The sequence below is a fragment of the Anabas testudineus genome, chromosome 2 (genome assembly GCF_900324465.2).
Source record: "Anabas testudineus chromosome 2, fAnaTes1.2, whole genome shotgun sequence".
In the NCBI taxonomy this organism is placed as follows: Eukaryota; Metazoa; Chordata; class Actinopteri; order Anabantiformes; family Anabantidae; genus Anabas; species Anabas testudineus.
In genome coordinates this window covers 1687000-1758162 of record NC_046611.1, presented here as the reverse complement: position 1 = coordinate 1758162, position 71163 = coordinate 1687000, and the positions used below count along the sequence as shown (strand labels likewise).

The 71163-nt window shown below is 40.4% G+C and overlaps 4 protein-coding genes across 5 annotated transcripts in view; 2 read left to right on the top strand and 2 right to left on the bottom strand.

The window, feature by feature from the left end:
* The first annotated feature begins 26944 nt into the window (after positions 1 to 26944).
* On the top strand, positions 26945 to 28827 carry LOC113164118 (pro-opiomelanocortin-like). Its single transcript, XM_026363257.1, has 3 exons — positions 26945 to 27060; positions 27761 to 27881; positions 28078 to 28827. The coding sequence occupies exons 2-3, from the start codon at positions 27765 to 27767 to the stop codon at positions 28606 to 28608; spliced, it is 648 nt and encodes a 215-aa protein (XP_026219042.1). The 5' UTR covers positions 26945 to 27060; positions 27761 to 27764; the 3' UTR covers positions 28609 to 28827.
* A 290-nt stretch (positions 28828 to 29117) lies between these two features.
* On the bottom strand, positions 29118 to 42619 carry LOC113164188 (protein EFR3 homolog B-like). The gene is made up of 22 exons (XM_026363358.1): positions 42403 to 42619; positions 40300 to 40376; positions 39948 to 40075; positions 39053 to 39203; positions 37680 to 37801; positions 37344 to 37493; positions 36588 to 36683; positions 35769 to 35847; positions 35220 to 35355; positions 34950 to 35102; positions 34755 to 34866; positions 34605 to 34656; positions 34091 to 34263; positions 33808 to 33883; positions 33220 to 33381; positions 32642 to 32773; positions 32356 to 32423; positions 31851 to 31984; positions 31671 to 31762; positions 30216 to 30264; positions 29969 to 30075; positions 29118 to 29835 (listed from the first exon to the last, which is right to left on the bottom strand). The coding sequence occupies exons 1-22, from the start codon at positions 42617 to 42619 to the stop codon at positions 29701 to 29703; spliced, it is 2601 nt and encodes an 866-aa protein (XP_026219143.1). The 3' UTR covers positions 29118 to 29700.
* Positions 42620 to 44365: 1746 nt separating this feature from the next.
* iqcb1 (IQ motif containing B1) lies at positions 44366 to 51574 on the bottom strand. Of its 2 annotated transcripts, XM_026360997.1 has the most exons (15): positions 51322 to 51574; positions 51123 to 51241; positions 50621 to 50783; positions 50189 to 50306; positions 50034 to 50109; positions 48976 to 49075; positions 48578 to 48750; positions 48244 to 48353; positions 47747 to 47865; positions 47335 to 47401; positions 46916 to 46991; positions 46662 to 46825; positions 45886 to 46023; positions 45625 to 45781; positions 44366 to 45125 (listed from the first exon to the last, which is right to left on the bottom strand). In XM_026360997.1, exons 2-15 carry the CDS (start codon positions 51232 to 51234, stop codon positions 44863 to 44865), a joined length of 1836 nt encoding a protein of 611 aa, XP_026216782.1. In that variant the 5' UTR covers positions 51235 to 51241; positions 51322 to 51574; the 3' UTR covers positions 44366 to 44862. The 2 variants fall into 2 exon arrangements, with proteins under 2 accessions (XP_026216782.1, XP_026216784.1); XM_026360999.1 differs by lacking the exon at positions 51322 to 51574 and having other exon boundaries at positions 51076 to 51220.
* A 2607-nt stretch (positions 51575 to 54181) lies between these two features.
* Positions 54182 to 71163, top strand: part of LOC113164238 (kalirin-like) — a 39292-nt gene continuing 22310 nt past the window's right edge. Inside the window, exons 1-21 of the mRNA XM_026363427.1 lie at positions 54182 to 54239; positions 61216 to 61290; positions 61372 to 61486; positions 61576 to 61768; positions 62664 to 62887; positions 63003 to 63324; positions 63821 to 63943; positions 64032 to 64223; positions 64458 to 64589; positions 64711 to 64845; positions 64929 to 65021; positions 65343 to 65465; positions 65805 to 65921; positions 66518 to 66592; positions 66893 to 67015; positions 67141 to 67193; positions 67939 to 68086; positions 68206 to 68402; positions 68512 to 68609; positions 70336 to 70499; positions 70594 to 70713. Of these exons, the coding sequence (XP_026219212.1) occupies positions 54185 to 54239; positions 61216 to 61290; positions 61372 to 61486; positions 61576 to 61768; positions 62664 to 62887; positions 63003 to 63324; positions 63821 to 63943; positions 64032 to 64223; positions 64458 to 64589; positions 64711 to 64845; positions 64929 to 65021; positions 65343 to 65465; positions 65805 to 65921; positions 66518 to 66592; positions 66893 to 67015; positions 67141 to 67193; positions 67939 to 68086; positions 68206 to 68402; positions 68512 to 68609; positions 70336 to 70499; positions 70594 to 70713 (2877 nt within the window). The 5' untranslated portion in view covers positions 54182 to 54184. The remainder of the gene's footprint in view (positions 54240 to 61215; positions 61291 to 61371; positions 61487 to 61575; positions 61769 to 62663; positions 62888 to 63002; positions 63325 to 63820; positions 63944 to 64031; positions 64224 to 64457; positions 64590 to 64710; positions 64846 to 64928; positions 65022 to 65342; positions 65466 to 65804; positions 65922 to 66517; positions 66593 to 66892; positions 67016 to 67140; positions 67194 to 67938; positions 68087 to 68205; positions 68403 to 68511; positions 68610 to 70335; positions 70500 to 70593; positions 70714 to 71163) is intronic.

The following is a 71163-nucleotide window of genomic DNA, read 5'->3' as shown; positions in this document are numbered from 1 at the left end:
GAAAAAATGACAAGTACAGCGTATGTAATAAAGCAGTAATCAGCAGCCATCAAAGCCAGTTCACAGTAGCTGCTTGGCTTATGATGGATCCATTCACATGCTGCGGATGTGCAAACGTTTCTGTTCATACCTGCACAGACACGGTAAACGCGTGCTCAGTAGAAAACATGATGGCAACAGCCTCAGACAGCGCTCTGTTATTTGACTGAACAATTTGAAGAAGTAAAAGAAATTCAACAGCATGTGTAACTGCTTCACGAGCAGTTTGAGGATCATTAACTCAATTTTACTTAAATATAAGCAGTCAGTCCTTAGAGAGTCTGTCCGGAACCTCCTGGACCGGGGTGATGCTGAAATTCACATCATAGTTAGTAACACATGGAAGAAAGAATGAATTGCATTTAAGACTGCTGTCTGTTGAACATCAACAAGTTTAGTGCACGTTCTTCAGGAAACGGGCTGAGCAAATGTTGAGGGAGCAACGAAAGGCTTTGAGGCCAAATGTCAACAAAAAGAAACATGTGGTCATAGTTTAGTTTAGTTTAGTCTCCATAACCCATGTTGTTGGACCAGGAGAAGGAGAAAGAAAACCTATACGTCAGCCACATTCTTTTAAATTGTGAATAAGGTCATAGAAATCCAAATATATATTATATTACTCTTTTAGCTACTCAGCCCAGTTCGTTTTTAGGATATGTAAATGCCCCAAATTCAGATAAGTCATCAGAAATGGTTTTGACTAGTTGCGATTAAAACATACTCAAAGATTTAACATGTAAAAGAATAATTAACAGAGGCCTGATAAGAAGTTGGAAAATGTTTGTATTTCACTCTGAATAGAAACATCCTGTCCAACAATTTGATGAGACTATCAATCAGAAAAGTAGCACACTCCCATTTATTATATGTTTACATTTAGCAGGCGCTTTTATCCAAAGCGACTTACAAGTGATGTTACCACTACACCATACAGCAGGACTAGACTAGAAACTGACCTGCAGATATTTGGCAGTTTCTAGGAATGTGTTTGGAAAATGTGTCACCATCTAAAATTAAACCTTTGTTAAAATGCATAAATGGAGGGTTGATTAAGGCCCACATCTTTAAAATTACCACAGCACAAAGGCAAGGCAGCAGGTTCAGCATTTAACAACAGCCAAACCAAGACAGTAAGCTTTGGTAGATCAGTTGAGTTGAGTTTGTCAATAATGAACATTCATATCTACAGTGACCTGTGATAAATGCAGCTGCAGGAAAAAGTCCTGTATTCTATCAACAACATCTGGAGCTCATTGTATAATAAACCATCTGATGCCAGCTTCAATCTGCAGCTAAAACAAATCAGATTCTCCTCCAGAGCTCATGTTTGTGTGACTCATGATGAGATTTGAAGTCGTGGACATTTGCAGGCGATTATCCTGCGATTCATCTCCTCCAGATCCGCACAGCAGAGCTTTAAATCACAATATTTGCCCCTGTGCCGGCATCAAACTCCATTTTAATGAATCCTGTAATGGCTTCCTCATCAATTAGTCCAAACCTCGTCGATGCCACCGGCGACGTTACACATCATATGTAGACAGGCAAGACGCAGGTGACCTCTGACCCCCGAGTGGATCTCTCAGTGGATCCACCCCTCCTCCTCCCATCCCCTCCTGGGATGAGTCAAGGGCACGCATGCACCCCCCTCCTCCTCCTCAGGGTCACTGGGACACGATCTCATTAAAGGCGGCCTGATCTGCAACTGCAATGCAGACATTAAATAGCAGTATTTTTCAATTAGGGCTGACAAATTCAATCAAAATTCCATAGATTAGGATGAAATGAGGCATGGGTCATTTACAAGGGAATTTAATTGCACGGCCATTAGACAAATAGTACAGCAGTCTCTGTCTCATTATCAATCATGCGGGGGCATCAATAGTAAAAGGTTGTAAGGCAGAGGAGGGGGCAGGGGATGAACAAGTGTATGTGTTCGTGCACGGGGCGTGTGCATGTTACAGCTCTGCCACCACCGCAGAGCAGCTAATAAATACCCTCTTTTGTACTTATAAATTATCCAGTTTAATTAACAACATGGATTATGATTGGACTATGATTTAATTAAACCTTTCCTGCATGCAAGCCGTGCGCTATGCTCATCCATTATGGGCTGGGGGAGAAGGGAAAGAGGAGGAGGAGGAGGATGAAGGAGAGTGAAGGTGTGATGGTGCAGGGGGTGGGGGGGCAGGTGGAGTGTAAAACTGCACTAAATGAAGCTTCCTCTAATAGGAGCTGCTTACCTGGTAAGATCATCAGTCGCTGCAACCAGCGGCGATAATAGGCCTCCGAATGGCTGAGCAGCGTTTACGGAAATAAACCACAATGCAGTCCCCCCCCCCGAAACATGTAAATCTAAAGCTAAATGGCACAATCTTCGAGTGTGCTGATTTTACCGACGCATGTTGTAAAGTGAAGGGGATGTGGCGGGAAAAGCAATTATGAAACACTCGCTACAGCTGAGAAACAGATGCATGGATGGATGGAGGGTGGAGGAGACGTCGCCCCGAGCGTTGACGCCGCTCGACACAGTTCGGGCAGAGCACAGCAGCGTGGCGGTATCAACCTTTTCATCAGCCTCTAAATGCCAGGCCAAATTTACTCACATTCATGAACTCACACAAAGCTGCCAGACTGTCTGAACGCTGAGGCCTGAGCGAGCTGTGAAAACTGGGAAAGCCGTCATGAATCTATCTCAAGTATTTTCATGATGCTTGATTGAAGTGGCCAGATGTCGGAAAAGCAGGTGACACATCGAGAGTGTTCTGTGAGGTGAAGGAACAAAGTGTAAATCAAAGTTTAAGAAAATCTTTAGGACCGATATCCTCCAGTTTAAAGCTTTAAATATGATTAGTGCATTATATTGAAAAAGGAGGGAAACTAAAACAGATATTGAGGCACTGGTGCCTTTTGTTATTTGAAGCTTTTGAGCATTGGGTGTCCATCATTCACCTCAGAGGATTCACTTACAGAAATGTGCACAATACCTCTGTTTTATTTGCTGTTTGCAGCGTCTCCTACCCTGAAGCCTAACACAGCGCAACTTAACAAAAATAAATTTAAACAGACAAAACACGAGCAAATGAAGAAGAAAAATCAAATGTTCCAGCTTCTCAAATGTAAATATTCCTATGATACAACGTCTTGAGGGTTTTTGTCTTATGTTCAAATAAAAAAGCTATTTTAAATATCTTAATGTTTTTTTTTTGTCGTTGCTATATTGATAATGAAAACAACCTTTAGTTGGAGCTTTACACTACATCTGTGACGGTATGGGTAGTACAACCTGTACCAGATTTTCATTTTCTGTTCTAAGCTTTCACAGTTGATCATAGTATAAACAAACACAAAGGTCTAGTAATAAATAGATTTTCACAGTGCCTCTGTAAGACTAAGATGACAAGATGAAGGATATTTAGATTAAAATAACAGAGTAAATTGGCTGAAATCTCTGAAAAAGCAGAAATAACTGGTGTTCAGACCAAAATCAATGTGTAACAGTTGAGGTTATTGTGTGTTAGTAAGGACCAGTGTTTAAGGCAGTTAAAGCATAAAATTTAACTTTCAACTCTGCAGTAAAACAACTGTAATTACATTTTTACAAATTGCATTCCTATGCACTGAATAGCAAACATTTGCATTCTGGGTAGCATAGCCTTTTTTAAACTTGATGTTTGTGTCTTTTTATGTAATTTGGGTTGTTGATAAAGACAGAAGTTTAAGCTGCTGCATGTTTTGTTTTTTTTTTTGTCTAAAATTGTTATCGTCATAGTGACTGAGACTAAGATTAAACTAAAGGAAAATGTCGAAGAGCTCAACATGTTTGTTGTTTTTTCAGGTCCCGGATGGAGACGAACACACTTCAGAAACTTTGAGTCGTCTCGATTAAAACCTTTGGTGAGTGAAACTGTGAATTATTGCGTTTCCTTACCATGCTTATTCGGTACCAGCTGATCTGATATTTTGTTTAATAACTGTAGAAGATATTAACATGAACTTGCCACAGCAAAGTTGGAGCTGCTACAAAGCTCAGATCAATTAGCATTTAGAGCACAGATTGGATTTTTCATTATCAGAGCTGAGAGGGGCTCAATTGATTGGCCGCTGAGGTGGCCCCTGCCCTGACGATGGCTGATCCAATGAGGGAGGAGGCCTGATGGGGATTGAGTTTCTTAAGTATCTTCTGGCAGCAACCAGAGTTAGTATTGATTGTTACACTGCAGAAAAAGCCATTTCCAAACAAGTCATTTAATCTTCTTATTGAGTACTTAAATCAGATTTTTCTAAACACCAGTGGAAAAATGTACTGTTGGGGGCATGATTTGGTGGAAATGATGATTTTAATGAACTCAAAACGTATTTTCTGAATATTACTTAATCATTTAGCTGCATTCATTTTAATGAAAACTACAAGTTGTTGTTTTACAGTGTAAATGTGATTAAGATTAACACGCAGGAGGTTTTTTCATCGTTCACTGGTAGATTTATTAGGTGTAGTAATAAAAAATACAGCTTGTGTGATTTGATTTAAGCAGCAGTTTTGCAGTTGAACCTCTTCCTCTCTTGGCTCTTTAAGATCCTAGTTCATCTGTTTTCAGGTGGATCGATGCAAACAGCAGCAGTTTTCTTAACACATACATTGTGCTGTCGACAGTTGGTCACTGAGCACTGATTGTTTCTGTTTGTTGATGTTAACTGTTGTGGTTGTTGTTCTTCTGAAACAGTCAGACTGAAGTCACTGCAGACTGTTGGCTTCAGGTCATTGTTGTACTGAAAGCCTCAGGTTTGGCCTGATTTGGACTTTATTTGGTCACTTCCCTGACCATGACCCTCAGTTTGGACTGAAAGAGAGAGAAGAAGTTTCAAACTGCTTCCATTCCACATTTAAAAATAAATGGGCTAAAAGAGCAGTTTTATTCATTATAATTAAATTTACAACACAGTGTAGAAATCGTGAAGTAATCTGTTACTGGGCTAGATATACTGGCTATTTATACTACAACACATTTTAGACTAGTAGTTTGACAGTTGATTTTTTAATGTGCAGTATCACATGGTCTGTTACCACTTTATGTAAGGATGGTTTTGTACTGGGACGATTGGTGTGAATGTGTTTTTGAGCAGGTGAAATACTGAGTTGATTAATGAGGACACTGAGTGTTTAAAGAAGCTGGTATATTTGTATTAGTACTTTAAGAACCTTGTATTATCGCTCTGCGCTCAGGCTAAAAGTACATTTCACTTCTCTATTCTCCATCTTTGGTGAGTGGGTTAAACGACATTAAAATGTAGGAAACATCTACTGTTTCTATTCCTAAAAGGTCAAAAATAAAACCTCAGTCAGACGAGTCTCTTAATTTATCAATTTACTCACAGCGCCCCCTGTAGACCAGTAAAAGCTACCTTGCTGGAGCATCTGAAACAATATGTCATATATGTGAGATGGGCATCCTCTGTCACAGATTGAGGACATTTAGAGTTTGATAATTGCTGTGGGAGTTTGGGGAAAGTCCCGTCGTGTCTTCAGAGGTTCGGGGCAGTTTTACGGAGCAGAGGGAGGAGACGAGTCTGCCGCTGTGAGCTGGACCTGAAAATTCAGACAGATTAAATAGATGAAGCCTTGAGGCGAAACACTGCGCTGGAGTCAAGCAGACAGTTAAATACAGTTCTGGGAGTCGGGCTGTTAAAGGAGAACTTATTCACTACTTTACCTAGTCACTGTTTTTTACTCATTTTCCATTTTACTTAACAAGTCTGACCAAGAACGTGTTAGTTTCTGTTTATGTCCGACTGGTGTGAGTCCATTTATTACTGTGAACTAGAGCTTCATTAAAAAAAAGGTCTTATTTCTAAGTAATTAGCACAAATTTCTCATTATTTAAATGCAAGAACTACAGTGAGGGAAAAAATTATTTGAACCCCAGCTGATTTTGTAAGTTTGCCCACTAACAAAGAAATGATCAGTCTATAATTTCAATGGTAGGTGTATTTGAACAGTGAGACACAACAATGACAAAAAAAATCCAGAAAAATGCGTTTCAAAAAGAGTTATAAATTAATTTGCATTTCCACGAAGGAAAGAAGTATTTGATCCCTTCGAAAAACGTGCTTTAGTACTTGGTGGCAAAACCTTTGTTGGCAATCACAGAGGTCAGCCGTTTCTTGTAGTTGGCCACAAGGTTTGCACACATCTCAGGGGGGATTTTGGCCCACTCCTCTTTGCAGATCCTCTCCAATGTTTGGCAACTCGAACCTTCAGCTCCCTCCACAGATTTTCTATGGGATTAAGGTCTGGAGACTGACTAGGCCACTCCATGACCTTAATATGCTTTTTCTTGAGCCAGTGATTTGTTGCCTTAGCCGTGTGTTTTGGATCATTGTCATGCTGGAGTACCCAACCACGACCCTTTTCAATGCCCTGACTGAGGGAAGGAGGTTCTCACCCAACATTTGACGGTACATGGCCCCATCCGTCCTCCCTTTGATGCGGTGCAATTGTCCTGTCCCCTTGGCAGAAAAACACCCCCAAAGCATAATGTTTCCACCTCCATATTTGACAGTGGGGATGGTGCTTTTGGAGTCATAGGCAGCCTTCCTCCTCCTCCAAACACAGCGAGTTGAGTTGATGCCAAAGAGCTCGATTTTGGTCTTATCTGACCACAACACTTTCACCCAGTCTTCCTCTGAATCAGTCAGATGTTCAGTGGCAAACTTCAAACGGGCCTGTAGATGGGCTTTCTTGAGCAGGGGGACCTTGCGGGCACAGCAGGATTTCAGTCCTTCACGGCGTAGTGTGTTACCAACTGTTTTTTTGGTGACTATGGTCCCAGCTGCCTTGAGATCATTGACAAGTTCCTCCCGAGTGGTTCTTGGCTGATTCCTCACCGTTCTCATTATCATTGAAACTCCACGAGGTGAGATCTTGCATGGAGCTCCAGACCAAGGGAGATTGGCAGTTAATTTATGTTTCTTCCATTTGCGAATAATTGCACCAACTGTTGTCACCTTCTCACCCAGCTGCTTGGCGATGGTCTTGTAGCCCATTCCAGCCTTGTGTAGGTCCACAATCTTGTCCCTGACATCCTTGGAAAGCTCTTTGGTCTTGGCCATGGTGAAGAGTCTGGATTGATTGATTGCTTCTGTGGACAGGTCTCTTTTATACAGGTAACGAGCTGAGAGGGCTGCCAATGTCAGCTCGTTACCTGTATAAGATCCACCTGGGAGCTAGAGATCTTGCTGACGGATAGGGGATCAAATACTTATTTCCTTCGTGGAAATGCAAATTAATTTATAACTCTTTTTGAAACGCATTTTTCTGGATGTTTTTTGTCATTGTTGTGTCTCACTGTTCAAATAAACCTACCATTGAAATTATAGCCTGATCATTTCTTTGTTAGTGGGCAAACTTACAAAATCAGCTGGGGTTCAAATAATTTTTTCCCTCACTGTAAGTGGATTGTTAATTTTAAGATGAGAGAAACTTTTAGACAAACCTGTATTTGCAAACAAATAAAACACTGGAGCATAAAAATGGTGTAAAATACTGATCAGATAAGCGGCTCGTTGTCATGTTTCGACCTGAGTGCTCTTCCGGAGGCAGCAATTAAAAAAAAAACCAAAACAAAAAAAAAAACCCACTAATTATACACAATGCAGATTGGCATGCAAAAATATGACTAAAGTGAATTCTCGAGGGAGTAGAAAGAAAGTAGAGCCTGAAACAGTAGTGACAAAACAACCAGTCATATTGATAACACACAATGTCGTGAAATGGGTAATATGGGGATTAATAAAGTTTATCTTATGAAGATTAGTTTGCTGCGTAATACTACTAGAAAACAAAAATAAAAAACTTTGTGTTATGACCTTTCTGTCTTTGTCTGTCTCAGTTGCTCATTGTCTTCTATTGTGTGTTGTTCAAGTGATGTCAGCATGATTTAACCATCGTGGCGTTAAAATACAGTTCTCCTGGCTCTGTGTCATGTTGGACACGTCCTGGTTCTTCCCTTTAATGAAGACCTGGTCTCAAAACGTTGCCAATTCTGTCAAATAAAAACTTGATCTAAATGCAGTGTGTGGACACAGTGATGAATTTCATGATGGTTCATGAGATTAAGAACCTTGGAGTCAGTGGTGTTATAAAGGAAGCGGACAGGTTTTCTGATTGTGGTAATTTTCTAATGGTTGTTTCTCTAGTTGTTCTCTAAGTGTTCCCTTAATTTGTTTTTGTTCTATTTTCAAAGCAAAAAGCAAAATGGACTTGAACCAGATTGATTTATTTGATATTTTTGGCTGATATACTGTATTATTTCTGTATCACTGTTGTCATTTCTAATATTTACAGAGTAAATGTAATGTAGAAATGTCAGATCTTGTCAGATGTCTTGTCAGATCAGTGACGATGTGAACGTTGCTGCTTGCTTTAGGTAAGTGAAGAAAACAAACAACTAAAAGTGACACAACAGCTGGTTATGTGCATTTAGGCTCTAGAAATGTTCAGTGTAAATCAATCAGTGCCTCAGTTTTTAGAGTTTGAAGTTAAATCTCAGCGTCAGAACGTCCGTCGACCTGCATCAACTTTCCAACTCTTCTGGACAGAGCAGGTGTGCCTGCAACATGTAATGACTGTTATTACACACAGAAACCAGCCTTCCCTCCTCTTTAGGCCCATACAAGTGAACACACAGTTTGACCTTTGACCTCTGTCCATAAAAACATGCAGGTAAAGATATACTCCAAGCAGCGGCAAACCCAGAGAATTAGAAACATGCACGACTGAGACAGACACGAGTTCAGAGGTCTAGACAGTTGGGGAAGAGATTCCCTCCACGGTAAAGGAATCAAATGAGCTAATTAGATCTGGCGAGATGTTCACCTCTTCTCCCACACACAGGCTAAAAGAGTTATTTAATTATTACAGCCCTAATTACTGCTGGTACAATCACCAAAATAGGATGCAAAGAGACGGCAGCTAAAATTGGGTTAGAGCTGCCTCGTCCTGCTGGTTTCCTCCGGGTTAACTGTGTCGGCTTCCATTATCAAGATGAAGGCACCACACAAATCTGTCTGTCTGCTCTGCAGCGAGGGAAAAGAGCGAGTGGAGGACGTCTTTTCATCCAAAAAGTGAGCGTCTGAGAGGCAGCTCATGAATGAATGAACGCTTTGTCTTTAAATATGCCTCTCCTTCAGTAGGACTGGTTTTCTCGCAGGAGAAAACTCACTTCTCTGTCTCCCTCCCTCCTCAAACCTCTGCGGTTTATGGTCTTAATGACCTCCAGTAGGAGGATCCAACATGTTGCTGTTCTTTCTTGTCAGGGTCAAACAGGTTAGGTGATTACAGCCCAGTATACTATAGCTATATGTTTTTTTAAGGTATTAATAATTATTTTATATACTTTCTTCTCTCCACCAACTTGCATCTGTTGGGCTCACATGAAGCTCTGCCTGCAGCTAGACTACATGTTGGAAGCTGTTCTGGCTGTTGGTTTTACTAGACGTTAGCTTTTCAAATGCTAGAAAAACTATTGTACAGCAATAGAACACTTTTATTCTACTGTTTGTCCTGGTTTGGACATTTTAATAACTTTCAAATAACAAGATTTCTCTCTGACACATTTGTTGTTTCTGTGTCTGTAGCTCATGTTTTACCTTTCCAACATATGTGATTGTCTTGTTTTTGCCTCAACTATGTGAGGGCAGCATCGTGCATGCTTTTAACAGTGTGCCCTCGTGCTCTCCATTGAGTTTTTTCTTTTTTTATTTTTTTTGCACACACGTCATCAAGACTGACCAGATGCAGTTCCATGTATGACCGGTGGCGGAGTATCAAATGATCACCACATCTTGTCCATCTATAGACCACTGATGTTTTCTCTGTCATGATCTCTTAACCTCTTTGAGTTCGAGATGGCTTCTGTTCGTGTTGTGGGAAAACAGAACTACATAAGGAAAAAAACTCTGTCAGTCGGACATCCCAGATGATAACTCTTCACATGGCTTTATTGTCCATATCTGTTGGAGGGTGAAAGGTCATTTCTCTGGATGATGATTCTAAAAGGATAAAAATATCAGGCTGTGAAGTGGCTGTAATCTGTCGGTTTGGACACTCTGAGCCTGTCAGACGTTTCTCTCTGTGATATTCTTTCTAGAGAAAATACTAAAAACTCAGGTACCTTTTTATATTTAACCAGATTTCACTGGAACCTTTATTGTAAGTTGCATATTGTTGTTTGTAGTTTTAGTCAGTGTAATTACTCACAATGCCACATGCTGTGTGAATTAAAAGCTTTTTGAACTTCAGTGTTGGGTTTTTGGAAAAATAGCAAAAATGGCAAATTTATCAATCTACAATTATATCTACAGCACACAGTGAATGCTGGATACTTTCTGAAGCTAGTGTGAAATGGAATGAAGTCAGTCGAAGCTCATTATACTGTTGAACTCATTCTGTGTCCCTCTGGGTTTGATCATCAGCTAAATGGCTAACATTCAAATTAAATCACAATTTCTTGGTGCTTATCTGAAAAAGACAACTATCCTATTTTCTGTTTATGTAGAAAAGACACTTCAGAATTAAATGGAAGAAACATTTCATGTTGAATTCAACTCGCCCTGTGTCTGCCTGCTTTTATTCTGTCTGACGTTGGGTTGAAAGAGCTGTGACAGATAACTGGCTGAACATCAGGCAGCGTTTAGTTCTGCTTCATTGTGTCAGGTAAGAGGCTGTAATGAGGCCGACAGTCGCAGGGTTTAAAGACAGAAGGGGAGAGCAGCCGAGACAGACGGAGAGGTCTGAAGAGAGAGAAATGTTCTACAAGCATGGATTAAAGGAGCAGTCCGACATTTTGATTCTGATCATTTTCATAATGCACAGATAGGATCGGGACATCTTCAGCTTAGCACAGTATGAAGTTTAATGTGTTATTATGGGCTCAGTAATATTAGTAATTGCTTTAAAACATTCATTATGACGAACGGAAGACAAAATGACGTAGTTGTTGGAGCTTGGAGGAAGACCTCCAGTTACTGTTGTCTTTGTCAGAGTTGTTCAAATGTGAAACTTAAGCACGTAAATATATTTATTATAATCTAACTCCTAAACTCCTCTTTTTGGTGCAAAATCAGGAGTTTCAGCCATAGCTAAGAGAGACTTGTCTTATTACTAGTTACATTTACTCACATATGTCCAAACCAATAATAAACTTAAGTATACAAGTAGTTATCAAATATCAAAGTTAGGTTTCTGTACATCTGCAGAGTGCAGCTCTGTACTGAAACATGAGATTAAATTGAACTCTACCTGTGCTTTAATAAGTTCTTCCAGCTTTACTTTTTTGATTGTTGTTGATTAGTGTTGGTTAAACAAAGTCGCAGCATTGAAGCATTAGAACTGAGACTCAGACCTGTGTGAATGATTTTATCAACGAATAAACTTGCTCTCATTTCATGTTAATGAGGCCACAGTGGTTTATATTCAGAGAGAAAATGTTAGAGAGACAGAGAAGTCAACAGCCACGTTAACCCCTGGACATTCAGACGTTTGATGAAGCGGTGAGCGCCTGCCTCCCCTCACCGTGGATCCAACATCATTATCCGGGAGAGAGACAGTATGTTTCGGCCCGCACCGCCGGTAATGAGCCCTCTGCGATCATCCCTCATGCCGTAATTAGCGGCGGACCCGACACTCGAGCCCCCTGCTCGCCGCTAATGGAGTGAACAAGGCAGAAAACGAGCACTATTAAGGCTGGACATGAATTCCAGCTCGCCACGTGAAACCCTTGAAACATAATCATCTTCATCATTCAGTGCTCCAACTCTGGCCTCCTCCGGATCGCTGCCTCGTCTTCCGTCTCCAATCAAAGTAGGATGGATTGGGATATCCGTGGCAAGATCGTGTACCTGGCTTCCTGTCTGCATCTCCAGGTGGGAGACTTCAAATCCCAGTCTGAGTCACTTCAGTCGACATGAACTAGAAACATGGTGAAATCACGTGGGTTGCAAAGGGTTTGGTTTGTATGTTGTGTGTAGAGATGAAGTTCTCGAGTTCTCTTAGTGGAGTTTACACATACAGCAGGTGTTTACCATGTGATCTGTCCCGAACAAAGCTTCATCATCACATTTGTCATTTGCAGCAATGAAGTAGTTGGTTCATACTGCAGAGATCACCAGTTGCTGGGTGTGTTCTCTGGTGATGCTCTGCCAGGCCTGAATCGGATCATATTCTGATTAGCTTTATTTTAGGGTGCTTTCACATCTACAGGCTTCGATTAATCCAGTTCGATTCCACTGATTCGGACCAAAGTAAACGCACTGTGGTGTGAAAACACCCTTAGTCCGTACTGTTTGTCAGAATCAGCCCAGCTCTAGCTACAGGTGTTTAGTTTGGGCATCACACAATGTGTTCTTGCTTTGTGGTGCCCTTCAGTTTTTGTATCTGTACACTGCCACAGTGGATTTACAATTTAACAACCAAGATGTTGTTTAAGTGTCGACTTTCAGCTTTAATAAAAGAGACTTAACAACAGTATTTAACTGTTTAGGAATTATTCTACCTTCTGGGGGAGTGTGTATAATGCTTTTAATTCCTAAAACAGTCAATACTGTCATTAAACCTCTTGAATTAAAACTGAATGTCAATATTTTAATGACAACTTTATTTTTTGTAACTTTGAATCTGTAAACAATAGTCACTGCTCAAGTACATCTGGACCTGACTGTAAATGGAACTTATTGCTGTAGATAACTGCAGTGGATTGAAGTGTGTGAATGTTTTAGATCAAAATCCAAAGGCTCCGACATTTTCCAGTGATGCAGGAGTAAATGCGATGTGAGAAAAAGATACACAGACCATTTCATCCATTTTATCCCTGATGCTCTGATGAGACCAGCAGAAGAAAAGGTGCAAAGGTCAAAGCCACAATGCCCTGATCGTGTATGCTGGGAATGACAGAGGAATGCTGGGAAAAGCAATAAGAGGAGCTCTGTGTGTTTGATTTAAGCATGGGTGTCACCTGTATGTGATGAGTGACAGGGGGGCGGGGAAATGTGATGGTTGTGGTTTGCAAGGTCAGGACACCTTCCTGATTGGTCGCATGATCAGAGCGAGGTGAAGGTCGGAGCTGTTAATTCCTGCTTCAGCTGTGTCGTAGCTGTTTGTATGAACGTGAAACAAACTGGGGAAAAGTAAACTGCTTTAAATTAGTTTATGAATCAGTTCAACTCATTTTTAAAGTATTTATAGTATATGAAATATAAGAAAATTGAAACTATATTATATTTCTAGATGAATTTGGTCATTTTATCATTTCTGCTCCAGTATAAAGGTCCAGTTAGTAAGTGGACCTTTGGTGGACCCTGTTTCCTCAGCTGGTGATTGATGTTTTATATGCAACAAGTCAGCAGAGGTAGAGTTTAATCTGTTGTAAGAGACCCGTCACAGACGTCTTCAGTCTGGTGAGACTGTTCCCCTGTCCGTATCCACAGAACCATTTTCATAAACTCTGACACACACACACACACACACACACACACACACACACACACACACACACACACACACACACACACACACACACACAGAGGATCAGCCTCCATTCTGGATCAATTACTGTTGGCGGGACCAGAGAACAATTAGCCAGCTGGCTTTTATGAAACAAAGCAATTAATGTTATGCTAATAAGTCAGATTTCAAGCAATTCCAGATCATTCGCTAATCATTTGCTAATTACTTTGATGACTCTTTAGTGCATCAAATTATGAGTGATTAATTGTACAGATTTGGATATTTAACAAGCTCCTCTGAGCTGCTGCTGCGACGTCAACATCTGGACCACATGTCAGTCAGTTCCATCATATCGGAGCCTTTTAGTGACGTCACACATGACAGTGACACAAATAAAAAAACAACATGGTCAGATATTTGTATGGTTGGACAGATAGGATGCTACGTCTGCTCTAAAGATGAACATTTATTAAAATGTTCTTTTTTGTTGTTTTTTTTTCACTGTCGGGCCTTTTTTAGATGTCTTGTGTCTTTCTTTCTCTTTTTGGTTGTTTGTTTTTGGTCATCCTGTTCCCATTGAGGTCATTTTGGAACTATTTTTAGCTTATTTTGTGTTTGATTTAGGTCATTTGGTACTTTGTTGGTTGTATTGCATGATATCTGTCGTTGATAACCCGTCACTGCAGTGTTTTGTTGACGATTTCTTTCCTTGTGACTGAGGACAAGTGATTTTTTTTGTCAGTTTCTTTGTAAGTAATCAAACTTTATTTACCTTTATTCTCCTTACTCTAAATTCTTTAGAGTAAGGAGAATAAATTAGCTGTATTAACATCCTTACTGTGGTTAGATGCCAAATGTGCAGGGTGGAAATCTTTCCAAGAAATATAACTTTTTCATCTCACCTGCTCTGGCTAAGAGTCCCGAGTCGTCTTTATGTGTGTAGTAGTTTACTGAGTAGTAGTAGTAGTAGTAGTAGTAGTAGTGACCCTATTCAGTGAGTGAGTTACAGGAAACTAATGTGGAACCATTCTTCAGTTTTTTAAACATGTTAAAGTTTGTGTCATGGTTACAGACTTTGGAAAAGCTGCTTCAGTGGACCTGAGATTACTGGTGAAGACAGAAAGAACAAGAGATGTTCTCTGCGTGTTAATAATAAAAAGATGAGCATCCTGCTGTTCATCACATCAGACATGTTTGTGAATTAGATGATTAATGTGTCTTCAAGGTAAAACACTGTTTTCAGTAAATGTGCTAATTCTTCTTCCCTCTGGGACTCGGTCCGTGTTGAAATTCAGATGATTCTCCCTTTAACCCCCAGGATGAAGCTCCAGTGTTGGAATTACAGGAACATCAACAGTTTCCTCTGGGATTAATAATGTTTTTTAATCTTGAATACACATAAAAGAAAAATCGAGTTTTCATACTTTAAGCAGTCACAAACCTACAAACGTAGTTTTTTATCTTTGGCTTTGACTCAAATCACAAAGAACATTAGAAATAGTAGAAATAATTTATTTCACGTTAACGTATAAATTAATTAAATTTATTCTGTGTAGTTAAAATACATTTTACATTCTTTGTGTAGTTGTTTTTCATCAGTTTGTAGTTTCTCTCTTTGTTGTTGTTCTGAATTTCTCTGAAGTCGCTCCCTGAGGAAGAGATTTGCATCCGTTTGTAAATGTGTTTGTATTTTGGGATCTCTGAGGGGGGATTGATGTTTTTAATAGTCCTTTGTGTCATTTTGAGCCTCTGAGGATGTTTTAAGGTGATTTGTGGTCTTGTGTGTCAGGATCCTAAACCCTCAGGTCCCATTTATTTCTTTGTCCATGTTTAGTAGCAACAATTCAATTAAAACTATAAGTTGAAAACACAAAATGTGGGATTTCTGTTATATTCAAATAGTTAAGTTGTTGTAATAAATAAATAGTCGACCAACAGTCCTAAACCTGTAAAACGGATGGAACCAGGAATATACTTAAAGTAAATAGTAATACAGCAGATATTAGTTTATTTCTTTACAAACACTTTAAACTTTTACTTGATAATAGAAATAGTTGGTCGTTGTCGTTGTTGAGTATCCAGGTGAAACTGTCTTAAACACTTGTTCAACTTTCAGTTAACATGAAACCGATCAGTCGTTGTTCACCTGGCTGCTGAAAACAGGTGAAGGTGCCGTTAAAAGGCAGCTGTTGTCCTCCTCAATTACAGCCTGCTCACGGCTGCCTAAGGTGTCCTGGGTGGTGCGGGGTCACTGCTCCAGCAGGGCACCTGGGGGCTAATCACAGACTGGAGGACCGGGGCAGGTCGGAGGTTTGAAGTCGCCAGTGAGAGAGTTTATGGCTGTGTCCCAAAACAGAAGCTGCGGTCATTGCTCACATAGCTGCCTTCAGACGGTACGTCCACATGGTCGGAGTCACAGCTTCATCTGTGATGGAGGAAATGTGAAACGTTAGCAGCACGGTGCTTCGGTCTGTCCCCGACTGGTTCAGACTGAAATAAGGTGTGAAGAGAAGTAGATGAGACTATGACGATTTCTGGATTTTACCTTTGTCAGTTATGGTTTTTACAGTAATATCTCGACCTATTGGATGGATTCTCAAAATAATTGTGTTCACCTCAGGATGAAGTTTCATCCCCATCAGCCACAGCTGATTACTAGTGGTAGCTAACGTTAGCATGCTAAGAGCCTAAACTAAGATGGTTATGTTAAAGGTTAAAGGTCAGCGTACAGTACAGCTGATCTGCAGGCAGGACTGAAGGTGTGTTTACAAAGCAAGAAGAGCAGTTTGCTTTATCAGTAGATCCCTGCAGTGCAGTTAGCCACAAAACTCCTTCATGTTGTTGTTTTTACAATGATTTCTATTTGAGAAGCTTATGAATGAATATAAAATGACAGTGCGGTGTGTTTGGAGGTTCCTGGTTCACTACATTACTTATTTAGTCACAGTGAACATGACATCCTTCCCTCTGTAACTAGTTTGATGCTTGAATCAAGGTGAAATTGAACATTATGCATCATTAACCTGCTAAAATATGAAGCTGTTGGCTGCATGGTGCTGATCTGAGATCAGTGGCCTCAGCTGAGGACCTGCTGTCAGTCAGAGCTTCTTCAGGCCTGTGAATAATGCAGCAGGAGGAAACGACCATGAGCTGAAGGCCGCTGTGTGTCAGTCTGCTTCTACTTAGATCTACAGTAGAGGAGGAGAAGCCACTATACCGATATTCACTGTATCTCCTATTGTATACAGCTCCATGTTTGTGAGACCAGCTCTGATGGGGAGGGAGTCATTTTCAGAGAGTCGTGATGTGTTCAGTGTGACAGGAGAAGAGTGGGAGATTCCTCTGAGGATTAGTTTAGGGACTTGATGTCCCTCTGCCTCCGGTAGACCAGAAGGACGCTCGCTCTCAGGCTGTCAACGATGAAGCTGAAGGCGGTGAAATCACTGCTGTCTCCCACAGCAGCACAAACACTCGACACAGCCCACGAACGGGAAGATAATGAGTGTAAAACTGGAGAGGGGCGACCCACAGGCTAATCATCTGCAGAGACACTGACTGTATAATCCAAGTATTAAAGCAGGAGCATTAAAAACACTACATTATTCTCCACATCTTCACAAACACACATTAGTGTTGAAGGTTGAGTCTGTGTTGGTCTGAAAACTAGAAAATTCAGACTTTTCATCTTATTCCAACAAGACAACATGAAATGATCCAAAACTAAACTGATGTATAATCTAATAAAAGTTCTAATTATTAGATTGATTTAAGTAGTGAACACATTAATATATTCTGGATTAAAGATGCAGGATTTTGAATTGTTGAAGAGAAAAAGTCCCTTTGAGGTAAACGCTGACTGTATTAGTGATACTGAGTGTGTACTGACAGTTTCCCTTCAGGGATCCATAATGTTGAAGATGACATAGATACATATTCTACATAAAATACATACAGGAGCATTTCAGCAGCAAACAAAGAGCTCAGTGAACTGATGTGTGTCTGCATCTACTAATTATCACATCATTTGGATTTCTGCGTGTGTTCGTCCCCTCGGTCCCTGTGGGACCACAACTGGAGCAAACGCGGCGTCTTCGTGCTCGGGGGCTTGTTTCTTGGGCAGGAAGGCGGCGGTCCGGACACTTTGTGAATAATTAAATTAGCAGCGAGGAGCAGAAAAGGTGACGGTTTATTCCGCTCTGTGAGCCCACCTGGACTAAAACAGAGGAAGACGTGAACGTTTGTACATCAGCGGTTCACAAACATTAACTGTAGGACGATTCTGACCAGAGTTAAATCATTAACGAGTGGATCAGTCGGTTACAGAAGAAAATGATGTGAGTGGTGCGTTCACTTGCTTGATTAGTGGTACAGTTGAAAAGTGATGTTAAACAGTGTTGAATTAAATATTTAGACTTGGTCCATGTATGTTGTGATGTGTTCACTTACCTTTTAGAAGAGTGATTTAGAACCACTGACCTGAACAGGACTGTGATGTGTTCACTTACTCTGTGGGTGCTGGATGTTTGGCTGTGAACCGGTGACACGGTTCGTTCTTAATAAATGTTCTAACTGAACAGAACCGTTCGAGTTTTGTCTTGATGAAGATTCACAGGTTCAGCCTGTGACATCACAGCCCACTGACGATGTCCTCAGTGTAGATGTGTGGGGGGAGGGGGAGTCCGTGGGGACCTCCTTTGGGAAGTGGGTCAGGCCGGCTCGTTAGCACGGACCGTAAACACACACACACACACACACACACACACACACACACACACACACACACACACACACACACACACACACACACACACACACACACACACACACACACACACACACACACACACACACACACACACACACACACACACACACACACCTCGGTGCCTCAGGCTGTATAATCGGCAACAATGAAAATTACACACAGGCTAATTAGCAGCAGCTCGTCGGCACAGGCAGGGAACTCAGAGCTAATTGGTTGTTTTCATTATTAACGTTTCTTGATGGCGACTGACGTGGATCCACAAGACGTTTGACTCTCAGATCCAGTATCTGTGGATTCATCAGTTAAATCCACAGAACTTGTAGTTTGTTCATCAAACTGTTGAACCGAGCTGAGCTAGTGTCACTTTGGTTCTGGTTCTGGTTTGTGCTGCACGTCAGTTTCTGGAGCAGAGTGAGAACAGTGTGAGGGAGTTCAAACTTTAATCATGTGATTTAATAACTGTTAATAAACGTCAGCTCAGTGCTGTTTAGTAACGATAATCACCAACTTGATAACGAACATGTATCGCTGTCACGTTAAAACAGATTTCACTCGAACAGGTCACGCTGAACGTTTGGGTCATTTTAAATACATTAACTGTGAAATGTACCGTTTGAACCTCAGTACCCACAAACCAACACTGTGACTTCAGTCTAAGTACAGAGTAACGCTGCCTCCTGCTGGAAACTCGTTGCTTAATATTTTCAGATTTTCTCCACAGGACTCAGACAGAAATGAAGAAAAGCAGCAGGTCAGTTGTTGTTGTTGTTGTTGTTTACACATTTATTCATTGACTAGTTGTCTGAATTCTAAACAGTACAGAGGGTTTTTAGTGATATGTTAGAAGTTCAGCTAAATGTTTTTACATCAAAACAGTAGATATTATTATTATTTATATAAAAAGGCAGAAACACTTTATGAAGCTGTTCCATTTCCTGCACCAAGTCTCATTTGTTTTCTTCACAGAACTGAAGAAGTTTTCATCAAATCTCATCAGTAAACAACTTTCACAGTGAAAAAAGTAACTGGATCCATCTGTGTCCTCGAGGGCCACTCTCCTGCGCCGCCCCAGAACTGTGACGTTCAAATACTGGACAAAGACAAGTGGTTTGAGAGAGAGGTGAGAGAAGCCTTTCATGTGCAAATCAACACCCCCTCTCTCAACAGAGGTGGAGGACTTAGAAACAACCTGTCTATTTATCATGCTGCTTTCATCGGTCCCCAAAAAGACCAGAACCAGTTCACACCTGCATCACGTTGGACACACTTAACGACTCATTTTAGGTGTAGAGGGGGTGGACGGAGGTGTGACTGGTACATCCGTCACATCCAGGGGTGGAGTGAAACCAAACCTGGAGGATAAATCTGTCTCTAACAACTAACTTCAGACTAAAGACGCTACTTGACGAGCAGTGAAACAGTTTGTGTGACGTTAATTCTCCTGTTGTTTGTTTGTGTGCAGGTGCAGAGGGGAAAACTACATTACTTCTAATACACACAGTACTTAACACCACCCCCTGGCCTGTGTATTATCTACACCTGTACCTTCATCTGCACCCCACCAGACATGTGGTTCTCCCTGTACACCACCCACTGAAGGTTCTGCTGGTACCAGAATTCAACAAACTGATCCGTGTGTTTAAATATCGTCTACTGGAGGCTGACGTTGGAAGATTTCAATCATTAAATGTTGTTATTCCAAATACATGGATATTGTACACAATTTTTAATTTAACCACAGCTAAAGTAGAATTATCAACTTAAAAACTTTAGAAGTAGAATTCACAGCAGATTGTACCTAATAAATAAAGTAAGAGTACCTACTGTCGCTGCAGCACTGTGTGGTTTCACCTGGAACAAAGAAAAGTTCTATATATGAAGTTCTTCTTCATATTTACTGCTACAGATTATTATTACAGTTATTACAGTAACTTACTGTGATTTAATAATCACACTGGTCAGGAATTAAACTCAAACTGTGTAAAAATAAATCCATCTTATTGTGTTTAGTGAAGAGTTTTATGGATTTATTATTTCACAGTTTTTACTGTTAGTTTCTCTAATTCAAAAACAAACGGCTACAAAACACTCGGCTGGTTAGTGTAGTGGTAACATCACCGCCTCCCATGTGGGAGACTGGGGTTCAAATCCCAGCTATGGCTACCTCCAGTAGGGGTCCTTAGGCAAGACCTCCTCACGCTGCCCTGCCTACCCTTGTACCTTGTAATGACTTGTAAGTCGCTTTGGATAAAAGCGTCTGCTAAATGACTGTAATGTAATGTAATGTAAAACACAAACTGGATTCTGTTGTGTTAAAGTTTCACATAATAAAGTTTAACAATAATTTAACTCTGTTCCTTCGTCTACACATATTTTACTGTGTCAGTTTTTATGTAAATTCACTTTTCCTGCTTCTACAACAAACTGAGGATCTTACTGTTGGTATCGTTGTTCCTGAGAGATTAAAAATGACTCATGTCTCACAGCTGAGTTACAGATACGTTATGATAAATAACGAGGTGATTTGGATCAGATCTCCTCTGTTTAAGTTTTTACATTAGTAAAAAGAAAAGTGTTTGTGTGGAGACGAGCTCTTTTTGAGGAAACATCACGTGAGATAAACGAGGTAAGAAGACGGTGTTTTTTCTGTGTGATACGATTAAGAATATTACAGGTACTTCACTATTTTTGACATTTTACATAATAATTGAAACACTATTGATGCTTTATGAAACCAGAAAAAGACATAAATGAGCAGGATAACAGCTGTAAAAGCAGCGATCTCAGCGAAGAACGATGAAACCAGGACGACAACATGAGTTTTAGCAATGACGGAAAAGTTCTTAAACACAAACTTCAAAAGGAGCCGACAACGTTCAAAACTTCCACACAACAAACTGAACACAGAGTTGAAAACTGACAAACCCCCAATAAATGACATGAGGTCGGATCCAGATGTAAAATTGAACTGAACAACAACCAACTGAGGCGACTTCTCAAAAAGAACATGGAGCAGACATCATCAGCTACAAACTCATTAATTAACAATCTCAGGGAGCTGATACCAAACTACATTATCACTATTTTCTGTTTACAAAAGTCAAGACGCTGCTCATCATTAACGTTTGAAACGAAAACAGCTGCTTCTCACCGTAACAATCATTTCTAAAACGCAGATTCAGGAACTGATCATTGAATCAGTTGAACATGTGCGAGACCCAGAGTCCTAATCCAGACTGGCCCAGCAGAGGTCGCCCATCAACAGCTCAGACTGCGGATAAGGAACCAGATCATGAGGTCTGGGACTGAAACTACGGATTATCTTTAACAATGAAATTAAGTTAATATTGAAGTAACAGAATTATTGTGGAAGATAAACCACACTCACTAATTCATCTGATTCTTTACCAGAACAAATAAACAGAAGAGGAAAATATGATCTGAGAAAACAACAGGTTCTGGTGCTGTGAGGTTTCTATGAAGCGACTGATACTTGATTTAAATATTTAAAGATACGATTGGTGTGCTCTATGACATTTTAACAGTTTTAATGTTAAAATAAATGTTAAGTTATTCATGGGAATTTAAAGTATCTGGTCTTGGTGTCGTCTCCTCCGGCTGCAGCAACAAAACCTGAGCAGGTTAAACGTGAACTGACTCAAGACGGATCCATAAACATCACAGAGATAATTAAGGTCACAGTTTATTAGTACGTTACTAATGAATGATTAATAATTAATGTGGACACTTCACTTATCTCAACAACACATTGACAATACAGCGTAATGACAGTATAGTCCAGGCTCTGTAGTATTTAGTACTAACAATACTTCATCCTGCAGTAAACACTACAGGACGTTACTGACACCAAGTTTCACTTTTCAAGTGTCTATTAAACTTTTGTACAAAGAACGACTTTTTCAAGCTGCAGTTAATGATGTATCAGAATACCACAAACTAATCATGGTGATATTTAAACTGTTTTAATGTGTCGAGCTCGACTTTTGTAACTAAATGATCAGAAAACTTCATTTTACATTTTCTGTTTAGTTGTATGGTCCTAAAAACACAAACATATGTTACTGCTTTAAGTCATACAGTCAATAAATACCAAGTTTTAACTTCATTTTCATTTTACTCTCCTTTACTACACCTACCTCTTTGTCCTCTGACGTCCGACAGATGCCGTTTCCTTCCAGACTGAGACAGTTGAACGAAGTGACCTGGAAAACAGGTGAAACACTCCTGAAAAACTTTATTCATGATCCAACTGGTAAAAGTGTGTTGGGGAAACAAATGTTCAGCACGTCGCAGCAGTTTGTAACAAAAATAATCAACTTTGATTAATTATCATTTGCATTAAATATTAATTTGTACAATAACCTGGAGCTACATCTGCACAGTGTAGTAATGAAAACCACATTTACATCTGATATCACATGGAAACGCCTCCAAATGGTTCTTCAATACAAACATTGAATGACAAACTTCCCCTACATCAGGTTCACACCTCGATTTAACTACAATTACAGCTAAAGACAAAACTAAATATGCTAAACTTTTAAAACCTGGTAAGAAATGTCTTTAGAAGAAACTAAACCAGCCTTTTAAACCCTACCTGCTGCCTGTAGTGATGTTCTTCCTGGTTCCGTCTCACACATTTAGGGAGGAGCGATGATTGGTTAAAGTAAGAACATGAAGCCAATCAGAGGCAGCGTGGGGCGGGACACAGACAACAATTAACCAATTAACAAAGATGAACAAAGTTCAAAGAATAAACTGATCTGATTAAATAAAATTCAATGTTTGTCAAAATAAATTAATCTATAAAAACTCTTGCTTCATTTGAATTTATCTACTATTCTTGACTTATGCCAGTGGAACCAGTAATATTAAAATAATAATAATAATAATAAATACCTACTTCTGTCTTCATCTCAAAATTAACTAATTCCAACTAATTGTCATTAATTAACAATATTAATTAATTAGTAACACGTCAACATTTAACTTCTAGTTTTAAATGTATAAATATTAAACTCAGCTAACATTAAACTACATTAACATTTGAAGTTAAACTCTCTTATTAACACACAGCTCCACGTCAAACTGTAGCTTTAGTTACAGAAACACAAACACGATGTTTTCCGAGAAATAAAAACAACCACAAATAAAATTAAGACCTAAAAATATCAATAAAACACGAAGCTAATGCTGAAGCTAGCCGCTAATTAGTTAGCTTGTTAGCCTTACCTGCCTCCACAGGTGTGTTCAGCGTCCAGCCGTTTCATGAGTCGCCTCTTACTCGTCTTATTTTGTCTTATTTTGTCTTATTTGTCTTATTTTGTCTTATTTTGTCAAACAGACGCCGACAGTGATTAAACATTTGACCTGAGTGTGAAATTAAAACCAGAAAGTTCAGTTCAGTTGTTTTTAGCTCGTTTGTTTTCGCGTCCGCTCTTCAGCGGGTCACGGCTTCAAACACTGATTGGTTGGTTGATTCTGCTCTGCCTGGCAACCGCCTCTGATTGGTGGAAAAAACTCGAATTATCTGATTGGTGCAGCATTTATTCTGTAAAGGTTGGAGTTCAGTAAAGAAACAACACAGAGACACAAAACACAACAGTACTATCAAACACAATGATCAAAGACAAACAAGTAAAAATCACAGTGACAAAGAAAACTATAAACTGAAACAGAAATGACTCCACTACACACATCTACACAAAAAACAGAACTGACTGGAAAACCACTAAAACAAAACATAACAACTAAAGTACAGACAAAATAATAAAAAAACAAAAAAACACACAAAAAATGACCAAAAGTAAGCAAACAAACATCCCAAAGACAAAAACATTAAACATTACTACGAAAAATAGACACAACACGGCCACAAACAACCGGAGACCAAAAAAACCAAAATACATCTGGATGATGGAATTGGAAAATGATCCCAGAGACAAAAACACCAAAAACAAACCGCAGACAGAAAACAGCGACATGGTGAAAAAGAACAGACACAAAAAGATCATATAAAATAGAGGATGACTAAAAATAGACATGACAAAGGATTTCAAAGACACAATAAACAACAACAAACAGTGGTCACACAATAACTAAAGTACACCGCACATAAAAACTAAATATTAGACACAAGAGGAAAATAAAAATGAGCAAGATGATTCCAAAGAGACAGAAATGACTCTGTGATTACCTCGATTCTTCTGCACTTCTCTTGTGCTTCACCTGAAAACTTTCCCTTTTCTCTTTCCCATCAGTTGTTATTGAAAATATTAAGGATTTAACTAAAAAGACCAAATAGAATATCTTTAGTGACAGAACACCACACATAAGGTAGATTCCATTTTACATTGTACATGAATCTTTATAAAAGTATTGATAATATATTTTATTGATTTATTGCTTTTTGCTGTGATTTACTGTGTAGAAATCAACATGTTTAACTGTTTTATACTAAAAAACGAGTACATATCAACAAAGATATTTCCAGACAAACATCAACTGTTAGAAACACAAAGACTATAATTAATGGCTGCAGCGGTGAATAAAGTGCTTCCACTTCTTCTAATGTCGTTAAAATGTCTTTGCTTTGGGTCCAGTTTGTCTGACTTTGGCTTCATCGTGCCATTATCTTTCTTCCTGAATGGACGAGTGTGTGCGTTTCTGTGTATAATGGACTCAATGGAGTTTCAAGGCTGTGACATCAGTCTAATGGGTTTATATTTACCTGCTGCCTCCAGATGCTGCTCAATTTGTTCCATTAGACGAACTCAGAGAAATTACTTTACTATGACTAAGTGACATGAAGTGCTGAAGCTTCAGTTCACTATAGTATATGACAGACAACACTTTGTATAATCTACAGTCAGAGGCCCCGTTTTAATTATATGAATGTAGTCAAGACAGAATCTAAAAACAGCACAAAGGTCGAGAGTTTTTTCTCAATACGAAACATAAATGAAACTACAGAACCTACCTCATAATTATGACTTAATATTACAAGAAAAAACCTCTTTATTACTAAATATGAATCTGCTCATTGTGAGAAAAGAGCTCATGTTGCAAGATGATGTACAATAAACTTTAAATGCTCCAAAACTTCTCCATCGTCAGGTTTTCACAACAATCCAGTGACAGTTGTTTAAAGTGGAAACCCAGATTTATACTGAGGTGAAGTAAGTAGAAGTAAAGCAGTGGTGTCCAGTCGTGGTCCTCGAGGGCCACCGTCCCTTCGATTGGCAGAACACACCTGATTAATTGGATTAACACTGATATAAGTAGGAAGGATTGTCAGTTCACGGTTCCTCAGTGACCAGGATTGGACACTCATGATCTAGAGGCTCCTAGAGTTTTATACAGATCCTGAATAACCAAGAAACAAAGATGTTTGGTGGATTAGCTTTAAAAAGAGCAGACGTTTCTGTTACCCCTGTTTCTGGTTTCATTAAAGCCAAAACAGAAGCTTCTGAGCAACATAGAGTCTTAAAATGAGGCCTTTAAGTGGGTCCAGAGGCTCCAAGCCAAGGTAGAGCTTTAAAGACAGGCTTCAAGTAGAAAGACTGCAGGTGGATGTGGAGTCGGAAAAGACCTGCTGAGCTCCTGTTTAGGTGAACATGGAGAAGTTCTTAGTGGACGCTGAGCCTTGAGTCCTAAAGAGGAAATTAAATGCTCTCTTTAGATGAAGAGAAGAGTAAACTGAGCTCTAAAAGGAAGACAGATGTTGAAAAGAGTGGACTTTAAGGATTAGAGCCCTACAAAGACAACTTAGAGCTTTTAAATGACACCTTCATTTAGGCTTTAAAGAAGGTTACTGTCGAACTCAAAGCCTTAAAAGAGGCTGTTGGTGAATACAGAGTCGAGTTCTCTAGAAAACGCCGTCACTTTCCTCTATGGTGCGTAATGACACAGACGCTCTACAGAATCAGAATTAGTGACAGTGGACGCTCACACAAAGACTGGACGCTGCAGCAGGTGGAGATCTGAGTAATCGAACACCGTGACCTGCAGGTTTGAATCCCGTCTTCCCTCCAGTGACGACATGTCAGTCCAGTGTTAATCTGCCAAATCTGCTGTCTGACATTTAACAGTGCGGCGGCTAAAGGAGGTTTTGATGGTTTGTCATCCAGAGAAAACCTGGTAAAACATGTCCAAGCAGTTAAAAAGTGAACATTGTCTTACTTGTTTTTGTTTGTTTGATAATTTACATATAGTTTAATTTGTCTCCTTGTTAATGGTTTAACCCTTTCTCAGATTATATAAGAATTCAAATATAACAGGTGTTGTCAGCATCTGGTAACTTTTATTATTATAGTGCAACAAGACCTGTTTTATTATCTACGAGACAAACTGTACGTGTGTGTATCACACATCATGACTGTACAGAGTACTTAACAGTATTGATTATTGAGAATTAGCTGCTGATCATGACAAATAAAATCCATCAGAAAGTGTGTTTGTGTGTGGGAGGAGGAAGAGATGATGTTTCATTGATTGTCCACTTGTGTGTTTCTGAGAATGAATGAATGTTGGTGATGACGTTGCTGTGTGTGTGTGTGTGTGCGTGTGTGTGTGTGGGTGCGTGTGTGTGTGTGTCCTTGGCTGACAGAATATAAAAGTCGGCCGAACGGTTCGAGCAACAACAGGGAAACAACAGAAATCTCCATTCGACGGCTGAACGACAAGAAAACATCAGCAATAAGAGAAAGATAAGACGAGGAGACAGGACAGCGCGGTGAGAACATTCTTTACTATTATTTAAATATAAATATTCGGTCTTCAAATTTCTAAATGTTTCCAAAACTAAAAATATCTGAGTTAAAAACACTAATAAATAATAACTTAATAAGAACTCTAGCGAAGTCTCTAATCATCAATTATCATTAATATTATTATTATATAATACATAAATAGGTGAGATGGAGGTGTTATAAAGTAAAGATGAAAACAGAGGGAACATAAGGAAAATAAGGCTTATATGAAGTATGTTAAGATTAAGACTACAATAAAATAAGATTAAGTAAAGATATGGTACAACAAAATTATTTTTCATTAATTAAAATTAAGAATTACATTTTAAAATGTTAAATGAATCATGCATTGTAATGTTTACTGAGTGGTGCAGTTTATCACTGTTTAGCCATTTTCTCAGAAAGCCGAGAAGTTTATATATAAAAAAAAAAAAAAACAAAAAAAAAGAATATGTATCAAATAATTATAACATATATTATAAAATATTTACATATTTATAAAATAAATACATATGTATATATTATCTACAATAACTAGGAAAAAGATTAAATAAAGTGAAACACAAAAGAAAACAAAATGATAAGAAGGTAAAAAAACAAAAACACCAAGAGTCAGTTTGTCTTTTTTTTACCTTATTATAATGATCAGTGATGTATGTATCCTCGTCTCTGATTGGCCCGCAGGAGAATGTGTCCTGTGTGGCTATTGGTGGCTGTGGTGGTTGTGAGTGGGACCAGAGGAGCCGTCAGTCAGTGCTGGGAGCATCCGAGCTGCCAGGAGTTAAACTCTGAGAGCAACATGATGGTAACATTAATAAATACACACTGTACTGAGTACTACACACTGTACTGAGTACTACACACTGTACTACACTACTTATACTACACACACATCTATCTTTACAGTGCACTGCAGACATGGCAGTAGTATTAACATATTAAAGGGCCCGGGGCCCCTAATGCCCTCCACCTTCACCCAGTCTCCTCTCCGTCTCCTGCAGGAGTGTATCCAGCTCTGTCGCTCCGACCTCACCGCCGAGACCCCCGTCATCCCAGGCAATGCCCACCTCCAACCACCTCCTCCAGCAGACCCCTCCTCCACATCTCCTCTGGCTAAGCGGTCCTACTCCATGGAGCACTTCCGCTGGGGGAAGCCCGTTGGCCGGAAACGCCGCCCGGTCAAAGTCTACACCTCCAACGGATTGGAGGAGGAGTCCGCTGAAGTGTTTCCTGGAGAGATGCGGAGGCGGGAGCTGGCCAATGAGTTGTTGGCGGCAGCAGCAGCCGAGGAGGAGGAGGAGAAGGTACAGGAGATGATGCAGGAGGCGGAGGAGGAGCAGCATCAGCAGCTCCTGGGGGGACTCCAGGAGAAGAAAGATGGTCCATACAAGATGAAGCACTTCCGCTGGAGTGGTCCACCGGCCAGCAAACGCTACGGCGGCTTCATGAAGAGCTGGGACGAACGCAGCCAGAGACCACTGCTCACACTCTTCAAGAACGTCATTAACAAAGACGGACAGCAGCAGAAGTGAGAGGAGGAAGGAGGGAGGCAAAAGAGAGAGAAGAAGGAAAAGCAGCAAACAGACAAGCTTAAACAATTTATTTCCAATAAAAAGCTCTAAACTGCTGAAGGTGACTGGGTCCTGAATGAGTGACGGAGAGAAACGAGAGAGTGAGAAAGATGTTTTGATATTTGTCGATCCATGTAAATAACTGTACATTTGATGAAAACATAAAGACATTTGCAAGCAGAGATGTTCTCTTCTCTTTAATTTGCACTAATGATTAAATCACAAATTTACATTTCAAGATAAATGTCTTACCTGAAATTCCGGATGTTAACAGTTTCATTTATTTGTTTAGATAGCTTTGAATATTAATTCATATAAACCAGCTCAAGCTGACAGATGAATATCATCAGGATCAAAAACGAACATTTAGTCAAACGTTTTTACAGCCAGATTCAAATTCTGCTAAATCAAGACAGATGCAGAAGAATGCATCATCTGTTTTTTAAATTAGCAAGAATAAAGTCAAAAAGTTCAAAAGTCAAAGTTGAAACGTTGAAAATAAAGTCGATAGGATGACATTTGGTGATTCAAGTCAAACTTTTAAGAATGAAATAAACTATCAGCCCATGTACTTAAAAACAACCTGAAGTTGACTTCATTATTGAAATGAAAAATAAAGACCTGGTCTTCGTCAGGTCCTTAAAGTCATGAAAATCAATTCAGAAAATAACCAAAAATGTTCCGTTAGTCAGGAGGAAACAGTTTAACACGGGACACAAAGCGGTTTTAGAGCTGTGGATAAATACAGAAATGAACTTAACAAAGTCACAAAGAATAAATTAAAAGAATCTGTCTGAGTACAGTTGATAACACACAGACAGCAGCAGGTCTGACTGTTAATACACAGTTAGTCAGGATCAAACTGAAGGAACACTGTGAGCCTCACACATTTACAACAGAACACATAAAAAGAAATAGAACCTGACTTTTAGGGACAAGAACATAATTCACGTTAATATTGTATTGCCTCCTCCTTCACGTCCTTCTCTACCTCCTCTTGTTGTCTCCTACCCTGTCTCCTTTTAAACACATTAAATCAATGTGTGTTTGCGTCTAATAGACACAGAGGTCGGGAAACTTCATCTCGTAGAGAGGTGTTGAGCGAGGCGGCGAGTGTCCGGACGGAGACGGAGGAGAACGTATGATGGAATTGAAGACCTGATCCAGTTTAGACTGAAGCAAAGACGTCTGGAGGGAGAAACAACAGAGGTTCAGGAGAACACAACACAACGACCTGTTTTTAATTTTAATTAAAAGTCAGAACGTTCTAATTACAGACAAACGAGTCTGACTGTTAAAACAAGAGTTGAACTGCTCTCACCCTGGATCCACAGGTCGCAGCGATTTCCTCGAAGGGAGCCGTCTGGAACTTCTCCACCACCTGCATCCTCCTCCTCCTCTCCTCCTCCTCCAAGCTCCCTCTGTCCTCTGAAGGAAAAAGGTTTGTTCTCGTTTTTATTTTAATATTAACATCAGTCGCTCTGAAAACAGACGTCATCAAAACCACAGATTCATTCTAACGACTAGAAGAAGAAACACGTTCACTTTATACTTAAAACGTCTTTTACCGATGGCGTTCTTCAGAGTCTGGAAGGTGATCTGCTCTGTGTGAGGCTTCTACAGACAGACAGGCAGAGAGAGAGACAGGACGTCATCATCAGACACACAGACAGGAAGAGAGAGAGAGACAGGACGTCATCATCAGAGAGACAGACAGGAAGAGAGAGAGACAGGGCGTCATCATCAGAGAGACAGACAGGAAGAGAGAGACAGGACGTCATCATCAGACACACAGACAGAGAGAGAGAGACAGGACGTCATCATCAGACACACAGACAGAGAGAGAGAGAGAGACAGGACGTCATCATCAGACACACAGACAGAGAGAGAGAGAGAGACAGGACGTCATCATCAGAGAGACAGAGAGAGAGAGAGAGACAGGACGTCATCATCAGACACACAGACAGAGAGAGAGAGAGAGAGACAGGACGTCATCATCAGAGAGACAGACAGGAAGAGAGAGAGAGACAGGACGTCATCATCAGACACACAGACAGGAAGAGAGAGACAGGACGTCATCATCAGACACACAGACAGGAAGAGAGAGAGACAGGACGTCATCATCAGACACACAGACAGGCAGAGAGAGAGACAGGACATCATCATCATACACACAGACAGGAAGAGAGAGAGAGACAGGACGTCATCATCAGACACACAGACAGAGAGAGAGACAGGACGTCATCATCAGACACACAGACAGGAAGAGAGAGAGAGACAGGACGTCATCATCAGACACACAGACAGGAAGAGAGAGACAGGACGTCATCATCAGACACACAGACAGGAAGAGAGAGACAGGACGTCATCATCAGACACACAGACAAAGAGAGAGAGAGAGACAGGACGTCATCATCAGACACACAGACAGACGGAGAGAGAGAGAGACAGGACGTCATCATCAGACACACAGACAGGAAGAGAGAGAGAGACAGGACGTCATCATCAGACACACAGACAGGAAGAGAGAGACAGGACGTCATCATCAGACACACAGACAGAGAGAGAGAGAGAGACAGGACATCATCATCAGACACACAGACAGGAAGAGAGAGACAGGACGTCATCATCAGACACACAGACAGAGAGAGAGAGAGAGAGACAGGACATCATCATCAGACACACAGACAGGAAGAGAGAGACAGGACGTCATCATCAGACACACAGACAGGAAGAGAGAGACAGGACGTCATCATCAGACACACAGACAGAGAGAGAGAGAGAGACAGGACATCATCATCAGACACACAGACAGGAAGAGAGAGACAGGACGTCATCATCAGACACACAGACAGAAAGAGAGAGAGAGAGACAGGACATCATCATCAGACACACAGACAGGAAGAGAGAGAGAGACAGGACGTCATCATCAGACACACAGACAGGAAGAGAGAGAGAGACAGGACGTCATCATCAGACACACAGACAGAGAGAGAGACAGGACGTCATGATCAGACAGACACCTCTTGTGTATCTGGACAGAACTGAGGGTCCATATCAATCTGCAGAGACACGACGTCTCCGATACTTTTCCTCTTAGACAAACGATCCTCCTCTGAAACACACACAAAGTACTTTAGAGTAAATTGAGCAGTATTATTTTCAGCAGTACTGTGTTTTACTACTCATTCTACTACTGGTACCTGTCAGCTGAGGTGTGTACGGTGTGTTGAAGCGTTCGACCTGTGAACTGTAGCTGCTTCCTGTCAGAGCCTCGCAGATGTTTGACTGGTTGAACAGAAGGACTTCGTCCACCTTCAGCTCACCTTCAGGCAGCCTGAACATGACGTAATCAGGTAACATGTTGTTTACTGCTGTTTATCCCGACTCGAGCTTAGTGAGACCTAAAACACTGTATCATCAGTACGTATCATAAGTTTTACATTATTAAAATATAAATTATAAAACAGAGAGGATTGGAGATCAGTGTTCAATCATCAGTCGTAGCTCTAAGTGTGAATTATAATATAATACAATTCTATATTATTATTACTATATGTTATATTGTTGTAATATAATATGAAACACTGACAGAATCACAGGTCTGGTGATTTTGTTGGTCTGATTGGTTTAGAAATGTTTCACTCAGATTTAATAAAAGCCCTAATGATCAATAAAAAGTTTAGGATTGACTCTGTTGGTTTTTACCTGGGTTTGTCACAGAACAGGTCTGCGGGCAGCAGGTGTGGAGCGTCCTTCTGACGACGCTCGATCACCTGTATTCACACACAACATAAATTAACTGCAGACACTGTCACTACAGTTTGATTATTTCTTACTAAACTCTCAAAGCTCTTCTGTCTCTAGTATTTTTCTCTCAATAAACTGTTAAAACGTTCTTAAACTTTCTCTCTCAATTAAAAAAATTCTAGATCTTTGCATCTATGATTCACTTTTAAAGTTTCACTGGGGGCAAATGTTGACGTCTCTTCACCTGTGCGACGTGCTGGTGGAGCGGTGGAGGTGGACCGAGCTGGGACAGCAGGTTGAGGAACGCAGCACAGAGGGAATGGACGCCACAGCGGTTAAACACTGACAGACACTCCTGATTGGACAATGCCAGCTCCTGTAAGCCAATCACAGAGCAGGAGGAGGACAATAAACTAGAAAGAACTAGAAAGAGCTGTTTCTGTTTTATGAGGGTTAGGATGATGGAACCTAGGGATGTAGTAAAGATGGAAAAGAGTAGAGGACCAAGAACTGTTCCTAGAAAGAAGATCAGCCAGTTGATTGAAGACTGCTCGTTCAAGGGTCTTGGCCAGAAATGAAAGAAAGAAGGGAGACAGGTCTGTAATTCTCCAGAAGGGAGGGGTCAAGAGTCGGTTACCAATTATTTCACCTTTAGCTACAGAACGTGAGCAGAAACAAACATTTCTTGAATGAGATCTCAGTCCTCTGTCAGACCAGCTGGACACTGGAGTGGAGCAAACACAGAGTGAACACATGAGTGAAGTGACGTTTGCTCTGCTCGCACCTTAACATCCTGATAATCATTACAACAGGTGTACCCACCTGCAGAGCGAGGACCAGTCGAATCAGGTCCACCACCATCTCCTCGTTGGCCAGTTCCACACTCAGGATGGCCAGTAGGCTGAAGAGTGCCTGGTAGTGGTTCTGTCCACTGTTCTCCTCCTTGCAGGCCAGGTAGACGTGTCTGTAGAGACGCTGAGCATGCTGCGTGAGCACACAAACAAACTACTGTTACAAACGAGGTTAAGAAACTGATTCTATTTCTACATCAAACTCTAATAAAACATCCTTATAAAGAAATGTTATGTCTCTGGGCAGGTTAACGTCTTTGTGTTGGGTCATGTAGGATGTGTGAGCTGTAGGAACAGGTCTAGACGAGCTCTGAATATGAGCTCGTATTCTTTTTTCCACAAAAACAAGTTTACTCATTAGAAATTATTCAAAGCACATCAGCCTTTTTCTTCTCGGTGAAAAATTCAGATGTGTGAAACGCATCTGTGAAAAACCTGTCGCTTATTTCCTGATAATATTTTCCTGAATGGAACTCACTAAAGAATAAATCCTGAATTCCATAATTAGTGACATTTAAAACCTAACATGCGTAGTTAATGATGTGTTTTCGGTTTTCACCTTCCTCATGAACAGGTTGTCCTGTCGAGACGATCTGTTCTCCTTTAGCTCCAACAGTGAGACATCAAACGACAATCTGCACACATACAGAAAGAGTTCCTGTCAGTCAATAACTGGGACAGAACAATGATTCTGAATAATCTAAAATTATTTTACTACAAACTGAAGGTTTCTGTGCAGTAACACCTGTCTGCCACAAGGTGCTGCCAGTTTATTTTGTTACAAACTGAAGACAGACCACAGTGTCCATAACCCTCTGGTTTGATTTCTGTTTTAGTTTCACCTGGCAGCATTGAGTTTGGCTGCGTTGTGGTGCCGGTCGATGAGTGAGGTGAGGATGGAGAGAACCAGCAGACGGATCTCTGGATCCTCCATCAGAGTGAAAGACAGCAGAGGCTCCAGGAAAGACGAGGGCAACGCCGTCAACAAATTATTGCTTTCATATCGCTCTGACACCTGAGGCAGAGACAAAGATAAGACAGCTCTTCAGCATCTGTTCGTTTTCTGGAAGAAAGAACATCTCAATCATAACACAACACAAAATCATATGAAAAATACAAACATCTGAAAGTTTATGAACCCTGGTCAGATGAGGTAATAACCTATTGTGTTATGTAGGTAGTTTGTACTAATCATGTAGTACTAGTAGGGAGGTACTGTAATGTCACAGTTTGGAGGTAGTTCAGTGGGTGGTTTGATAAGGGGGTAGAGAGAGAGAGGATATTTTCTTTTATTCTGAAAGGGGAAAACACAAGTACAGCTTCTTAAAATTAAAAGCAACTCTCAGTAAAACTCACCTGGAGCAGAGACTTCAGCAGCATCACCTGAATCATCCTGCTACCTTCAAACCTGAGACAACATGGACATGGAACACTCTTATTTTCCCATTTAAAATATTTAAAACATATAAAACCAGCTGTAAATTGAATAGTGTGAGTGCAGGGTACCCTGCATTGGGAGACCCGAGGGCGGGGTAGATACCAGGAACTGGGATCTTCCCCATGATGAACATCATGACCTCTGACCTCTGATAGACAGGAAGTGTGTTGGCAAAAGATCCTGGACACATAACACCAGTTGAAATGAAGAGAACACCTTAAAAACTGTACCACAGTGAGAACAAAAGCTGCTCAGTGTCTGACCGATGGTTTTGATGACGGCGTCCTGCAGAGTCTTCTCCTCAGTTGAGGTGGTTCTGTGTTTTCCAGCGGTGTCATAGTAACCAGTTAGCTCATAGTCCACGCTCTGCCTGAGCTGCCGCAGTAATGTGTTGAACACTTCGAGTACTGTCGGGCCTGAGCACACACAGAGGATCATTTAAATACTGCAGAGGATAAGTACTTGTAGTAGGATTACACTTAAAATACAGTGTACAGACACAGAAGAGATGAGCACAGAGGGCTCTGACTGACCTACAGATCCAGTAGCTTCTATCACAGCAGCTTCAGACAGGACCCTTACAATGCCTGCTCGGACAGAAGCGGGACTCCGGCTGTTAGCGTCCAGGTGACCCAACAGCTGCTGGATCACCAGATGGGAATGCTGAGACTGAAGAGTTAATTTAGTTCAGTTACAGTGTAAATGAGTCCAGGTATTCACACAAGTAAGTGAAATACAGTTTAGTTAAAAAGCTTTCAGTGCAGTGAAAGAACAATTCAATAAAGTAAATGTAGCTACAGTGAAGTACAATCAGTTATGGTTAAATATGTACATATTACAAAAGTCTGGTAAAGAAAATGTAAATGTTTTAAAAACTAAATCAAATAAAAAATGTATGATCTGTGTTTTAAACCAATGGACAAAAAAAAACTCACTTTTTTTCTAAATTAAGATTAAAATGTTGAATCCCCTCTCTGGCCTTTTACTTTTACTGTTTAGTTTATCAGTGTAAACTCACCTACGTAGTACTAGGTAGAATTATAGGGTACTACTTTATGTGTAGGAGCAGAGTAAGTACTAACTTGGATGGAGTACATGATGATCTGAAAACACTGAACAGCAAAGCTCTGTCCTTCCCAAAGACTGTGACTGTCCAGGTGCCTGAAAACACACCGAGGGTACAGGTGATACATGTACTGACAGCTACACATGGTTCTATACTACTACTGCAAACACCTGTGCTAATTCTACTACCACCATTACCACTACTACTACAACTACTGCAAAGACAGCTGCTTTCTAGTTCTTGTTTCCTTTTTTTGTTTTGGTGAGAAGTTTAGGTTAAATGTTATTAACATGATCTTTCTTTTACTAATGTAAAGGGAAGTTTATGTTTTGATTCTGATGTAAATAAAAAGTCAGTAGACTGTAGCAGGGTTATGATCACATATTAAAATCACTACGAGTACAGAACAACTAAACAAATGTACTGCGACTATTGGTGAAGCTGATTGAAATAATGATATATTCAGTGATCAGTAAATTTATTTTTTCACCACTCTTGAAAACTTGTATCCTTTATTAAAGTTATTAGAAACTGAAACTATAATAAAATAAAATGAAATAGATATTAGTCTATGGAATAAAAAACAAATTGAATCAATTCAAACCACTGGTGAAACAACTTAAAATGTTAAAATAAAAACAATTAGAATTTGGTGAATGGTCACTGAAAACAAACTAACAAATTAACTGTGTAAAGAGTGTGAACATTAACAATATCAATAATTGCATACTGTATATCTGAATATATTCCCTCTGTGATACTTACGTTACAATATTACCTAGTCATACTGCTTCTAATATTAATGTATCACAAGGTACAATATGTACGTACTTACATGAGAACAGGCCTGACAGCATTGTTAATGTGTCCATAAGCAGCTCGGCCCAACAGCTCCCGGAAACACACCTCGGTCTGCTCTGCTGGAGACTCACTGTACACACACAGTTAATTCAAGATTTTATAAACACTAACATACAATATTATTTAATATTAATATTAAATAAGTCAAGTTTTTAAACATTAGTATTCAACATTAATTAAATAAGTTACATGATGATGGTGACACCAACCAAACCATGTGCATATGTCGGTGAAGATTCTCTGTCGTCCAGGTGAAGTTATCTGGAAGTTGAGTCATGACAACTGGACGTTTTGTTAGGTTGAAGAGTTTCGCTTCTCATCCAACGGAGTCCAACAAAAGGGAGTCCAGTTGCCATGACTCAACTTCCAGACAAACTCTGTGAAATTCTTTTAAGCATTTAAGAAAAATTTAAAATTTTCATTTTATTTAACTGTCAAATAAATAAATAAATAAATATATATTCTGCTAATTTTACTTCCAAGTTTGACTGGATACTTAACTCGAGATCCAATAGCAGCTTTTTCCAACATCTTTCATTAACATCAAGAACATGAAGCAGTGTATTCTGATCTGAAATGCTTTTGTTTCTTGGCTAAAATCTGTCAGATTTAGTCTGAACATCAGAATCTAAACAAATATAAAATGTATAATATATAATGCAAACTTCTGTGCCCTTCATTCAAATGACCTCAATAAACCTACTAACTTCTTGATGGTAGGTGTGTTTACCTCTCAGTGTGCGTGTGTTTCTGCAGGTTGACCAGAAGAGCTGGAACAATCTGCTCCATGTGACGAGGCTCCCAAATGTTCACCAGCAGCTCGTTGTCCACCGTCTTCCTGACCACACCCTGAAGACCACGGATCCCAGACACACGGATCCTAAACACATACACCAACATGGAGGGAAGCTTTGCCACCTGACAGTAGATTGGACTGATCCCACACTTGTGATGAACAAACTGAGCCCCAGAAGTTGTTATATTCTGTAAAATTTACCAAATGAACCAAACACAACAACTAGTTCACAAGCTAAAACTAAATCTGGAAACAGAAAGTCCAGCTGACTTGTTTTGGATGTCGGGGTCTTCGTGTTCAGAGTGGCACATCTCACTGAAGCGAGACACGAAGAAGTCGTAGCTGCGATGATATGATGGTGTGTCCTCCTCAATGTTCGCAAACTTCACAAACTACAAAAAGATTAACAAGAAAGAAACTATCAACCAGTCTTGGTTGTACCACCTAGTAGCTCTTTAAAGAAACTTGTACATGCAATTAAATTGAGGTCAAAGCTGAATCTTTCCTTTGTGCTTCTGCCACAGTCCTGACTTTACCTGTTGAGCTGAGAGCTGTTCTGACACAGTTGCCTCTAAGGTTTATCTTCATGTTGTCAGGACACACAGCTTCTCATTCCTTATCTTTGATACTCTTGATGATGAGATTTATGTGGCTATTTCATGATGACACACAACCAAATGATGTTTTTCACACGTCAGTGCCTAAATTACAACAAACTTTTTACAGCTTAGCCAGAACAGAACTGCATAAAAAGTCACCAAATCATTTTTTTATTGTCTTGAAAACATCACTAATGTGTGTCCATTTATCCTTCTAAATGAGGCTGATTTATACTTTTATATCAGCAGACAATATTAATGGTTATTAGTTAGTCAGTTACAGTTTTATCTCTTTTATCAGATCTTAATTAATCTATGTTATTATTATGTTTTATTTGGCGTCAGTTGAGTTTATAATTAATTTTTATCTAAATGATTGTTTTTAATATTTTGTGCTTACTAACTGTTTTTCCTTTAATAGCTGGTCAGTCATATGTAAAGTTCTATGAATTGCATGAACCTGCACAAAAGTTCATTTACATATAAAGTTTGATTGATTAATCAAAGCAGTTAACTGATATTATCTACCACACAATGAAAACTGGACTGGAACTGTTATTCAACATAATTGCAATACAATAACATGCAGGAAAACAATAACAGAGGAATCTGGCAGAGATAAACCTGCTTTTAAACACACACTGATAATAATCCCTGTATTTGAGTATTTAAATATACTGTAAATTTTACAATGCAGCTATCAAGGCTAAAAGCCTACATAAATAAACATGTTACAACCATAATCTCTCTCCTCCCACTCTGTTCTACACTATACAAAACACACATTGTATTAATATTGAGAGTTCACTGTTCTCAAATGTAGAATATGAGGAGTGCTGTAATCGAGCATGTCTGACCTGGAAACACAGACCCACAGCGTAAAGGTTTGGACCCATGAAAGTTTTTTTCATTGTGGGTTTAAAAGTACAAAGCTTTATGTTAATAAGACAATAAACTAATAACCAACTTGTCACCGAATGTTTTTCATTCTTCAGAAAAGTAACAACTCTCAGAGATAAAGAAGAATTTCCACAGGTTACGTACAGAGTTGGTGGCGAGGATGTGGAGGTGTGGTTTGTCAGCTTCCAGCAGCAGACGCAGTGTGCTGAGGAAACTCTCCACCAGCAGGTTGATGCTCTGACAGTGACAGGCGAGCAGCAGCTGCTCCAACGCCTCCATCGCTATACAAACATACCTGGAAAACAGAGGTGGAATGTAGGTTAGTACATCTGGTACGTGGAGGTAAATACTGCACCTGACACTGTTAACTGCACTACAGGATTTACTGTTTAGTTAAGTTAAGATGTTTGCATACAAAACAGTAATACATATACAGTATAGGTAGGTTATAATATATATATATATATAAGTAGAGCTTGAAATATTCAAAGTAGTCGACTGGCAGAATTTTTTGGAAACAGTTTTGATCACTTTTTTGTTTTTGCATTTACTTCCAAACTTTTTTGCAGTTTTTCCTTGAAATGAGCTAAATAGTTTTAATAATTGTCATAATTAGAATGATGTTTACAAGACAAAATAATATTTAGTGATTAAATACAGCCTCACATAGAGTAGTTTAATTTGCTCCCCCTCAACTGACAATAGTAAAATCCAGCTTTTATATTATTATATATATTATTTATATGTGTGAGTATTAATCATTTAATGGTCTAATGTACAGTCACTGCAGAAAGCATTCAGAACCCTGTAATTTATTTTCAAATTGATAAAATTATAATTTACCACTGCCTATCAACTGGCACAAATACACTGTAAAAAGTGAAAGCGTCTGACTTCGACATTAAGAACTTCTTTTCTGATTATAACTAAATACTTTTACTCAGGAACATTTTCAGTGTAGTATTAACTACTACTAGAACAGATACAAGTATGACCCCCATCACTTTGTGTGTATTTGTGTGTACTTGTGTGCACAGACCCGTAGCGGTGGCGGTTCAACTCTCTGGTCAGACGCTCTGACAGGTAAGCTGCGATGCGGTCGAGTTTCTCCGGAGCTGACAGAGCAAAGAACGTCAGCTTCTCCATGTTGGCTTTCACCAGCCCGTCCTAATCACACAAACACACGTTACCAGGTGTTGTAGTAAAATAATTTAAACACTGGGAGAATTATAATTAACATTTTCTAAAGATAAGTCACTATTTTTATTTTATTAATGCCCTCAGACCTTACTGATAAGGCCATCTGTTTTTACTTGTTGATGATTTTACCAATGGCATCTATAGAGTAAATTGTACATCCTTTGTGATGGCTTTGTAGTGTCTGTGTTTACCTCAGGGTCTTCTGGGAAAATATTGTCAACTAGTCGCTTGTAGCGAGGACGCAAGGCCCAGCAACAACCACACAGACCTGAACAAAAAGACAGAGAGTTAACATTTACCTCTGTCTCTGAAGACGGTTTATTAAGAACATACTGCTGAGCTCAAGAACATTGAAAGGCCCGAACGACCACAGAAGACAACTTGTGAATGACAGCAGAATTCTTTACCTGGCGTAGAAACACCCTTTCACTGTAGTCGGCCAGATCAAGAAAATAATAAAGTGAATTAAATGAAAACAGGACTAAAGACCTGTCTCTCTTCATACACTACAGGTTCACAGGACCATGATGTGTCTGAAGAGTTAACCTCCTCAGTGCTTCCAGCTCTCCATCTCTCTCTCTCTGTTCAGTGTAATAGGTTTTGGGAGATTACAAGAGACAAGAGATCCACCACTGGTCATCAGCCAAGTCATAACACACACACACTACAATGCAGCTGCAGCAGTAATGCTACGTCTTAAGCGTTAATCCTGTGGTGGCTTGTTGCGTAATGTGTTTATATTGTTTTTGAGTTAGCAGAGCCTCACTGTCACTGGAGGGACACAGATTCAGTCCCTACATCATCATGTTTGAATGTGTGCATCTAGAATAGAAAACTGTGATTCAGAAAGATGGTACACCAAAGGTTTTGTGGACAAATGGACAAATATACCCTTAACTCATTCATTTATTGTTCTTATATTAAATGTAGTCTGGGCAAATACATTTTACAACCCAAAGAGACATTACTTGTCTAGAAAAGTACTAGAACTCTATTAAAACACTACTGAACTTGATGCTGTTGATACCATGAAGGTACAAGTAGAAGGATACAACTTCAACTGACCCAGATTACATGATGTATGAATTATTGTGGCATAATTTACTATTATAATTATTTTTAAAGCTGAAATTCCAGTTTGACTAAAACTTTGAAGTTAAAATCTAAATAAAACTTCATAAATTAATGAATAATGTTAATAAACTACATTGATGTATGTATGTGTACATTTGTTATTTTGTGCACCATAAAATGTATTAATTTGTTTTTTAATTATTATAATTTAATTATTTGTATAATAACTGACTCATCACTGTGAGCATCAATATATAAAAACATTTAATTAAATACATGTTAATAAATGTTAAAATATTTCTTACCGTACATGAAGACAACTCCTTCAGCTCACGTCCACATTCACTTCAATCACGCACACACACACACACACACACACACACTATAAACCCGCCTCCTTTCAATCATCGTCATCCCTGACAGGAACAGTCTGTGTTCTGTGAATAAATGTCTGCAGATAATATTGAAAATGTTTTTACTGCAGATTAGCAGATTTAGGATTTGATGCTAACTTCCTGTTAATTGTTAATGAGCTCTGTTTGCTGTTGTAAAAGTGGCAGCATAGCATTAATATTTTCACCAGCCCTTCGCTCTCTGATTTTTCTCTACACTGTGAGTGTGATCCGGGCCATGTGCAGCAGCTCAAGCTCTCCTTATAATCTGCTCGGGATTTATTTTATCATTCAAGCAGAAAAAAAAAATGTCAGAAACCTGCGGCACTGGGGCTGAAACACACAACATGGAGGGTGATTTAGTGACTAAATGCAGTAAATCTCTGCTACAAGCAGAACCTGTAGAATCTACAAAGAACAGTACTTCATTAATTTCAGCTCTGGACAAAGTCATGCTCCACCTCTCCACAAAACCTTTGTCAATAAAAAGATTTTTTGTCCACAATATAAAAATATATAAACACTACTACAAAACAGGTTAGAGCTAGTACTGCTACTACTATTACTACACAACATCTACTTATAGGTTACTTTTTTCCAGATCATACATAAATACCAAAAGATTTAAAAAACCCACCTTTCATAACTGCTAAGTTTAAAGTGCAAAGCTTTATATTTCCTTCCTCTCCTTTTTAATTATTTAACTAATTATATCACGTTGATGATGTATTAACTGAAGGTTTTAGGGCTCAATAATAAGGCACATTATAACATACAAACTGTTTTATCAGTAGCAGTACTGTTAGTAGTAGCAGTAGTATCTGTTACCTCCAGGTGTCTGGTGGTCCAGCACAGAGCAGCAGTCCTGCAGCAGCTGTCGTGGAGCCTGTGGTACCATCGGCATGGCGACTGCCCGGGGCAGCGACATCCCCCTGGGTAGGCTGGGTAAACTGGGCATCGTGATGCCTCTGGGCAGGGAGTCGAGCAAGGCAGGCATGGTTACCACCCGGGGCACACTGGGAATCTTGGGGAGAGTCCCTGGCATCTCTGTGGAGACCTTAAGGTGGAGGAAGAGGAGGATAAAATACAGGGACAAGAAGAAGAAGTGGTGGAGGGGGTTAGAAGGTTAGAGGAGGTGAAAATCTGGATTGGGGTAAAAATCCTTCTTTCTCACATTCCTCTGAATCTTAACCCCTTCACTCCAACGGCTGAACCTCTGAACATTGGTTGTTCAAATGGAAGCTTCCAGCACAAACATAATGAGAGCTACAGCACTACAATCAGAACTCAACGTTGTTAGCTGCAGCTTGAGTACTAGAAGATGACAGCAGAGAGAAGTTTAATGAATGGACCAGGTAGGAGTCATCGACAAAATATCCCAGAAACAAAATAACCTCAAACAACCAAAATAAGAAACTGAACAGTGTAAAGCAGCACAAAGACAGAGAATTTCCATAAAACAACACAAAGTTAATGCAACACATGTTGTTAAGTGGTTGTTTTGTGTGTAGTGTTGGGAGTTTTGACACAAAGGCTGATATGTAGCCTTCAATCTTTACTCTCAGGTCTGTACATCTCATGGGAAATAAATCAGGAAGTCCACAGTGACACCTTCACATGGTTAATACAAATGTTTAAAGCATAAAAAGGGACGAGAAACATTTTTGGACTAAAACCAGTTTTTGTTGTGTGGTTTTATTTATAACTGTGTAAGTTTCATATTTCATAGGCACTTCATTTGAATTATGCACAAACATCTTAATTTGTAAAGTAACTAAAGCTGATAAGATAAATGTAGAAAGTAAAAAATACATTTAACTCTCAATAGTAAAGTAAAAGTACCTGAATTTGTACTTAATTACAGTAGTTGACTTCAATTTGTATCCAAGTATCATAAAAGGGGAATACTAGAACACACACACAGCTCCTACCTGGTCGTCTCCAGTGTTGTTCTCTTGCAGTTGTTTCCCTCTAACACACCCTGACCACCAGCAGCTTATATAACATCTGCTGAGCCTCTGCTGGCCGCGATCAGACCAGTGATCAATGGCTGTGATCGATAACGCTGCTCTGCACACTAGAACACCTCAGACATTACAGCACATGTTGGGGACATGTCTTCTTTACATCTACTGTTGTTGATGTAGAAACAAATTCCACATCATTCTGCAGATTTTATTGCTGATGACATATTTAACTATTGATCCAGAGTTTGAGTAAAAAGACATCAGTGTATGGTGTGTAGTGATGATGTCATTCTTATATCAGTACCATAAAAACATGGGCAGCTTCCCCTCCTGCCATCCAGGGCACACTGCTGGGGGACAGGCTCCCTCTGGTGCTTAATGCTGGTTACTGCAATACTGACATCCCCACATCCATGAGCTACATCAGGTGTTTCCAACCATGCAGGACCCTGCCCTGCTTGTTTCCCATCACTCCCGTCCCCACTGCTGATTACCTGGATCACAGCTGAAAGATACCATCTCACATGAGGGCAGGGTGGGGGAAGATAAAGTGAACTGGTATCTTTCAGCTTTGGATCGACTGACTGTGACTTGTCACGAGGAAATAATGTCAGACTAGAAAAAATGAAAATAAAACCATTTCTGATCTTTAATCGTGTGATTCTGTGTCTGACCCTACCTGTGTGAGTATGGGATCTTCATCTCTGCTGAGGAAAATCTAGGGTGAACACACCTGCCTCTCTGACTGCTGTCAAGATTCAACCTGGGTAATTAAACAGAGAGGAAGTAAACTAAAAGTAAACAATACCTGCAGACAGGTAGAGTACGCTGAGGTCAGGACAAAAGGAATGGGTCAGAATCACAGGTGAAGATCTCTGAAGCTTTAAAAGATTATTTACGTGTTTTGTATTTGATAAATTTAATGAATTTTCAGAGTTGGACAAACTAACTAGGCATACAACACTTGGACACAATAAACAATTCAGCACAATTATACCATACATACAAAGATAAAGTGATAAACATCTGGCTTCTGAAGCTGGTCTGACTCCAATCTAGTCGGTACAAGCTGGAAAACTAGTTTACAAAAGTGAGCTTTACACATTTCCCTATGTTTAAAAAATATTCATTCTTGGAAAAAGGGCACGAATGACTGCAGAAAAACATCTGTGAACCACTTTTAGCTGAAACTTCGTGAAAAATAATTAATAATACAGAAAATAATACAAATGTGATCAAAACCAACAGAGTTTCAACTCGGCCAGTGAATTAACTGATAACTGAATCCCAGGTCTACTGAGACCAGAGACCAGTCTACAGGTTAAAGGTTTGTTCCATCCACCTCAGTGTGTCTGCTGACACCTGCTGACCCCCCCACATACAGTCCTCCAAACTCCGCCTCCAGCTCCTGCAGGGAGGAGAGGGCAAATATGTCAGTTGTCTCTCCCAGTGTCCTCCACCACGGCAGCCGACATGCCTGCAGCATTGCATTGTGGGCATCACGTGCACGAGCGGCGATGGGACCTGAGGGGCTCAGGAAAGACTCAGCATCTGTTGCTGTGACAACAGAAAGAGGCGGGGCATCTGTGGGGGGAGGGGTTGATTAGTTACAGGTCATGTAGACGTTATTGTCTGACTTTCAGTCGCTGCTGCAGCAAAACAGCTGAATTTCCAGGTCTTTATAAGATGTTTGATGTTGTGTATATGCCACTGTAATTTTATTTCTCTACTCAAATTTTTACTTAAATATGACGAAACTGATTCTGATTGGGACCAATCCCCGAGTTCTAAAGTTCCTAAAGTACAGTACAGTATATTTACTGTATGTAGAATCGAATTTTCCCCCATGTGAACATTTGTGGACGTTGTCCGGAGATTGGATTTATATATTTAATCATTCACTTTATGTAAAATACTCACGCTATAGGTGAACAAGTGCTATCATGTAAGATAAGAAGCAGTAAAAACTTGCAGACAGAAAATTAAGTCTGAATATCTGGATTTAGTGATTCAAGTCAAGTGGATAATTTCTGCTTGAGGGAGGAAGAGAGAAAGAAAGAAGAGAGGAAGTGTGTAATTGAACCTCTGAGCAGCTCCAGCTGTGTATGTGTGTGAGCCAGCAGAGCCTCCGTCCTCTGCTCCTCCCTCCTCTGCTGCTCTCCTCTCTGCAGCTCCGACAGCAGCAGCAGCTGCACCTCCTCATGGAGACGCTCGCACTCCTCAGGAGACACACGGGGCGACTGGAGAGAAACACAAGTGGCCGGTCTATGAGTAGTACCCAAAGCATCATGGATAACAGTTGTGACAGTATTTATAGTTTAAGTATTAAGAGAGAAATTCTTACAGGATGCACAGCGATGTATTCCTCCACCTGTCTCTGTAGCTCAGCCTTCCGGCTGTCTGTCAAACCTTTCTGACCAATCCAGAAAGGGGGTATGGGCACGGATTTCACTGCTCGTCGCTTCTGCAGAAAATGACTGACCTGAAAGAGGAACGAGCCTGAAACATTAGTCAGGGGCTCACGCTTTTTACTTTACTGTATATCTTCTTAGTGACACACATAACTGTGAAAACATTGTGTAAGTGTTCAATAAATAAAGTAATTATTACTATTTATTACAGGAAAAATGTGAAAACATTCTGGTGCTGACTAGTTTAAAGAACTGTCGTAATGTTCAGATTAATGAACACAGGACCACACTGATTATAAGACAAACCCCTGTTTCCCATCATATAAGGTCAAATTAAATATAGTTTAAAGTTCTGTGTATTTTGTCTGTCACAGACTCACACTCCCTCCTGTCAGAATCTTTTTCTCTGACAGTTTTCTCATCATCAATGGCAGCTGTAAATCTGGCAGTGTCTCATTGTCACAATTCATTTATTTCCTCTGTGGCAGCAGCAGAATCTCCTGCAGGTTTAACTGGACTAACAAAACACTAGTGCTGAATAACTGTGAAAGATTCACTAAATCTAAAACAATCACTGCCCTAACAACATTAAGGCTACATACAAACAATAGTGCAACAGAAAAGACATCCTGTTGTATATTCAAACTAGTATAGTGGTTGTGATAAGATTACAAGCTGGAGGATGCATCATGTCAGTGAGAGTGTGTACCGCTCTCTGCAGAATCCTGGCTGCTTGATGCTGCATGAGTGTTTGCCTCAGTGTGTGTCTGTGTGTGTTGTTGTAGCGTCGTCTCTCTCTGAAACCTCTCCAATAGCTCTGGATCACCACAGCCGCACGACGCTCGCACTCCTGCAGGTACGACTGCACCTGGTCTGAGCACAAAGAGCATCAACCATACACAAAAATAAAAATACTACTGGACTATAATAAATGAAAGCAAGAAAAACTGTGTGTGTATTTACCAGGAGGCAGCAGTTGTAGCAGTTGTCTCTGTTTTTGGTGGAACTCCCTCCTCATCTGCTGACGTCTCACACACACCTGAAACACAAGGAAAACACACAAAGACAACATCACGTTAATTTCTTTTGCTGAAGGTGAAACTGTCCAAAATCCAAGCAGGAAGTGAAGACAGGTGCAGAAAGGCTGGTGTGGAATCACCAGGGAAGAATTTCAGAATTCAGGAATTCACTTAGTGACTCCAAAGACTTTTCCGTTAGCTTGTCTATTTGGAGTCAACAAAGTGTCCTAAACATATTTAACCTCTGCTGCTTTAGTAGGGTCACATATAAAGAATGGATACTGTTTGCATCGTTTTGTCTCTCATCTCTTAGATCATGTCAGTATTGCAGTATTACTTCAGATTTTATTACTTCAGTTTTACCTGGTACTTTAACTCCTCATCCCAGTGCTTTGCCTCCTTCTGTTTCTGCTGCTGCCTCCTCCGAGCCCTTAAAAAAACACACACACACACACACACACACACACACATCCAGTGTTAAAAATGACCTGGTCTTAAACGAAGTTAAACCCACAAAATATCAGGGCTGCAACTAATTATTATTCTGTTTATTTCTTGACTTACCATCAAAAACTGCAAAGTCAATTTGAGTTTCCAATAACAACAAATGTCTACTTTATTCAAATGTATCAAACTTTTCACATTTTAGTAGCTTATCCAGCTTTAGCTGTTCCTCTGAACATCAAAAAAAGACAAGACGTAGATTTACAAAAATGTTGAACTGTTCCTTTAAAGCTAACTGTGGTGCAGCTGGTTTTAGTACAGAAACAGTTACCTGTATCTTCTCTGCAGGGTGCTGACAACCCTGTTGAGACTCCTCACTCTGCGCCTGGTCTGATACGACCTCCAGGCCGCCTGGATCACACACGCTGCTTGCACATGCTCAGTATTCGACTACACATAGAGACAGAAGAGGGACAGAAGGACGCATTCAGAGTCCTGTAAGTGCATGTTTGCCTTACATGCATCTAAGCCTTACTGAACATTATCTCCTATCTGAACAAAGTCTATTTAGCATGTTTATATGTTATTTTGATCTGCACATGTATAAAAATAATAATTAATTAATCATTATTATTGATAATAATTATTGTAATGAGGCTATTTTAGATCACTTTGATCAGCTGCAGCATCACTTACAGATTTCCAATGACAGGGTCTATCAAATAAGTAATACTGCCCTGTGTCTGCTCACTGCAAAAAAGCTTTGTTACATCCTTTAAGATGGAAGACCAGAATGACTCGGACTGAATGTCCCAGAGAAAGTAAGACCTGTGAGTGACTTGTCGTGCCTCTGTCAGATTGGATAAGTGAAATTAATTGATCCACATCCTGGTCAAAACCTTGTCCCCTCCAGTCTTTGTCCAGCAGGCTGTCCAGACCTGCAAAGACCAAGAGAGAATAATCTTTAACCTTTTAGTTGTGTGTAAGTTGAGTCATGGCAACTGGACTTCCTCTTTGTTAGGTCGAAAAGTTTCACTACTCATCAAGTAGCTTCTTCAGCCTGTCAAGTTCCAGATAACTTCACCTGGATGACTGAGAATCTTCACTGAGGCAGTTTCTACCCACTGATATGACAAATATATCAACACGAGTGACCTCTGACCTTTGAAGCTGAGGAGGAGGGGGTGGAGTCGGAGGTCCAGCTTATTGGCCATGAGGAGGATCAGTCTGACAGAGGCAGCACCCACTGCTGAATCAGAGCTGACGGCTAATTGTCCAACAGCCTCGTTTAGCAGCAACAGGACGGAGTCATCACTCAGCTCAGAGAGGAATTCTCTGCAGAGCGAGAGAGAGCGAAAAAGAGAGAGAGTGAGTGGGGGAGAGAGACTGTCAGTTTGAAATTGAATTGTTAAGAAAAACATTATGTTTTTTAAAACTAAACACAAAGCAAAAGAAAAATAAAGTGTTGTTATGATATTAATACAGGAAAATATTATCATAGTGAACATTTAAAAAAAACTCATCATTAGATATTATGTACCATATCTTCATGTGTGTTACCTGCTGACTGTGCAGGTCTGGACCCACAACTGGATACAGAGCAGAGAGACAGTGACATCCTCCCACATCTGGATCTGCTCATAGTGAGCAGAGCTGAGAACTGCAGAGACACATGAATAAGAGGGAAACTGTTACATTCATTCATACTGATCTCCCTCTGTCTGTGGCTCACTGACTCCTACTGAAGCTAATCTGCAAATAAACTAGAGTGTGAGCTCTTTATAATGAAGGAATGTGATACCCAGAGCAACAGCAGCGTATCTGTAAACTGTACATTAAAATTACATGTAAGGCCAGAACAAAGAACATGTGGTGTCCTGTCAAGAACAAATGAATGTGCTGCACAATGTGCTAATCATAAGATCAGTAGATAGAAAAATTACACAGTGAAACTTTACATGAATCATTTTAGTAGATTTTATATACAATTTGCTTAAAAAACATACTTAAAGTGTAAAATTAAAAAACAAAAAAAAATGTGCAAAATCCAGTTCCAGCACATCTAAATACTAAAAACTATATAATCTCAGTGTGAACACAGACAAGTTAAAGTCAAGAACGAGGCCACAACAAAGTCCAAGTGTGAGCACAGAACATTTTAGTCCTGAGGTAATTTAATTATTTTAAATTTCAAAAATTAAACTAAAGCCCATTTACTTCCAATAGATTTATTAGGATTATGATCTCAGTGACTGTCAGTACTGTAACTGCAAAGTATTTTTAAAAATGTGGTCATAGTGTTCTTTGTCTATCATAAATGAATAAAAAGGATCAAGGAGTCCATACTGTGATTGTCACTGTCTATATATTTTAGGAGAAAGAAAAGAGGATACCATCAAAAGATCTGTATGATCTGCATCTGTATGAAAGCAGGAAACTATAATATTTAAAATTTACTACAACAAAGTTAGAATTATACACTTCTTAGTCGAGTCTGCACAGGTGATTTGGTGAAAAAAGACTGTCTGAAACAGATGTACAGTAGTACTGTTAACAAAACCATGGGATCAATAAAATACCGCTGCATACACTGATCAATAAGCAGTGAGGTGACTGACCCTGTGTGGTGAGCTGTATGTGGGATCTGAGCAGCCAGCCGACTGAATCCATCACCTTCCTGAAGAGAGACGTACACTGACAAACAGACAAGGAGAGACACCACTACAGTTTCTGGAGAAATTGGTTGAGTTTTTATTGATCAGGTGAACCTCACCTCTGCTCGCCTCATCAGCTGACTGGCCAGTGACAGGAGGCTGTCCATGACTGACGGCAGGAAAAGCCTGTAGAAGGCCTTAGAGTTTTCACCAGGTTCCACCCCAACACAGCAGGAACTGGACAGACAGACAGACAGGTGTATGGATGTCAAATAAATCCTCTATATGAACTGAAATCTGTTGTGTCTTAGTTACAAAATCAAAACATATCAGTTTTTCTGTTACTGACTTTGAACCAACACAAAGTAAAATTAGCCTGGTGTATTCAGCTTTAATTTAAAACATTAACATTTGCACGTTTGCTTATGCAAGTAAACCTTTAATTACAGGTTTTTTTTTATATTTTAAAGCTTTAAAATATCTTAAAATAACAAGCTAATCATATCCTATAATTTGCTGACAAGATTACAGTAAATCAGTCTGAAGTGTACCTGGTGAGCTGGGCGAGTGTGGCTGCAGCGCTCCAGTTGACTCGCAGCCTTTTAGGATCCAGAGAGGAGACGCAGTGACTCAAGATGCCGCTCTGATACAACAGAGACTTCACACGAGTCAACATGCTGCTGTCGGTCTGCAGAGCTGCCATGTTCAGAGCCTCTGACAGAGACACACACAAACAATAACACACTGTTAACAACAAGTGCCCAGATATTATTTGTGGCAAAGGGTCTTAGTAAATAAATGAAGCACAGAATCCACTGTTCATCTTGGCAGCCTGGAGATGCTTTTACAGAAATCTCCATCTTTTTATTTATGAATGTTAACCTCCTTACAATAAACATGAACCTTTTACACTTGAACTGACAAACCACTGGTTTTGGTCTCTGACAGGTTAGACCATTTCTGATGAGGGAAATCTTTCCATTCCTTTAATTTAAGCCCAACTAACCCTTGACATAATGTGTGTTGTGCTAAGTCTGATGCTGGTTGTCTCACTGTTCAAACCGCTGTTCAGCAGCTTTATTTTCTGCTCCGGGTTCAGGTCTTTGTCCTCCAGCTGCTTCTTCAGCTCTGATACCAGAGCTTCCACCTCCTCCACCCCCTGCATCAACAGTCTGGCAACCGAAGAAAATATTCTGTTGTAATAACTGTAAGTAACATTGGGATAATAGAGGCAGACAACTTCCCACTTCACCTGTTAATATCTGCTCCAACTCGTGCTAACACCTGCTAGCACCGTCGGCGACCTTTGTTCTTTGTTTTATAGTTTAGGCGAAGAATTCCATACTATTAGCTGACATTAAAAAGTAAATTACAGTACGTTACATAAACGCCCATTTCACTCTTTAATTTTTAAACGGTGATTTAGAAACGCCAAGAAGCTACAAAACAATAAAGTTAGCTAGCTAGCTGTTAGCTTTCAGCAGTCGACCAAGCTTCTATGTTTCTACGGCAACATGACGTCATGACGCTGCGACGACGCACGCCCCTCTGCACCAAAATAAAACAATAAAACTATGAATTTAATGTGAGACTTTAAATACTTAACTGAATAAACAGAACCCCTTTGGTTATTTAATTCTATTATACATAATAAATGTTCGATACTGAGCTGTGCAGTTGTACATCATACTATAGTACACGGTACATTTAATCAAGTACTGTACTACAAAAGTACTTGTGCTTCACTTGAGTATTTTATTTTAATATAATGCAGCTTTGTCTGCACCATTTGACTTTTCAGAATTACACACCACACCATATAATACAAAATAAGACGCATCGCTGCAGATCAGCTAATGTAAAACAGTACTTCACATTAGTCCAACTATACACAACTGCACTAGTAAAAATGTAAAACTAAAAAACAATATTAATCTAATTTTTAAAACATCAAATAGAACTAAAACAGTCAAAAGCTCAATTTCTGTATGAGTACTATTACTTCTAGTTCCTTTGTACTTTTTTGAATCTACTTTTACTTGTAACCGAGTGTAGTATTTGTACTTTTACTAGAAAAAAAACCCGATAAGTCTTCTACCACTGATTTTAAGAAAGTTCTACAAACATAGAAGAGAGAAATGTTTCTCCTGGTTCCTTCAGGTTTAGTTGGTATATTTTGGCTGCTGGGTTCTCACCTGGCCTCTGGATGGCGCTGTAGCTTCAGCCTTCATTCACCTCTGTGTGTTCTTTCTTTTTAATTCTGTTCTATTAATGCTTTCAGAAACTTGCTGTTTATTTACAAAAAGAAAATGAAGCTCATATTATATAGTTACAATATAATAATTCTTTAATATAAACTAATCTGTATAAAATAGACATGGAGCATGAGTTCAAGTGTTTTTTATTGAATTTATGTTTAATTCCTGTATGACATTTTTAGATTTATTGTTATTGGTTTGTTTCTAATGCATACAGTGTCTCCTGTGTCTGGTAATAAAGAAACTGTATGGAAAGGGACAATATAGAGTATAATGTTTGTGAACTATTTAGAATTTCAGTCAGTGTGATGAGGATCAGATGTGAGTCTTGGAGATCATGTCTTATTTAAAGAAGAGAAATCTGGCTTTTCACTACTGAAGTCTGATCTTGGCAACACAGGTTTGTAAAACACAAGAGATTTCTGAAGAACTTAAGAAGAAGAGTTGCTGATGCTCACCAGGCTGGAAAAGGTTATAAAAGGATTTCTAAATTCTGTCTGCCTGACAGTCGACTGTGATGTTCAAATGAAGAACATTCAACACCACTGTTGTCCTCCCTATGGTCGACCAGCAGGAGGTAACAAGGAACATCAGGGAAACATCTCTGGGAAACTAAAGGTCTCACTTACAGCAGCTAATATCAGTGTTCATGAGTCAGGAATGCATTGAACATTGTTTGGGGCAGAGCTGCAAAGAGGAAGTTATTACTCTCCAAAAAAAACCCAGCTGCCTGTCTACAGTTTGCTCAGAGCTTCAGAAGAATGTTCTATGGACAGATGAAGCCAAAGTAAAACGTTGGGTCTTGAATTACAAGTGTTAAGTTTGGTGACGACCAAACACGATGTTCCAGCATAGAAACCCGATCATATGTGTGAAACATAGTGGTGGCAGCATCATGATCTGGGTCTGCTTTGTTGCGTCTAGACCAGTATGACTTGCCATCCTTGATGGAGCTCTGAAGTCTTGATAAACACTTTACACTAGAGAATAGACCAGACTCGGAAGGGTTCACAAAATTTTAAGCACCATTGTTTAGAGAATCACAGCATAATATAATATAATATAATATAATATAATATAATATAATATAATATAATATAATATAATATAATATAGCCTGATATAATATATATGTAATAAAGGTTTTTATATAGGCCACATATGATAATAAAGAATAAAATAGATTTATATAAATGGAATCCGTCATATTTTCCGGATCAGCCTTCACAGTAACTGTACCGACTGTAACGTTATAGTAACGTGTGTGTGTGTGTGTGTGTGTGTGTGTGTGTGTGTGTGTGTGTGTGTTAATCGGTGCAGCAGCTGCAGCCCTCGTGAGCTGCGCCCCTCTGTCTGTGGTGCGCCTGCGTGCTGAACCACACCGACCGACCGACCGACCGTGCGCTGCCTGGACCGGCAGCAGGAGAGAGGCGGTAGGAGGGAGAGAGGGGTACCGGGGGCAACGGTAACGGTATCTGCAGGCAGTAACGGGGACGGTACCAGTAACGGTGACGTGATGTGATGCGATGCCGCGCGGGATCACGGTAACGTAAGAACAGCAGCAGCGGAGGAAGAGGAGGAGGAGGAGGAGGAGGAGGACTGTCGAGGCTCAGTCGAGGAGGATGCAGCAGTGATCGGTACCGGGAGGAGGGAACACATCCGCCCGTCCAACGGTGCGAGCTGCACGGGAGCCTGGACCGATCCGATCTGATGTAAACCCGCAGGGATGGACGGGTAGGCAGGGAGGAGGCGTGAGGAGCGGAGCAACCGACGGAACATAACGGAGGAGAGAGCGCGGCGAGGAGGAGGAGGAGGAGGAGGAGGAGGGAGGCGGAGGAGCAGCGAGGAGGAGGGAGGATGAATCCGGTGGATGGAGGAGGAGAAGCGGGCCCGGACGGCCTGGCGACGGCAGGTAGGGTGTGTGTGTGTGTGTGTGTGTGTGTAGTGGGAGCTTCTGTCGCCATGATGCCTCCACATCCGCCCATTGACTCAGAAAATGTGTGTGTGTGTGTGTGTGTGTGTGTGTGTGTGTGTGTGTGTGTGTGTTAAGTGTGTGTCAGCATCCCTCTGTCCAATGGCACTGAGGTGTGTGTGAGTGTGTGTTGGGGGTGGAGGGTCCTACCAAGGAGGATTGTGGGAAGGCCTGCTCAGGTATTAAAGGGGTGTGAGAGACGTGAGGTATAATATCAGTGTAGCCTACTACTGGTTTAGTGCGGTAATACTAGTAGTATTTGTACTACTGGTTTAGTGCGGTAATACTAGTAGTATTTGTACTACTGGTTTAGTGCGGTAATACTAGTAGTATTTGTACTACTGGTTTAGTGCGGTAATACTAGTAGTATTTGTACTACTGGTTTAGTGTAGTAATACTAGTAGTATTTGTTCCACTATAACACTGAACTGTCTTCTGATGAGTGCTGGACAAAGTCTGATTTTGACTTGAGTAAAACTGGTCTTGAATTCATAAAGTAGGTTATCGAAGCAAAGGGAGTCATTATGCAGATTACTGCAGCCCCAGGGGCCCCAGAGGTCAGAGGTCCCCCCGATAGTCTGGGTGTGAAGTTAGCGTTAGTGTTTGATCAAAAATAATCTCAAAATGACAATAAATGTATTCAATTAGATGGAAAATAGATGGAAGAAAATGACAAAATGGACACAATCTGACAAAAAACAACATAACAGCCTCATCTTATAGTGAATTTGTGTAGGTTCCAGTCTGGGGGCCCTGTAGGAGGGGTCAGGGTCGAACCTGTCTGTGTCCACAGCCGCATTTTCTTAAGTTTCTTAAGTCTTAAGTAACTGTACTTTAGTTTTTCCATGTGTCAAAAGTACTTCCTTTGAAAATTCTGTTATAGGATCATTTAAAAGTTCTACTTTAAAATAAAACATAAAAATACATCGTAGCTCTGTTGTTTGACTGAATATATTGATCGTTTGTCCAAACAATAAGTAAAAAGTACGAAAATACAAAATTACATTCTCATGAATCGTGGCAAAGTAAAATAATACACTGTGTATATTATTTCACACGGTATAATGTACTTCAATGCAGTATTTGAGTATTAATCAGTGCTCCTGATTGGCTGACAGGTGCCAATTAAAATCATCTCTTATTTTGAATTCAAGGTAGAATATTAACCTGCAGGTAACCATAGCAACAGCAGGGAAACTTAATGCAACTTATCCAGATAAAAGGAAAAACTTAACTAGCTGCTCAATTGTAAGAATATGTCAGAGCATACAGAGGAAGTCTGAACATATGTTATTTATACCAATATTTGAGAAGATTCAGGCGTTTTTTGAATAAATAATTTATATTAGTTGAGACAATATATCACATCTTCACTAATTAAAAGCACGACGAGCTGCAGAGTTGGAGCCCTAGAAAACAAACACTAGAAGATATTTTCATGGCCTGAAAGATCTCCGTGCTTATTCAGACATTTTAAGTTGATAACCTGCTGATTAATTAACCAACCAACCAAACCACATCAATAATTAGCAGACGACTAATTTCATAAAATATTTGAGGACTGTCCTCCACATCTCCACATCCAGGCCACATGAACTGTTTGATTAAAATGTCGTAGCACAGAAAGACCCTGGGTCACTTCGGCCTTTTGTCAAACCTCGGGGCAGTGGCTGACACAATTATTCCACAGGGATCCACACAGGCTGGATATTTTGGGAGCTCGTTTGGAGAAGCGACTAAGTTCCTCTGTTTGAAACTAGACTATGGAGGAGGACTAAGAAATCAGCTCTGTATTTTCTGATGCTCTTGAGGAAGAAACTCTGACCACCTGCATGTGGTTTTAACTTTGTTTGATCACTAATTAATTAATGTTTGTTGTTTGTTTACTACATTAACCAGCAAGAGATGCAGGAATAACCAAATTAATAAATGTCTTCCTCTTTAATTCAGCAGCAACATTAAGGAATTAATCAGAAGCCCAAATATAACTTTAATAACTTCTACAAGCCCACTGTTTATTTAGTGTGTACCCTCCAGATGGCTGTCAAAACTGGAGTTATGATAGGGCTCGTGTCTGTAGCCTGTTCTGCCATTTTGAGTATGATGAGTGCGGCATTTTAGGAATCATATGGATCAGCTGCTTTGTCATATAATTATTTTCTGCCATTCAAGCCAGTGATTAAAGCTTGGTGAGCCTTGGAAGGCTAGCTCAGGGGTTTACTTAACAGAGACTGTACAGTTTGAGTTCGACTTTTACCCCGAGTTGGTTTCACCAATATTATTTTTATATCGGGTTCTAAAATCCAGGACGATGAAAACAAATGCCTAAAAGACATTATAGGGTATACCATTCCAAACTAATGTGCTGTGACTTAGGAACCAATGAGGAGGCTTGACAAGGACTTGACCTGACAACTTGACAACAATTTAGCTTGTAGCTGAAGAAAATCTATAAAAAGAAGATGGTGTAAAGCTGATCGAGAAAGAGCAGTGGCTTCATACTGTAATTGACTTTTGTGAGAAGTTTATTAATAAAAGAAAATACCCTAACCACAGTTAACTGACTACAGACACAGAAGGTGGTTTAAATATAGCCTTCTTTTTTTAATTTGGAGAGGAACCATGATACGAGAAGAATAATAGAGTTTATAGAGCTACAGCCCCAGGGTCCCAAAAGAAAGGCTTTATTTTGACTGTGTGCCAAATCTCTTGTAGTAATTTAAATAAGGGCACATTTGTTACGCAATATGCTCCACAAAAGCAAAGTGAACAAAACGATAAAGGGGCAAATGTGAAGTACTGGTCTAAAGACCGGAGCTCAGGTGTTTGAGCCGTTTGGCCTTTATTCAAAATGTTGGCTGTTCATCACCCAGTTGTAATGTGTGAATATTTATGAGTAAAATACTACGTTGCTTTTACAAAACCACCTGCAACTCAATGTAATGTAATGATTTTAGGTAAAGATTCACTAATTCGATATCTCAGACTGATGAAATGATCATTGGCTTTGAGTAGAAAAGAAACGGTTCCTCATCAGATTCAGTGTTTCTGAGTGTTGCACTGATACAGTCATGTGATACCGAGTGATCACTGAGTAATAATCAGTTAAAATCTAGTTTTTGTAGAAATAATGTAAAGTAGTGGGATGATTACCTTTACAGTAAAGTGGGGAGAGGAAGAGGGCTTTTATTGTGAAGAGATTTTTATACTTTTATTGTGAAAACTGCCACACATAAGTAAATTCTAACCCTCAATATGAATGTAGTCTGTTAATTTGTTTCGCGTATTTAGGTGTGTTTTATCCTTTAATACACTTTTATATCAATAACGGTACGGAAGAAAAATCTACTATCAGACTCTGATGTCTTTATTTCTAAAACGCTGACATTTCGGAGCTTCAGAAGACATTGTGCTGAAATGTATTCATTATTCTGTGTTGTGTAATCAGTGTGATGAGTCCTGACAGACTGACACCAAGTTTCTCTGAAGGCTTTTCATCTGCTCTGTACAGCAGCTATTTTAGGCTTTACACTGACTCAGTGACTCGGTGCTTTATTGGTGTGAGACAGCTTCATCAGAATGGAAATCCCTTCTCCAACTCTGCAATGGTGTGGAGTCACCTTGACAGACAGCTGGTCTTAGATCAGTGGGCCTGACAGACAGCGGATGAAGGATCAATCAGATTCCTAATCGAGTTTTCTGATAAAAGTTGAGTGGAGCAGTGCGGTGGAACATGCTGTCTGCACACAGAGTGTCATGTTTACAGACTACAGACACCCACCACTAACTCATTAGTGTCTACAGGCTGTTTGCTCTCAGACCTGCTGTACAGTGTATTGACATGAGGTCTGCCTACTCCAACATAAGTCTGTGGTTATCACACACACTCTGATTAAACAGAACACAGGCATAGATCAGTGTATCCCTGTTAACTGCTAAATCACACAGGAAAGACAAACCAGTGTGATGTTACAGTGGGGTGTTTAACCCAGTTATCAGCACCACGCTCTGTTTTTATTGAGGATTTTTCACTCGGAACATGCAGAAATAAAACCTCTCAACAGGTTGAACATTAGGCTGTTACCTCTGCATGTTCACTGGGAAATCAGTGGTGTGATCTCAGTTGTAGTATTTTAAAAATACAGACTCCACAAACCAGAAAACCAGACTTACCCTGACACACATCAAGCTTGTGAAGTGTCCATCCCTTCAGTCCTCACTGACTGTGATGAGGCCACAGAGTGTAAGACTTCTGCATAATGAATCACAAACAGCAAAGTTAAGGACACATCAGAGGTGCTCCTCCTGCAGCGGTCAAAACATTTAAACATTTAACACTCACCGCAACATCCAGCGTTTAGGATAGCAGTGAAAAAAGCTGCTTGAGGAGGTCCTAAGAACATGTGAAGAGAGAGAAAGACAAATCAACCGGTAACCAACAAAGAGGCAGCTAATGAGTATATTAATGTTTTTGGGTGGTGGGCACAGTTACGTGCATTTGTAGCTCTGCCCTGACCTCTGGCGTGCAGTGAGGAGTGGTTGCCTGAAGGGTAGCAAAGTGTCTGTAATGTTAATGTTTATCCAAATGTAATCCATCAAACCGGAGCTATAACACACCATGTAGCTACTATTACTCCACGTTCACATGTGTTTCGGTATCTGTGGGATTTCTGCATTTCTGCATTAGTTACAACAAACAAAACATCACTTTCATCACTATTTCAAAGTTTATCTTACCACAAAGCACTAGTATGTAATTACTGTAAAGGACGCTTCCAGTGTTTTTAGTGTTTGTGGACAAGATGTGCTTTAATTTGATCCAATGTATCAGTTCACACAGACGGAGACATTTTTGTGTCATGTCTCTACAAGTCGAGTGTAATCTCCACTGACAGCTGTTAAATCACACCAGTGTCCTGCTGTGGGTATGTTATGAACTAGACCCCGAGCTTCACTGTTGGGTGTAGTGGGGAAATCTATAAATTAATCAATAAATATAAATACGTTTCTTTTTTTATCCAATTCTCACTGAACTCTTTTTTTCAAGTAATTTCTCTTGTAAATGACTCAGCTGAAACTGAACCAGCGACGCTGTGGTTAAATGGTTTGCTTCTTAATGCTGCAGCGTTTTTCTTGCACTTTGGTTCATTTCAGTCAAGTATTCGGGATGATTAGCTGTAGTAGAATTTCTAGCATAAGCAATACTCTTAGAGGTCACACTGTGTAGAAAAACTTCAAATACTTTTATATGATACATGGGTTTTGTTCCCCACTTGATGAAAGTTGTCTTATTACTATTGACATGACCTTTGTGTTTGTAGATTTGTGTTTTCAGAGCTGTGGCACAGTTGAGAAGGTCCTATTTGGATTAAAAACACCAGTATCTCCTGATAATCCTTCAGGGGTCTCGAGCCAAACACTTAGTCTAGATTAAACAGACAGTGAATCTGTGTCTGAACTGTCAGTGTGAGCTTTGAGGAGACGGATCAGTCCGACAAGTAAAAAACAGATTCAAGGGCAGTAATGAAGGAGACGGAGGAAACTGTATGAAGAGTTTAGGTCGGATAACTGTGAGCATGCTCCTTCCTGTTTTTAGGTTCTCTCTCTGAGGGTTATCACTGCTTGTCGAGCTGTTAATGTGAGACGTTTAATGCCCTCAGTTGTGTGTGTGTGTTGGATTAGCTTCCTCCCGCTGTGCAGGATGATCTGACGCACATGGGAGGCCTGTATGTCTGCCTGCAGCATACACACTCCCATCTTTCTGTAGTTGTGAGGACGCCCATTGACTTATTACAGTCCTCGTCGTGCTCCACCCTATACTGATTTAAAACCTGAACCTCATTCGCTCACACACACACTGAGCTGCAGGAGTCAGCTTTTTAATTCAAAGTCTGCTCCTCCCTGACGCCTGATTGGCTCATTTTAGTGTCTGAATGAATCAGTTTTATGCTTCTTGTTCTTTATTGTAACTTCTTAAAACACAACCAAAAAATTAGGGTCATGAGTATAAATGTATGTAGTAAATGTCCACCTACATACACTGCTCAGACAAAAAAAAGGTAAACACACATATTTTGTTGCCTTTAGCTTTGATTACTGAATGCATTCACCGTGGCGTCGTTTCCATAACTTTTATTCTTGTCCAGAGTTACATTCATTTTTCACCAAGATCTTGTTTTGATGATGGAGAGTCAGACACTGCACAAAGTCTTCTCCAGCACATCCCAAAGATTCTCAGTGGGGTTTAGGTCTGGACTCTGTGGTGGTCTATCCATGTGTAAAAATGATGTGTCATGCACTGTTTTACAGTTTGAGCTTGATGAATCCTGACATTATCATCTTGAAATATGTCCGTGACATCAGGGAAGAAAAAATCCACTGATTAATAACTTGGTATATCATTTAGTATATTCAGGTCGTCAGCTGACCCCATTCTTTGGACTCATAACGTTTCTGAACCTAGACCTGACCAACTGCAGCAACCCCAGATCATAGCACTGCCCCCACAGACTTGTACAGTAGACACTAGACATGATGGGTGCATCACTTCACCTCCTCTCGTCTTTCCCTGATGCTCCATCACTCTGGAACAGGGTAAATCTGGACTCATCAGACCACATGACCTTCTTCCATTGGACAATTCTTAACCCTGTTTTAGTAGTTTCATCATCTCCTTGATGTTTTCTTTGATTCATACCCAAAAATTTGATTCTTCTGAAACAGATGGACATCTTTTCTACGACCACAGGATGTGTCTTCAGACATGGTTGTTGAAGAAATTAAAAGCTACTCACTCCATGTAGTAATTCTCCAATGGGAGGCTCTTACTTTGTTTAGTTAAATCCCGGTGGTCACTTTTCTTTGGATGGGCAGTGTATTTCGACCATCAGCTAAAAGATGTCTGCCTCTCTCTCAGGTTTAGGTAAAGCAGAGTGTGTTCGGGCAGTCGACGTCCTGACGGTGCTCCGAGAGAAAGTGGCCTTCGTGTCAGGTAACACACACAAACACTGCTGCAGCTTTCAGCCCAGTTTGGTCCTGATGCGACCCAGTTAAACCAAACTGTGTTTTCCAGGAGGACGAGACAAACGAGGCGGACCAATCCTGACTTTTCCTGCCAGGACCAATCATGATCGAATAAAACAGGAAGACCTCAGCCGACTGGTCACTTACCTGTCAACCATACCCAGGTACAGTTCACAGTCCGGTTGCCTGTCTCTCTCTCCACCAGGTGTAGTTCATGAACAAACCTTCCTGTCTGTCTCCACCTGTCTGTCAGTGAGGATGTTCGTGCCCGTGGCTTCACCGTGGTGGTGGACATGCGTGGCAGTAAGTGGGACAGTGTGAAGCCGGTGCTGCGGACGCTGCAGGAGTCGTTTTCCTCCAACATCCACAGCGCTCTGCTCATCAAACCAGACACCTTCTGGCAGAAACACAAGACCAACCTGGGCAGTGCCAAGCTCAGCTTCGAGGTACTACTGCAGTGCTACTGCTGCTAATTGGGATATTATTAGTACTGCTATAGAAGTACTACAGTACTTCATTACATCAGACACCTGCTGATGTAACAGAATATCATGCTCAGTTTTGACGTACTACTCATAAATACTTACCAAGAAATACTGCAGTACTACAGCTGGTAATTAAAGTAGGTTATAATTACCATAACTGATATATCACTACCTTTGAATTGAAGTACTTCTGCTGACAACTGCAGTTCTACTACTGAGAGGTTAAGTATTAAAAAGATGGGTAATTTACTGACTATATAATTTGATCATACTACTACTAGTACTTATTAAATAATTGCTTCTAACTGAACTAATATTACTACTGCTGACTGCTGCGACACTACTACTAACCAAAATTAAGTTAATATAACAGAAACGCTGCTAACACTGACGAAGACCTCTTAACTGAAATGTCATTTATTTTGCAACGTACTGCTACTGCTAGCTGAAGTACTACTACAATTGATAACTAAAATACTACTAGTAGTGCTGCTAATTGCTATATCACTAATTCTAACTAAAGTACTAGTAATACTACTAACTGAAACACTGCAGATGTTGAACTATGTCACACCACTGCTGTTAGCTAGCACTGTTACTTTGTGCACTACTAATACTGTTTACTACAGTACTACTAATACTTTGTGCAGTACTAATAGCTGCCGTACTTTAGTACTCGCAGTAAAACCACTCATTCTGCTGTGGATACAGGAGTTTTAGTGCAGTAGAAAGCTAAACTGAAAGTAGTACTGTAGGTCAGGTATACTTTAAATTGGCTGTATAATATAATACTGTGGTAGTTTCCTAGTACTTGTAGTAACCTGCTTTGTGTTAGTGAACTATTTCTGACCTCCAGACAAGCCTGGTGTCGGTGGAGGGTCTGTCCCGGCTTGTCGACCCCTCCCAGCTGACCTCTGACCTCGGCGGCTCGTTGGAATATGACCATGTTGAATGGACAGAGCTGCGTCTGGGTCTGGAGGAGTTCTCGGGAGCTGCCACGCAGTTGCTGGCCCAGCTGGAGCAGCTGGAAGCCGGACTGAACCACATACCAGAACCCAAGGATGTGGATGAGGCTCGAAAGTGAGTGGGAAGCAAGTGACTGATTATTAAAAATATCTTTAATGATCTGTAACTGTTTATAATGTTCTGTGGTATTTTTTTATTGCTCGGTGAAACTTTTATTTTCTGTGTCCAGACTTCTTGAAGAACACGGTCGTCTCCGTAACACCATCGCCACGGCGCCAGTTGACGGCCTTGACAGAGAGGGGCGTAGTTTGCTCCAGCGGATGCGCCTGGGACCCTCACATGGCGACGCCTCTAATGAAAGTGGTGGAGGCGGTAGCCATGGCAGCTGGCTGTCGGGCGGGGCGGATTTCCAGAGCGTGGCACCCAAGGTTTCGTCTCTGCTGGACCGGATGCAAGCAGCCCGCAGCCACCTGCTGCAGAGCTGGAGTGACAAGAAGCTCCACTTGGACCAGGCACTGCAGCTACACCTGTTTGAACAGGATGCCACCAAGGTGAGGGGTGGTCTGTGAATACACCTGTCCAGTGTGGCCAGGGTGGTTGAGTTAAGGAATAGAAGTACACTTCCCAACATGTTGAGATGATCTCATGTTAGAGTGAAAAGTCCATCCATCCAGTGAGATGTAGTGGCAGCAGGTTCAGGTTAACGGTAGTTCAGACCTCTCTCTCCAGCTCCTCCTCGGTGATCCTGAGTTGTTGTTAGGCCAGATGAGATTCATTATCTCTCCTACGTATCCTGACAAGATGCCTCAACCACCTGACTGGCTTTTTTTCTTCCAAGCTCCATCTGGATGCCCAAGCTCTGTACCTCATCTCATTTGGTCACTTAAACTACTACTACTACTCATGACCACAGATTATCAGTCTACATTACTGTGTTACTTTGTGCTGTTTTATCAAAGTAATGCTCAGTACTAGTTCTTTTGAGGACTATAATGTTCAAAATCTGCAAATAATTTGAAACTATCTCACTTTTTCTGTCTGTCTCAGATGTCGGAGTGGATTGCCCACAGTAAAGAGTTATTCATACAGAGTTTGACTGAGGTTGGCCAGAACCACCAGCACGCCCTCGACCTCCAAACACAACACCAGCACTTCACGGCCAACTGCATGGTCAGTCTGTGTGTACGTCTGTGTTGTTTGGAGTGACGAGTTCTTTCACCAGCCTCTTAACGACATCTCTACCTTCATCTCTGTGCAGAACGGCAGTGTGAACGTGGACAGTGTGGTTACTGTAGCAGCAAGACTCGCAGAAGCTGGTCACTATGGTGCGGAGCGGATTGCGATGGTATCGTCACGGTTACAGGAGGACTGGAAGTCCCTGACGACAGCGCTGGAGGAGCGTAGCAACACACTTGCCATGGCAACTGGCTTCCACCAAGGGGCAGAGCAGGTTTGTTTACCTGTCTTTTACCTGTCTCGCTGTCTGTCTGTCGGTCTGTATGTACCTGCCCACATCTGCCTGTTAATGGGGGTGCCTTCCTGCCTTTCAGACCATCGACCCATAAAGGTCTACATGTGTAGCTGTATTTCTGTCTTTGTACATTACCTGTCTGTCCTTCATCCCGTCTCACAATCTGTCTACTTATGTTAGCAGGACTAAATAACTACCTGTCTGTCTTTCCAGTTCCTGTTAAGAGTGGAGGGATGGGTTCAGGTGTGCTCTGAAGGTTCGTGGCCATCAGCTACACCAGAACTGGAAGCTGCAATAAAGAAACACCAGGAGCTGAACAAGGAGATCTCTGCTAACTTCACACAGGTACCTGTCTGTGTGGCTGTACACCCTCCTGTCTAACTGAATAACTGTCTGTCTCTCTGCTCACTTACCTGTGTGTCTATCTACTGTAACACCCGTCTTTCTGTTCTCCCACCTGTCCCAGGTCAGTGAGAGTGGTAAAGCCTTATTAGACGTCCTTCAGCGTTGCCCGACGACCGACTCTGATGATTCCACGACTAAACCTGACTTCAGTGCCGCCACCCATGGCATTATGGGAGTTCTGCACCAGGTCATGCAGGTACGTCTCACTGTAACCTGTCTCACATTCGTCATGGAGCAGATAGACAGGTGGAATGACGTGTTTTCTTTCTTCTTATGCAGGGACACCATGAGGTGGAGGGGGCGTGGCAGCACCGTAAGCTCCGCCTCCACCAGCGTCTGCAGCTCTGTGTGTTTCAACAGGATGTTAGACGGGTACGGTCCTGTCTCACCATTTAAATCCAGATAATTGTAAATAATTAAACACTTTGACTTAGCACGTGAAAACGTTGACTTAGTGATGACATGCCATGAGTATTTTTTTATTATGGCAAATTTATTTATTTTTTTCACATAAATGAACTTCAATATTACATTATTGTGAGCGAATGCTTTGCAGAATTCAATGGTACCCTGTGTAGAATGAAAATAAAGATTCATTCTTCTTCATAAAATTTTGATCCAGACTCAGATCAGTTATATATATATATCTATATCAGATTCAGATTTCTCTCCTCTTTCCTGTCTGACTCTCAGGTGTTGGACTGGGTGGAGCAGCACGGTGAAGTTTTCCTAAACAAACACAGCGGCGTGGGGAAGTCTTTGCACCGAGCACGAGCACTGCAGAAACGGCACGATGACTTCCAGCAGGTTGCACAGGTAACGTAATCAAGTAATTAAAACATAGATTAGGGCAAATAATTACTCATCATTAGTTCTTATTTTCAACAGGTAATTCATCATTTAGCCTACAGAATGTCCGAATGTCGAGTGTCAACGTGGCTTCAATGTTGTTGATGACAATATAACATGATAACAAAGTTAGTTTCTGATCAGATATGACAAATAAAAGCATTATATTCTGACAAGAAGATTAAACCAGCAAATGAAGCACTGCTCATCTAGCAGAGAGTACTAATTAAAGTAGTAGTATCGGCACTGACCAAACCAAATGACAGCACTTACACTGTATCCTACCTGTTTTTATTTGTGTGTCAGAACACTTACACTAATGCAGAGAAGCTTCTGGAAGCAGCAGATCAGCTTGCTCAGTCCGGAGAGTGTGAGGAGGAGGAAATCTACCAGGCAGCAAGAGACCTGGAGCTACGCATGCAGGTGACTGACACAGAGAAGGAATAAAGGAAGTATTTTACTCAGCTGCCAGTCAGCATTCATGTAACAAAATTCTACTTTATGGACTTTTACTCTGAAAAGCATCTAAAGGAAGGGTTGAGTTTGCATTAAAAGAATTAAAGTAAAACTAAAGAATCGTCAAACCTCAACATTAAACATCAAACTTGCGTCACGGGTTAGTGATGTTTTAATTCAATCTTGAATACACATTTTCACACTAGTTGAGGAATACCTGAAATTTTGAACATTGGTGGTCGTTCCTGATATACAAATATGAGATTCTGACAGTGAAATACATGTTTGTTGTAGTTAGTATCAGCAGAAAAACAACTAAAAGAAACCCCTGTCCAAACATTTGTGTCCTGGCAGCAGTTAAAATAACCACTAATATATCTGTTGGCTTTGTTCTGCAGGATTATGTGAAGTTTGTTAGACTTTTGTTTATTTTTTATAATTTTGTTTATTTTTGGGGGGTCAACAAAAGAAGACAAAGACAAACAGTCTTTGTTGGATTTGGAAAAAAAGGATGTCATATATTTGTTGCTTTGTCAGTGTGTCATCAGTGTTTGTGTTGGCAGGCGTTTATCCAGCGGGTTGAACAGAGGAAACTGCTGCTGGACCTCGCCGTGTCCTTCTATACACACACAAAGGAGGTAACACACACACACACACACACACACACACACACACACACACACACACACACACACACACACACACACACACACACACACACACACACTTACAGTACACAGAGAACTCCCCTGATCTCAAAAATATTGAGTAATTACAAATTGATTTAATTTAATAAATTTGTATTTGTTATTAGCGAAAGCCCAAGCAGAGTGAAGCCATTTAATTTAAGTACCACAATAAAACTTTAATAAAATAGGCTTGCTTTACACCCCTTTCTTCCACCTTTCACCTCCTCTTCCTCTCCTCCTCCTCCTCAGCTCTCAGCATGGATGGAGGGCCTCCAGAAGCAGCTCTCCTCAGACCTGTGTGTTTGTCCAGACACTGTGGAGGCTCTGCAGGCTCTCATCAGCCAGCAGCAGCAGCAGCAGGCCAACACACAGGTACCAATCTACTACTGACTGCTGCACTGTGACCTGACCCCGTCTTAACAACCTAACATCCCCTTACCTCTGACCCTTCACCTCTAACCCTCACACTAACCCGAAATCTAACCCTGACCCTACAGGAAGCTGCAATGAGTGTCATCCGGGAAGGAGAAGACCTCATCCTGCAACTCAGGTACTCACACAGAGTGTGTGGGTGTGTTTGATTCATGCCTCGTCACTGCACGGTTAGCCTGGTTACATTTTGTGTGGCTGTGTTTGTTTCACTCATCATGGCAGCTCACAGATCTGTTTAGAGACGTTGAATGTAATTATCATGGGTGTGTGTGTGTGTGTGTTAGTTTTAGGTCTCAGGGCAGCTCTGTATGATGTCAGTGTGTCTCCCCTGTTGGTGATTTTGATTGTAGTTCATGAAGAATGTGTGGGCGCATTTGTTTTCTAGTTTATGTGCAATGTGCAGGCACGTTTGTTTTCTCGTCTATGGAGAACGTGTGGGTGCTTTTGATTTCAAGCTCATGGAGAATATGTGGGTGTGTTGGTTTTCTAGTTTATGTGGAATATGTGGGTGCGTTTGTTTTCTAGTAGTGTGGGTGCCCTTGTTTTCTAGTTTATGTAGAATACGTGTGTGCTTCTTTTCTACTTATGTGGAATATGTGGGTGCGTTTATTTTCTTGGTCAGTTTGTTTTTTAGTTTGTATGGTCTATGTTAGGGATGCTGTTTATACCAAAAGCCAGGTGAAGTGAAGGTTGTCTGGTGTGTTTGTTTTTAGCTTTGTTTTTAGGTGTATGTTTTCAAATGTATTTAATTCATACCAGGTTTTTGTCTTTCTGATTTTTAACGTATGGTTAATCTGTATATAGTAGATTTTATAGTGTGTTTGTTTCCAGATTTGTGTAACATGTGAGTGGGTTTGTTTCAGGCCCCAAGGCAGCTCGGTGACCCATGTTGAGTCTGTCCTGCAGCAGCTGGAGGAGTCTCATGTCCAACTGGAGGAACTTTTCCACCAGAGAAAGATCCGACTGGATGTTTACCTACAGCTCCGTATACTGCAGCAGTGCACGCTGGAGGTACACTGTGTATAATCTACATTTACTAATTTTAAATACTGTTTACATTTCTCTCGTAACTTCCTTCCACTAGTCTGGTTCAATGTTAGACTCACTCTGCAGGTGTACATGTTTGTCAGGTAACTGGAGAAATGGACGCCTGGAAGCAGGACCTGCAGAAACAGTCCCAGGACTTCTCTGCTGAGAGGGTAGCGTCACCACGGCTACCTGACGCAAACCAGGACAAGCTAGCCCAGGATAAGCTAGCATTAAGCCAGTCACGGCTAGTGGAAGCCAGCCCAGAGGCGTTAACACTAGCACAGCAGCGCATCCACAGGTAAACAGGCCAGACTTACGACATCATTGTTACCAATGATGTAAAATCATTGTTACCAATCAGTAAAACATCAGGACAGACTTTGACTGATCAAGTGACTGATCTGCAGGCACATGGAGCGAAGGCTGGCTATGAACAACATGATCTATGAAGTCATTCAACAAGGTCATGACCTTCAGCAGTACATCACAGAGGTACAGGCATCAGGTAAGACTCACACTGTTGTTATTAGTGCTGCAACGGTTCTACTAAAACCTCACCATCATTAACTTTCATATGATTTACTTTCAATTTGTTAAGCTGAAACACAACTAGCAAAGCTAACAACAGAGCTAAGATCATGAGAGGAATATAAACGTAAGGTGGAGTGTCATCTGCATATCAACAAAACTTAAAAAATAATACATCATTGACTGACAGATCTTGTCAGATTATATGAACAAAGAAGAAAGGGACCTAAAGGTGAACCTTGAGGTACACCACAAGATACAATGAGTTACATGATTCATTTATGGAAAAGTGGGATGTAATTGTCTTTAGCTGGGTTTTTATGGGTTCTCAGTTGGAGAAGTGCTGCTTATGGTTGTTCACATGGTGCTAAATAGCCAGAAATCCTTGATACTGATGCACAAATACTTAAGTTCTTCAAGATTCTTAAAATTCCTTAAAGTGCTCTATTGACCAATGACAGGGATTTCAGTAATGCCTAAGGAAACCCCATGAGTACAGGTAATTTATTGAACTCTTGAGACCTTGAGGGACTTCATTGTGTTTTTAACTGTTGGTGAGGTCTTAATTTGCTTAATTTCCAAAGGTCCTATGAATGTTCTAATAGTCTTGAGGGAGAGATAGGGGGAGTTCCAGAGACCAAGGACAGTACTTGATTGGTTGTTGATTGTTAGATGTTTCTTGATGAACTACTTTTCAACTTCTAATGAAAGTTCTCTTGAGGGTATTCAGAGGTTACAGAGATGCCTGAAGGAACTCCAGGAATCACTGAGTCAGTCCCCCAAAAAGAACTTTGGAGGTTCCATAGAGTTCAGTGATTTTATAAGCATTTCTACATGTCCTTATAAGATTCCAGTATTCCAGTTTCCTGGATAGCTCCCCACTGGTCTTTAGGGGGATGCCAGGGATCACTAAGAGGGTTCATGAACAGCTGGGAGGCTTCTATGAGTCTTACTGTGTTTCATAGACTCCTGATTTATGTGCTAAGATCTAGTGCTGATGTTGTCTTTGAAGGGGTTCTAGAAGTCCCAAACTGGGTTCAACTGGTCACCATTTGCAAAATTATTTAAAGAGATAACGATTAATTAAAGTATTATTAAATGTGGTTCTTGAAGTGCCTCTAGTAGAGTGAATCCTTTCTGGGTCTTATTTTGGGGCCTGCAGTGGTACTTGAGGGGGTTTTTCAGTTTTCCTTGAGGATGTCTCAAAGGTCCTTGATGGTGTGTCAAATATTCGTACAGAAGAAAAAAGGCAGAACAGGCAGAAGGCAAAACATCTTAGGATTCAGAACAAGTTGCCCTACAATGTAATATTCATTCCATTTTCACATGCACAATGAAAATGATATAAAATAGACGAGAATAGAAAGCAGTCAGCACATTTTATGGCAGAGTGAAGCATCAGTCTGACCAGGTCAGAAACACACTGGTGATATTAGGGGGGAAGGGGGGCAGAGAGGATAATGGGGGCAGGGGGAAAAGAGGGATGGGGTTGCCATGGAAACTGCTCTCTGAAGCACACAGCTGGTGCCCATGGAAACCAGTGTATTGAATTTGCCATGGAGACACACACACACACTAATGCATACATTCACACACTCATACACATGAATGGAGATACACAAACACACAATACTATACTTCTGAGCTCCCAAAATGTCCTCACTCTGAAAGTCTCTCAGAAATCGGGTGTGTGTGTGTTCCAGGTATTGAACTGTCAGAAGCAGAGGGAGGTCTCTCCTCTCAGCTGGAAGAGCTGCAGCACCTCCTGCAGGACAAACAGAAGGAGCTGCAGCAGATTGCAGATCACACACACACTCACCTGGAGCAGAACCTACAGCTGAGACACTTGCAGAGCCAGGTCAAACAGGTAACACACACTCAGCCACACAAACCTGCAGGTTCAGGTGACATTGAGGAGCGATGGGAGGTGATTTCTACCTGTTTGTCTGCCTGTGTCTCAGGTGCTGGGTTGGATCTCAGAGGGTGAGGTCATGCTGTCGTCTTGCATGTTGAACTCCAGCTGTTTATCTGAAGCTGAGCAGCTGCAGCGGGAACATGAACGCCTCCAGCAGGCTATAGAGGTTACTGCACAAACACAAAATAAAAAGCCATGAGGGTTAAATATGTATCTTCTATCTGTGCCCTGGATATTTATACATGATACTTTAGAGCAAGTTTTAAATGGATCGGTCTTTCACCATAACTTCCATGTCAGCTTTTGTTGAGTACTGTTAATACATGTCGAAAATTAAGAGATTAACATTTTACTTTTTGCTGCACTGCATTTGGGCAGTCATCATTATCTCTCTAAAACAAAACTTGGAACTAGACAACTCTGCTTTGGACACAGCTATCCTGGCTTATGATTTGCTTCACATACACTACCTGCCTTGTTTACTGTTCTGTTATTTTACAGATTAGCTTTAGGATTAGCTAATTGTTATGTTAAATATTTTGCATGATCCCAGGTAAATAATAATAAAACAATGAAGCATAATTAAATTATTATTATCACTGCTCATTGTTGTACA

Bases quoted from the DNA above. Each gene is read 5' to 3' on its own strand.
- iqcb1 (XM_026360997.1), bottom strand. From the start codon at position 51,234: ATGCAGGGGGTGGAGGAGGTGGAAGCTCTGGTATCAGAGCTGAAGAAG. The intron at 47,402-47,746 runs GTAACTGTTTCT...TGTTTTTTTAAG, and splicing joins ACCCTGCAGAGAAGATACAG to GGCTCGGAGGAGGCAGCAGC. The intron at 46,992-47,334 runs GTAAAACTGAAG...CTTGTGTTTCAG, and splicing joins ATGAGGAGTTAAAGTACCAG to GTGTGTGTGAGACGTCAGCA.
- LOC113164118 (XM_026363257.1), top strand. From the start codon at position 27,765: ATGTGTCCTGTGTGGCTATTGGTGGCTGTGGTGGTTGTGAGTGGGACC. The intron at 27,882-28,077 runs GTAACATTAATA...CGTCTCCTGCAG, and splicing joins ACTCTGAGAGCAACATGATG to GAGTGTATCCAGCTCTGTCG.
- LOC113164188 (XM_026363358.1), bottom strand. From the start codon at position 42,619: ATGCCAGGGACTCTCCCCAAGATTCCCAGTGTGCCCCGGGTGGTAACC. The intron at 37,802-39,052 runs GTACGTAACCTG...ATCTTTTTGTAG, and splicing joins ACATCCTCGCCACCAACTCT to TTTGTGAAGTTTGCGAACAT. The intron at 35,103-35,219 runs GTCAGTCAGAGC...GTGTGTGCTCAG, and splicing joins AGAAGCTACTGGATCTGTAG to GCCCGACAGTACTCGAAGTG.